At 34.3% G+C, this 72,089-nt stretch overlaps 4 protein-coding genes and 1 long non-coding RNA gene across 5 annotated transcripts in view; 3 read left to right on the top strand and 2 right to left on the bottom strand.

The window, feature by feature from the left end:
- Window positions 1-16,933: 16,933 nt before the first annotated feature.
- LOC127878806 (uncharacterized) lies at window positions 16,934-18,412 on the top strand. Its single transcript, XM_052425333.1, has one exon. It carries the CDS (start codon window positions 16,934-16,936, stop codon window positions 18,410-18,412), a length of 1,479 nt encoding a protein of 492 aa, XP_052281293.1.
- Window positions 18,413-28,119: 9,707 nt separating this feature from the next.
- On the top strand, window positions 28,120-29,801 carry LOC127878877 (uncharacterized). The gene is made up of 2 exons (XM_052425403.1): window positions 28,120-28,395; window positions 28,765-29,801. Exons 1-2 carry the CDS (start codon window positions 28,165-28,167, stop codon window positions 29,254-29,256), a joined length of 723 nt encoding a protein of 240 aa, XP_052281363.1. The 5' UTR covers window positions 28,120-28,164; the 3' UTR covers window positions 29,257-29,801.
- A 1,776-nt stretch (window positions 29,802-31,577) lies between these two features.
- On the bottom strand, window positions 31,578-41,989 carry LOC127877932 (uncharacterized). The gene is made up of 3 exons (XR_008048670.1): window positions 41,561-41,989; window positions 39,280-39,457; window positions 31,578-37,315 (listed from the first exon to the last, which is right to left on the bottom strand). It is a non-coding gene; the product is annotated as an uncharacterized LOC127877932 (long non-coding RNA).
- Window positions 41,990-42,414: 425 nt separating this feature from the next.
- LOC127878807 (uncharacterized) lies at window positions 42,415-57,994 on the bottom strand. The gene is made up of 5 exons (XM_052425334.1): window positions 57,722-57,994; window positions 48,564-49,189; window positions 43,248-43,616; window positions 42,567-42,693; window positions 42,415-42,437 (listed from the first exon to the last, which is right to left on the bottom strand). The coding sequence occupies exons 1-5, from the start codon at window positions 57,972-57,974 to the stop codon at window positions 42,415-42,417; spliced, it is 1,398 nt and encodes a 465-aa protein (XP_052281294.1). The 5' UTR covers window positions 57,975-57,994.
- Window positions 57,995-63,793: 5,799 nt separating this feature from the next.
- LOC127878808 (growth hormone secretagogue receptor type 1-like) overlaps window positions 63,794-72,089 on the top strand; it is a 12,866-nt gene continuing 4,570 nt past the window's right edge. Inside the window, exons 1-2 of the mRNA XM_052425336.1 lie at window positions 63,794-63,798; window positions 65,413-65,648. Coding sequence (XP_052281296.1) covers window positions 63,794-63,798; window positions 65,413-65,648 — 241 coding nt within the window. The remainder of the gene's footprint in view (window positions 63,799-65,412; window positions 65,649-72,089) is intronic.

Genomic DNA, 72,089 nt, shown 5'->3' on the forward strand with positions numbered 1-72,089 from the left:
AATTAAGGTTTAATCATCGGCAATCATTTGTACATGTAAGAATTAAATAAGAACATCCATTTTGTATTGTTCGGCTTTCGCGCCATGTATATTGTACTTCGGTCTAACGATAGAACCCATTTCTTTGTTATTTAATGTTAATTATCGGGCCTTATTTGTATAGAACTTTACATTTGTCAAGTTCTGTAAGTTTTCAGATTTTTTTGTTTGGTGGTTATAATAGGGGTTTTTAGCAAGTTTTTGTTAGACACATTATTCAGTGTGGTAGAAGATGCATTTTTAGCCAAAACACGATTAAATACGTTTAGTTTAAAGAAATTTCGATCTTCATATTTTATGCCCCCCTTCGAAGAAGAGGAGAAGAGGGGGTATATTGTTTTGCCCTTGTCGGTCGGTCGGTCGGTCCGTCGGTCCGTTCACCAGATGGTTTCCGGATGATAACTCAAGAACGCTTATGCCTAAAATCATGAAACTTCATTAGTACATTGATCATGACTGGCAGATGACCCATATTGATTTTCAGATCACAAGGTCAAAGGTCAAGATCACAGTGACTCGAAATAGTAAAATGGTTTCCAGATAATAACTCAAGAATGCTTAGGCTTAGGATCATGAAACTTCATAGGTACATTGATCATAACTGGCAAACGACCCCTATTGATTTTCAGATCACTAGGTCCAAGGTCAAGGTCACAGTGACTCGAAATAGTAAAATGGTTTCAGGATGATAACTCAAATATGCTTGAGTCAAGGATCATGAAACTTCATAGGTACATTGATAATGACTGGCATATGACCCAAATTGATTTTCAGGTCACTAGATCAATGGGCATGGTCACAGTGACTCGAAATAGTAAAATGGTTTCCAGATAATATCTCAAGAATGCTTTCGCCTAGGATCATGAAACTTTATAGGTACATTGATCATGACTGGCAAATGACCTCTATTGATTTTCAGGTCACTAGGTCAAAGGTCAAGGTCAAAGTGACTCGAAATAGTAAGATGGTTTCGGGATGATAACTCAAGAATGCTTAGGCTTAGGATCATGAAACTTCATAAGTCCATTGATCATGACTCGCAGATTACCCCTATCAATTTTCAGGTCGCTAGGTCCAAGGTCAAGGTCACAGTGACTTGAAACAGTAAAATGGTTTCCTGATGATAACTCAAGAATAATAAGGCCTAGGATCATGAAACTTCATAGGTACATTGATTATGACTGGCAGATGACCCCTTTTGATTTTCAGGTCACTAGGTCAAAGGTCAAGGTCACAGTGACTCGAAACAGTAAAATGGTTTCAGGATGATAACTCAAATATGCTTAAGTCAAGGATCATGAAACTTCATAGGTACATTGATAATGACTGGCATATGACCCAAATTGATTTTCAGGTCACTAGATCAATGGGCATGGTCACAGTGACTCGAAATAGTAAAATGGTTTCCTGATGATAACTCAAGAATGCTTAGGCCTAGGATCATGAAACTTCATAGGTCCATTGATCATGACTCGCAGATTACCCCTATAGATTTTCAGGTCACTAGGTCCAAGGTCAAGGTCACAGTGACTTGAAACAGTAAAATGGTTTCCTGATGATAACTCAAGAATAATAAGGCCTAGGATCATGAAACTTCATAGGTACATTGATTATGACTGGCAGATGACCCCTATTGATTTTCAGGTCACTAGGTCAAAGGTCGAGGTCACAGTGACAAAAACGTATTCACATAATGGCTGCCACTACAACTGACAGCCCATATGCATGCTTTACAAACAGCCCTTGTTGTAAATTGTTATGTTTTTCTGCAAAGTAAAACTTACGGGCCTCAGTAATTCACGCTTGTAGTCGGACGATATCGGATGATGTGTACATGATCGATTTATTTCTAATTTTATTGGTCAGTTGAAGAAACATTGTTCAGTTCGAGTTCATGGAAAGCATGTTTCTCGATTTTTTGGTAAACGCTGCTGGGCGGTTACACGTATTAATCGGATGACTATTTGACATACACGGACAGTTACAGCATTGCGTCTATAGCACTAGCTGGGAAGTAAGTGTCCACAACATACGGCATTTGGGTAAGTTAATTTATTTTCCATTACAATTTTTGATACTCGTTTTTTATATGTGAAATAAATTGTTGTTTTATGTAAATATTGCAATTTATTTACCTTTTGAAATATTGAACATAGCAACTTGATATTTGGCATGCATGTGTATCTCATGGAGCTGCACATTTTGAGTGGTGAGAGGTCAAGGTCATCCTTCAAGGTCAAAGGTAAAAAAGGCGGCGCATTAGGGGGGATTGTGTTTCTGGCAAACACATCTCTTGTTAAATATTTGTCAACAGCGGAAACTTGCATTACCTGTGTAGTTTGCTTGTGTATCCTAGATACGCGAGGCATCTATAATAATGACTTCGTTAGTGTCTTTATATCATTTATTGTGTGTAGACGCTTTATGTATCAATTTATTTAACATACCATTAGAGTTTGATTTAATTCAATATTACACAACGGTGGAGTATAACATTTAACATGTAGATGATAGTTGGTGAATTGTATTATATGTACAACTTTTTGTTGCACACAATGCATTTAATATATGCATTCAAGCGAGTAGCCATACTTTTGTAAGAAACTTGTGCATTTATGGAAGTAAACAAGTTTGTGATACATTGTATGACATTGTGCCATTTATATGGTATGACTGTAAGACAGTCGTTAATGAAAAAGTATTTACTAATGCTTTTTTTAACCGTTTCAATTTGGTGAGTCGTATGATATGATAGACGTCAGGTCGTCAACGCACCGTTAGCGTTACGCCAGTGCTACATGAGCATCCGCAAGTCTACAGGGCGTCATACTCGTTGACAGTACCTACGACACCTCGTTATAAGGCGGAAATACGGGGAACCGTTCGCACCGGTATACGGACGGTCACGTAAAACGTCATCAGTACGTTCTACTGCCGGGCATAGTCTGCTCGGCGTTTGACAACGTTCTACTTCCGGGCATAGTCTGCTCGGTGTTTGACAGAACACTACTTCCGAGCTTGATACAGCTCGGGTATCGCAGTCTTCTTCCGGGCATAGTCTGCTCGGGTATCTACAGTCTACTTTCGAGCTTGATACAGCTCGGGTAACCACAGTCTACTTCCGGGCTTGATACAGCTCGGGTATCTACAGTCTACTTCTGGGCTTGATACAGCTCGGGTTATCTGCACTCTACTTTCGGGCTTGATACAGCTCGAAGTTTGCTACTTCGCAGAACACTACGACCGGTGCTCAGTTCCGTTTCTGGTCATTGACGGCTTGACATAAGTTCAGGTCGTGACACTCAATATTACTCCACCATTACATCTACCGTTCGACTTTATCATCTACAATTGGACTACGTCATCGGAATTTTAACTGGCCATTAAACTTTGATACGTTGTTGTTTATTTCTTTTCATAGTCATATCTAATTTTAAATAGTTTATTTTAATGTTGTAAATTAATTTACTTATTGTTTACGTTTATTTGTATCTGGTTGTGGATGGGTTATTGCTCTTGGTTATCACAGCTTCTGCAATCCTGACCGTTCCATTCGGTTATCATTTAATGGCCCATCTCATGTGCGTAAATTAAAATCAAGCTATAATACATCGGAAATTAGGCATTATTTAATAAAGATGCAGATATTTGTCACAAGTAAATTGTAACATGCGCTTCATGAACATCGTTTCTGTGGAAACCGAAACATTATTTTAATTATATTGTTTTTAAACTCGTGACCTGTCCTCTTCTGTAAGCAGTAACAGTAGATATGAAGTATCCTTAACATATTATTTGTATATTTAAGATTTTACAGAAGTTCGTTTGCTAAGAGTATTTTATATAAAACATATGTCATACAGCTTATTAAGTAAATCTTTACGTTTAATTGTTAATCTATCTATGCATAGAGTCTAGAAAAAATGCCTTGGCAAACAGCGTAGACCCAGATGAGACGCTGCATGATGCGGCGTCTCATCAGGGTCTGCACTGTTTGCTTAAAGGAATTTCTGTAAGAAATATTCTAAACATAGAAATAAATATACTAGACATCCCTAATTTTGGAAATAAATTTATCCAATTTAGAAGGATTGGAGTGTCCATTTGGCATAAATGGCTTAAAGTATGTCGCTGTCGCGACTATCAATAAATACAATTAATATTAAATCGAAACGAATAATGAACGATTATAGATGCATGATCTAAGCATTCCCAGCTGATTCGTATATGATGAAGGGAACACACCAAGAAATTAATGAATTTGATCCATTGTTGTATAATTATATAACAATGTTATGCAATTTGCGTTACTCTATACGCTTATCAAATTAATATCTACATCGTATATAAATACATAATAATGTTTATTACAATAAAAATGAACTATTGCAGAAACACTACGTTTGTTCAGGCTAAAAATTAAAAAAAAGGTATTAAATTGAAAAGTTCGAATGAAATATGTAAACGAGTAAAATACTATTTATGTCGATTTTTAAGCTATGGTACAAATGTCAAGTATAAAAATAAGGCATTACAAATGAGAGCAAAGAGTTTAATTGACAAACGCATTTAGTTCGTAGTTGTGTACAAATGATAATATTTTGTTTAAATACCAATCATTGGTTATATGTATGTTAAATGTGTATTACAAGTTTGTTATAAAAGTGTATGTCTTACGTTGTTTTCCTGATATTTATACAGGCTTACGTATCATATATTGTGCATATATATGTGACTAATACCCGATCTTTTATCGCTTATTGAATTAACATAAATTGAAGATCGAATACCTGCTAGAAATAAGTTTATCTGCCCCATTATTATATTGTTTGAGTACTAGTCAAATATTGTATATCGTCCGAGAGAATGTTGCTTGCTGTCTGGAAGTGACATTGACATAAGTAACTGCGCCGTTATTGTCAATTACAACCAATGTTTATTATCTGCTTACATGTGATGCGTTTGTTCATAATGTTTGAGTTACATCCCATTGCACAATATTGAACGTATTTTATTCCATTCAAATAATGTGTTTGAGGATACAATTCTGACTTTGAAATCTGATATAATCTCTTCGAATGAATTGCAAGTAATCATGTTATGACATTCACTGTTGATAAGGCATGTAAGATTGCATCTAATATAATGAATTTCTGATTAACTTCATGCTACATTCATATCAAAATACTTGATTAATTGCTGTGTATTTTGACTGAAGACTGAAATTTGTTTACATTGGTCGAAAAGTCCATTCGGATTACATACTCAATAGATAGAATCGGATTACGCATCAGACCATTCGTTGAAGACATTAGTGCCTAACAAAACAGTTGATTATAGAGACCTTTAAATTAATTAATTAAATTAATATGATTGCTTCTATATACGCTGTACTTAGTACATATTATTGATCTTATTTATTCCCATTAATATATAATTTAATATAGCATGTTTCATTTACATGCATGCTGTTTGCTTTTTATTACTTTGGTTCAAATTAACTTGTTCAAAAAAATGAATATCTAACAAAAATTTATAAGAATAAATACATTTGATTTTGCTCCTAAACTATATTTTACAAACCAAATTATATTTTAAACGTTCACGATTTATTTAAAGAGAATTCAGGAATAAAGACTAAGAACCATTACACGTGTTTATTATTAGTTTTGGCCATCCAAAGATGGTACAACAAGACACGCAACGTTTTGCAATATATTTAACAAACACAATTTAAGAACATGTCAATGATGTGTAGGATGTGGGATGATAAAGGCTGTGTTATGTCACTGACTATATGATTTGTCTTAAGGACTCGACTATAGTCAGAGGTCGGGAAGTCTCCATCGCCGAGAGAAAGCCGGGCAGAGCAACAAGAGTTCCCTCTTAGTAAAATGCATAGTGCTATATAAATATATATCAATTTCGCTAGCAACTGTAAATAGTGAGTAACGCAACAACCCAAGAAAACGCAACGCAATACGCAACGCAACACGCAAATTCCGGGTCGCCAAGTACTGTGGGCGAGTCCCGGGCAAATGTACAAACCACCAGAGCGTCGTAATGCAATTCGCCCCCACGCAATTGGGGTGACGGACAACAGTAAGGATAGCAAAGTTGAGACACAACATGTGTCGTGCATTAACACCGACTCGTCTGCAATATAACCCACAGCATTATATGTATTAGTACATTATAGTTTATTATTTTCTGTCCAACTGCCTAACGGTAGCTCCCTGTTAACTGGCGACACAGAGGAGCCAGTGAGACACGCCCAATGAAAGATTAAGCTTATAGTGAAACCCTTGATGTTTTTGCCCCATCATCACCCCATACAAAGATAGCGACCGCAATGGGAAACAATTCTAACACTGTGATGTCTTGTAGAAGTCCCTCTTCTAGCCAAGCTGACGGCCAGGCGCCTTGGCACCATCTTTCATGAAACTTGGCACCAAAGCCCAGGTCCATGGCACCTGCACTGTCTGAGTAGAGTTGGGATTCCTCATTGGAGGTCCAATACCTGTCGTGAAAAACAGAAATGCCGTTGTGGTATTTGAAAAATTGGAGCCACATAAATAAATCTTTGCGTATTTCTTTTGTTAATTAGTAATGGTGGTGGGGCTTTGTTAGCCCGCAGGTTTTGTCAATCAAGCGCCGACAAAAAGGCCTTCCTAATAGGATGGCACGGCAACAAAAGTTCAAAGAGCCAATAAGAGACTGTATTTCTTTAAGGGTTGCTTTTTGTTTTGACACGAGGGCTTCTATTTTCTCTATAACTTGTTGTAGCTTAGGTTGGGGGATACGTATTTTCATTTTGTTGGAGTTCAGGATCAAACCCAAAAATGTCGGGACGGTGGTGGGGCCATCCGTTTTTTCCTCCGCGACAGGGACGCCCAAGCTTGATTTTACCGACCGGAAGGTGACCATGTGTTCTAAGCAAGATTTTAAGATGTATTAGCGCCTACAAAATCGTCTAGGTATTGTATTAGGTCCCCTGAGTTGAAACGTTGTGCTATGCAAAACTTTAGACATTAAGCAAAACGTTCACATATAGCACAGCTAATAGAAGCACCAAAAACTAAAGCTTTATCAAAGTAGAACAAATTATTAATTGAAAAGCCCAACAAATGAAAGTCTGCAGGACTGATGGGTATCAAGCGAAATGCTGATTCTAAATCCATTGTAAATAGGTTACAATTCTGGCCAAACCGTTCGATCATGTCCACTGCTACATCAAACTCTGCATAATGAACTAAAGTTAAGGTCGGATCAATGAAATCGTTAATTGATCTTCCCTCCGGAAATGACAAATGGTGAATAAGTCTGAATTTACCTGTCGATTTAGGGACCAAGCCAAGGGGCCAACAATGAGGTTTTAAATGTTTTATGTGTAAATGGGCCCGCTACCCGACCTACAGAGATTTCGTAATTAATCTTATCCAGCAAAAGGAGGGGTTGTTCGAATGCTGATTTCAGATTTGTTGAGTCACGCCCTATCCTAGGGCCCGTGTAATGTAATGAGAAACCATCCTTAAAGCCATTGATTAAGAACTCTGATTCAGATTGATCATACGTGTGACAGAGTTTCTCGAGGACCTCAATATTTATAGGAGAGTTTGCTAGTGAGTAAAGGTTGTCGGAAGTGGAAATAGGTTCAATGTCTGTTTGGTCGACTAGGGAAGCCTCTGCCCCGGCCTCGAAAGGAGTTGTTAGGATGCACTTGGGTTGAGATGAAATGTGGTGGCCGGGTTGGCCGTGTTTGTGCTCCAAAAGCTTGTCTTTGAGATGATGATGATGATTATTTGAGCTTGAGAATGATTTGGGCAGTTCAGCTCTGTGTGTGACGCACCACAACTGGAGCAGTGAAGAGCAAACCTACAATTTGGCCAGGAGCACATGCCTTTGTTAAAATCATTACAGGTGTATCTGGGGTTTGCATATGCGAGTGGGAGTTTCCCTTAACGAGATGCATCGCCACCACAGATCATTGTTTATGCATCCCAAGATGCGGGGGTCTGAGCTAAGCGGAGACGAAATTGTTCATCGTACGTCCTCCATGCTGTACTGCTTTGGCGGCTGCACATTCACGGATTGTGTATGCATAGTTTAGTAACTCCGATGTTTTATCAGGATGGGCCTTCAAGTAGATAGACGAAAACATTAAAAAAAGCATCGGTACACTTTTCAATGGAAATTATTTTGTCTTTAAACTCGGATTGTTTGGTTTCTAACCTGCCTTCTGAGTTGAGGGTCAGACAAAGCCCCGAGCAAAGGGCATTCAGCTCAATTGCCCCTTTTAAAAGGATTGCCAAATTAATATACTCTCCACGAATTATTTGTTGTTTAATCTGGTTTGGTACGTGGATGGCTAAATCATCATTTGAAAGGCGGACTTGCTGTAAAGCAGCGGTGTTTGAAATGGCAGAACTGTCGATTAGGGGTTGTTGCATGAAAGGTGTGTTTTGTACGACGGACTGTGGAATGGATGGGTGTTCTATATGATTCAATGGTGGTGAAGTATAACCCACCAAGCCACACCCAGCCGTGCTTACCGCTGGTAAAATACCAGATTGAGTATAATGTTTTGGAAATAAATTGTACGATTACCAGATTCTTGTGAATCTGAAGGGAGGGCAATGCCTCCTGAGCTCGACGTTTGCGACCGCGACCTCTTCATGACATCTTTTGGACCCGATTTCAAACGATTAAATTGCAAAAGACTACGAAACTTACTTTACGTTTTAGTCTGGTTTGAATGTGGTCTGTAAGTTATTACTATGGAACAGGATAAGCATCAAACCTGTCATTATTTTTGACAATGAAAACAGAGGGTTCCGAACGTGATATGTAAACAAATAGACGACGAAACAGCTGAATTGCATAAATAATATAATTTATTCTTATCGGAATAAATTACCTTATTTAAAAAGAATATGCACATTAGGCCACAACAAATAGCAGATTTGTGCTATGGAATTTAGCCCCTCGAAAATGGAGCGAGCGAGCGAAAAATAAACAATACATATATTGTCTTTGTAAAATAGTATATTTTGCCAAATAAATGCACGATATCTGCAAAATACCAGTACAAGATCATTTAGTGGTAATAATTGTGTTTGAACTCTTATCCAATGTTTGTAAAAATAAATAAAAAAAAACTGCAATAGCTGTTCTGCTTACTCACACCAGGAAGCGACTACTTTAGCACTGTTAAAATTAGAACTGAGAAGTTTAAGTTTTGTGAAGTAAAAAAAAACAATTTAACTTCCTTATGAAAGAAAAATAAGAAATGGGTAGTACAAGTTTTTGTATTTTAAAATTTAAATGTCAATCAAATCCCAGCAAAGTTGTTAAGGACCAAAATGTTTCTTCACTTTCGCACTAAGGTTAACTTCATGTTTTTGGGGTCATAATGTACACCGTTAACTTAGCCATCAACAGTTTTAACTAGAAGTTGGGAGGCGTGTACAATTTATACAATGCTCGACACTTTTTCTGTCCAATTCATCCACGACACTCAATTGCATGTTAATGTTTGATGTTTTAACTTAATCAATACCGACAAGTTTATTGCAGATTTTTACCAAACGTACGCATACCGGCGACATTTCACATCCTGATGTAGATGCAACTGATTTAAATAAAATTACTAAAATCATCTGTGATGCAATGCTCATTGCCCCGATGGAAAATTAACATTTCCATTTTAGTCTTTTGCCGACTTGACTAACGAACGCTGCCATTTTTTACCATTAACCAATCTAATAACTCAAAGCGTCATTCTATACATGAGATGGTGACGTCACTACGTTATTATCACCTCTATACTTAGACGCATCACGCACCTCCATTTGGAGGCATTTATGACTACGACACAAAGAAGTCCGCGGATGAATGAATAATTTGCTTTATAAGTTAACTTTCATGTTATGATTTAAAAGTTAAGTATAATTTGTTCAGTCTTACGGTCTTATGTTAGTACCAATAAAAATTTTCGTAAGTTTTCAACAATTTCGCTCTTTATTCATTTTTTAAAACTGTACTTTCACTTTCGGTTGTATAACAACATGTATCCTTTATTGACGAAAGTTTGCAATGAAAAAGCGTTTTCAAAACAGCTTAAAAAGTTTCAGAAGGTGTATCTGATGCATGTTATGAATAGACACAATTTCATAGCTATATTGCCGACTAGTATGTGAACAATTTGGTATTTCAAATGGCTTCATTTGCATTGCAAGAGAAGTTCAAATTGACTTGTTCAGTTTGTTAAATTTGGACACCCTAATTATATATTTTTTTATAAGTGCCTGATAGATTTTTTTCTTTAAAAAATTGAGATCAATGAAAATTTTAGTAAACGCACAGCATTGATGTTCTATGATGGTCATTTTTTAGTGGAATAGTATGTTACAATAAAACAGTTATAACTATTGTATTAATGAATTTAGATTAGGTGTCATCTTTAAATGGGGTAGGAGTTCATTATATGAGATTAGCACATTATATAGTTAAAAAATAAATAACACTTTAATGACTTACCACAGTAAAATAAAGTAGCATAGAATATGTTGCAGGTCATAAAATGTAAAACTGAAATTGAAGAAGCTTTACAAATATTTGACACTGACAACACTGCTTGGTTTTCCAAAAAAAAATCCTTCCTATCTACCTGCCCTAGTTGTTTGGGGCAAATTTAAATATTATTAATATCATTGAGTTAAATTATTAAAATATCAATATGTTTTGATTACATTAGCTTATTATATTATATTATTAATAATAAATACTTTGCAAGGAAAGTCCAATTCTGTTTTAATTAGTCTTAATTAGGTACTAGTAAAATTGAAAATATCAGTGACATCCAAAACTTGGCTTATATGCGTATGAATGCATATTTTCTTTGACAGTTACATAGTACCCTATTTAATTGGATTAAAAACAACGAATAACTATAGTTCTACAACCCAGCCCAAGTTGACTGAAACTGAATTAATTCATCAATTGATCCCATTTAATTATATTAAAAACAACATGTGTAAGATTTTGAGAATATCCCATGTATTCCTCTAGTACACCAACATGCACGTCTTACTAATGATTTGCATGCACTCCTTAAACAGTTTAACAAAAATAATGAATGATTAATCCAAAGAAAACAACAAACAAGCTGCTTCATATAAAAAGTTGATTACATAAGATTACATAAGCAAAATAATCATTTTGATAATAAATCAAGATTATATTTCAACCAAACCATTATAAATTTATTGTGGGGTAGGGGGGGGGGGGGGTAATGTATGCACTAAAACTAAAATGGGGGAAATGTCTGGGGAGAGAACATCTTAGGGGGTGCGTCCTGAATTCCTGCTAAGGGCGACAGTGTTGTTAACGTGTCTTTACAAGAAATAACTGAAGGAAAGTACTCATTGGTGCATGCCCATCCAGAAGCATTTCTGAGCATATCAATTGGAACAGCAATATTGAGTGCATTTGAACGAGATATAACTGTTTCATGCATTGCTTTTGATGAAGCCCTGAAGTCATGGTCCTTTAATGGTAGCTTTCCTATTAGGGAATTTTATACTTATTTTTTACTCTACAATCTAGCTCTTTTGTCATAAAATGAGAAGTTTTATTATCCAACAGGTTTTGTGTTTGAACCTCACAAATTTTATAATACCAAAGTCCCATCATATAATCATCATCACAATCAGCAGCAGCATTATCATATTCATCATCATCATCGTTAGCAGCAGCATCATTGTGTTGTATTATCAGAATTCAATACAAATACAAACACAACCATTACAACTCTTACTACTACTACTACTACTACTAATAATAAATTAATTATCTACTACTACAACAAGAACAACAACTATGACTACTACTACTGATCTTACTTCTACTACTACTAGTCTACTACTACTACTACTACTACTACTACTACTACTACTACTACTACTTCTACTACTACTACTACTACTACTACTACTACCACCACCACCACAACCACCACCACTACTACTACTACTACTACTACTACTACTACTACTTGGTACACCAAAACTTGTTGTCCATGGAGACGATAATGAGAGCTCCCAGAGTATTGATCGAACCCACGCCCAGCGGACATCATTCTCTACACCATAGCGACCATGAATTAATATTTGACGCCATGTACACTATAATTCACCTTATTACAAAAAACATGGAATTCACAAAATGACTGAAAATGCTTTAAAAATTAAAAATAAATGCAAATTTGAAATTTGAAACAAAACAACCTAAGCAATACATAATAAGAAACACTACATTATTGAAACACTGATACCATGAACATTTTAGGGTGTAACACCTTATGTACATGTACCAGACCTTTTATGTACTACCGGTACTTTGAAACTTTACGTACCACCTACATAAAATATAGGTGTTATTGTCCATTCATTCATATTTCATAGCAGTCCTAATGAATTAAGGTCATTCTCTAAACATGATTAAAGTCTAAAGAAGGAAATAATTTGATTTTTTTACAGTTTGAACATTAAGGTCATTCTCTCTTCTCTTCAAAGTATCACATTTCAATTATACAATATAATACAAACATTTTAGACTTTATAATCCTCAGTCAGGATAAGATAAGAGACAAATGAATTTTTATAATCTACTTCAATTTCAGGTAAGACTAATAAATCATTTATTAAGTACTACATGTACTTGGGCTAATAAATTAAACTAAGACACTCAGTGACACTTAGACAATCTGACAAAATATAAAATCTATGGCCAATATAGATCTATAAGTCTAAATTCATAAATACTATCACACAAAATACATTTCATCAATAACACACATTCATATTAAATTAGTTATCTCTTTATATTATAAATATGGTACATAAAGTGTCAGATAGTGGAACATAAAGTGTCGGTACATAAACGGACTGGTTCGTAATGTGTGACATTCAACATTTTAAAAATCAGTTAACAATATATGGACTTCATTGTTTTGCATTGTTTTGTCAAAGCATATTTATTAAAAATTAAAACACACTGTTCATGGCTGTATCTTTTTATTTATACATGCATCAACTATTCTGGTTATTAAAACATTTTTAAAATTATATATAAACAAGAGCACCACATTATGGGTGCCAAGCTAGGCTGCTGTGCAGTTTAGAATAAATGAAATTTATTAAAATAATTTTTAGATGTTAGTGACCTTGACCTTTGACCGAGTGACCCCAAAATGGGTGTGGTGTGTAGAAATCATCAAGGTGCATATACATGTGAGGTTTCAATGTTATAGGTGGAAGCACTTTGATTTTAGAGCCGATGTAAAGGTTTTAGCACGACGCGGACGTCTGACGACAAGCTGTCTATGACAATACCTAGGGTTTTCCCCGAAAACAGTCGAGCTAAAATTGAGCGCCATTAGTCCAAATTGTTGACGCTCTTAAATATTAAGCTTCTTTTTATATGGGTAATATTTGGAGCAAAGAATCTAGCCCATATAAAAAGTATCTCTAAATTCTTTGCGCGTCTTATAAATAAGACTAGAGCGCCATATAAATTAAATGGAAAACATACAACATTATGTCAAGAAAAATAAAGCTGTAAAAATCTCACCTGCTCGTCTTTGATGTTGCAATTAGCACATTCAGCATTTTCAGTATCTACTAAATAAATATATGAAAGTGCCAAATGTCCAAGATACCATGACGTCCTCCTCAAAATGTTAGATCCTTTGAACTCCATTTATTTTATCCCTAATTAATCCTCTCACACATGAGGCCTACATGTAAGATTCCTTGTAATGTTCACAGCGTTTATTTTAAATCGTTAACGTTCTCAAATTTCAGCCGGTATTTAATTATAAATATTTATTTATGATTTTGATTTTTTACTATTTCGAAGATAAAGTTTGCAAGTTGCAACGTGTCTAAGTTACGTGTTTAGTGATTCTTACAAACAATAGACTGACATGAAAAGTGGCTACTTTTGAAGCACAAACTGCATCCATGTATATACTACAGCTGGCCCGGTTTGATGAGGCCTGTTTTTGATAATAATTAATTACCATTTTTCACTTCCGTGTTTATTATGTTTACCAACGCCATGATGGAAAGAAGTCCGTTTCCCACAATGCTTAGCGCGCATTCACACAGGTCAGTAAGACCGGTGTGACACAATGATCAAAGCGTTATTTTTTTTTATTTTTTTTTTTCATTATTTTTTATCGAGTGCACCGGGATTGTCTCCCATATGGCCATCGCCCCCAGAAAGACGTGTTAGTTGGTTACGGGGGATAGTGCATGATACAGGGGACACCCCGTTCCAGAGGTGACCCTGGGTCTTTTAGTGCCCGGTGTATAGCACCTAGTACACTGCACCTCGGTTTAACGTCTCATGCGAAAGACGAGTTAGTAGGTTAGGTGCAGCGGGGGATCGAACCAGCGATCTCTGGATTGTGAAGCCAGTGTGTTACCACTAGACCACGGATCCGCTACGCTCAAAGCGTTATAACAGTCTGTGTCGTAAAATACATAGGCTAAATTAAACTAAATCATTAAATGAATATGTGCGCAGCAAAATTGTTGCTGCGGGCGCAACATTTTTTTTTCGTTTTAAGATGTTTAGGAACGGCAAATCCGTCGAACATTTTTTTTAATTTGTTGTGGCCTTCAACACATTATATACAATTTGTACAGTTAGATACAGGTATACCCAGCATATGGATTGTACCGGTCTTTACCAATTATTATTGTAAATATATGTATGTATAAGTGCCGCCTCGCTGATATGTATTGATAATTATGCAGCGTCTAAAAGGAAAAGTCGCATGTTTCTGTTTCTGAATATTCCTCTTTGTATAATGATAACGCATATACGTTTTAAAATTAACGGTTATCCACATGTGGTTTTCTAATTTCACAATCGAACACATACGATTACCGACATGTGTTCCTAAGTTTTGCTCTTTTCACGTTTTGATAAAGGTCAAATAAATTGTTTTCATTCGATAATTGTGCAGATAGTTTGATACTCGTGCTTTGCGTTCAATGCACTTCTGCACGACGAGCACGGTAAGATTTTTTTTATTATCTCATGAGTCGTCATTTTACGGATAATAATGATTCGAAGTAATTGTAAAGTTATCTCAGGCATTTATGTGCTATGGAGCGGTTAAAAACTTAAACTTCATGATATTTGACCTGGAATTTTGACATAAGACGTAGATTGGTGGGACTATATATGCGATATAAGATATGGTCATGGTGAATGCTAACAAAATGTTATATTTAAATCCTCAAAAGTCTTCGAAATTAGAAAAAACATTTCTTGCTTTTATTAATGTGTTCTGAGCCTTCATAAGTTTAAGTGAGCACTTGAATAAAAAAAAGCCTGTTCCCGAAACGTGCTGCTTCAACTATAAAATAACCTTAATATCTTGTATTCATTCATATGAAACTTTCGACGAAGCTTATGGGAATTGCACACGACTCATCATCCGGTATAAGGTAAGACTAATTCCACGTAATACACGTAATTACATCAATGGTTAACAACGTCAAAGAGCGCAAACACACCCATCCACGCATGGACAAATAGAGCAATGTTACTATGCACTACTCCGGATGAATAAAACATATACGAAACTACTATTAAACAGCTCGTATTTTAATTTGAAAATAATAAAGGACATAATGGGACATCTGAATTCAACCTGATTACATTGTGAGGAAGCGTATTGAACATAAATCAATTATGTGCAAACATAACACTGCCAATTAGTAGCATCTGTTTATATTGATATTTCAATACAACCTGTCTCGAAACGTACACTGTATAAATACCTTTTACAAGTGTCATAGCGACATATCGAAAATCGGTAATTACGCGGAACCGTCAACATGATTGTTTACTTATTAACCAGATCAATCAAATTAATATGTAGAATGAGATGCTTGCCTCGATTATGATTTAAACACGTGATTTAAAGTCTTATGCACAATTATTATAGGCAATTATTTTTGGGCAAACTTCCTGACAACTAGTGATAATGTGTTTTAAGTATAAGAAGTTAAAATTAAGTTACGTTTACATGTTATTGGTTGAATGTAATATGGACAGAACATTGTTTTGAAAGAACTGCCAATTAATTACGATGATTGTTATTATGACTACAATTACTCGTTTAATGGTAGGTATATCGTACGATTACCGTAAGTCGACCATGACCTAATTTCGACCACTTTGTTTACATTAAGAACGCGGCCATTTGGATGACGTCACACGCAAGCGCTCCGAGTATTTTGATGAAGTGACATAACTACGCTTATAAACAAAAACAAATAAAAACAAAATGAGGAAAAAACAGGTAAAATTGCATTTCATAAAAAATTAACTAAAATTACACAAATTTATCTATATCCCATACCTTTTATTGGTCCTCTTTATTAAATTCCCACAAAAATTGAAATGTGTAGCAGACGATCTTAACATATAACACTTTCATTGACAGCGCTTCATATCGGAAATAGTAGTAAATCGTAGTAAATTTAAGGCAAAGCTTTTTTTATTAAATTGGTTTTCAGACCTCTTCATAATGGTGATCTTTTTTTACTTTTTTTCTTTTAAGGCTTATCCAAAACGACTTAAACAGACAAAGAAACACAGATTGTACTCCCCAACAGCTTTATCAAATGCTTACAAGCTAGTAAAAAAAGATGGTGTCTCTATAAGAAAAGCGGCTGCCTTGTTCAACGTCCCAAAAACCACTCTAAGAGATAGAACTGCTGGAAGGGTCGATGTTAACATTATGTCTGCAGGAGCTTTGCCTTTGTTTAGCTATGAAGAAGAAAAAAAATTGGTTGAACATTTAAAAAAAATGGCTGAATATGGCTATGGGTATACCAGGAAAGAGTGTATAGACATTGCATCTGACTACGCTGTTCAGTTGGGTAAAAGAACGAAGGATAACCCCCTGTCTCTAAAGTGGATTTATGGGTTTTTAAAGCGCTGGCCAGAACTCAAAGTTCTCAAACCAAGAGCCCTTGATCATGCTCGAGCTAAAATGGCCTCAAGGGAGACCATCTCGAATTTTTATCACAACCTCAAAGAAACATTAACAAAATATGAAATGACTGATAAGCCCCACCTGATCTACAACATTGATGAAAAAGGCGTAACAGTCAATCACAAACCACCATTCATCGTAGCCGGTTCTGATTACTGTCCTTCATCTGTCACTTCTGGAAAAGGGCAGACAATCACAATAATTGGATGCGGTAATGCAGCAGGTCAAGCTATACCCCCATTTTACATTTTCCCAGGCCAACGAATGAAACCTGACTTGTTGAATGGTGCAGCTCCAGGCTCTAATGGTACAGTAAGCGAGACCGGATGGTCCAATGGTTGCGTTTTTCGCTCCTACTTAGAGCAGCATTTCCTGAAGTTCACCCCAGGATCTAGTGACCAGAAGAAACTACTGATACTTAATGGCCACAAATCACATGTGTCAGTTGGTTTGACAGAATGGGCTCTAGAACACAACATTATCATATTTGTCCTTCCCCCTCATTGCAGCCATATCCTTCAACCTTTAGATATCGGCTGCTTTGGACCGTTCCAGAAGATGTATGACAGCCTCTGCCATCGACTAATGCGCCAAACATCAGCTGTCATTACACGCTACAATGTGTGTGAGGTCGCATCAAAGGCATACATGAAGTCAATGTCTGCTGAAAACCTTACTTCATCATTTCGCCGTGCAGGCATATACCCGTTTAATGAAGACGCTGTCCCCAGCCAATGTCTTATCCCAGCTGAAGTTTTTCAGCACACCGAGACAGAAACTTCAGACAGCCAGAAAACTGTTGAAGGTGGGATACAAGTTGATGGTGTAGACATGTTTGCACAGAAAGAAAGAACATTAAAGAAAACAAAAAGTGGAAATTTGGCTAAAGCTAGAAATACAATGAGCAAAATAGTGGCCGGTAAAGAAATATCAGGCGAGGTCTTGAAACAAATGACGGAACATACAGATAAACAAAACAAGAATAAACCAAACAAAACTAAGAAAGCTACCAGTAATGAGGCCCACAATTCATCTCCCCAGCCTGGTCCCTCTAAAGTGAACACCATTTCTGACAGTAGTGACACTGAAAATGAAGAGGACTTGTGTTGCCAGTGCAAACAATTTTCCCCTGAAGCTGTCAGGCACAGTGCTTCAATAATTTTTGTAAAATGGGCACAGTGTGACAATAGAGCCTGCAATCACTGGGTACACCTGTCATTTTGTACAGAAATTAAAGTAATCAGAAGAGGTGCAACATTTATGTGCCCATGCTGTGCAAAAGAAGAGTGACACTTGTTCTTAAGAAAAGTGAAAGAAACTTGTTCAATTGTATTTATAAAATATTGAAAACATATTTAATATATATTTACTGTTTTAGTTCGTGTTAAAATTGTTCAGAGAAGCGAAGTTTTAAGTTTAGTTGGCCTAATCCATTACCACTAGAGTGCTGTCCCTTTCCCGGATGTGACGAATCGACTTAAGGTAAACAACGCGCGGAGTTAATGTTCTTGTAGTGTGTATGAAACTATCGGCTTTGCGTAGTAAAACATGCTGTAAATAATCATTTTTTACATTGATTTAACGGGTATTAAATAAATCTCTGAAGGTAAATAGTATATTGCTGCATTTTGTTGGGTAAATTCAGAAATTCTTTTACTTGTTTCCTTAACCGGTCGACTTACGGTAATTGGAGGATAATAGCGTATGAGAAGGCTACCGATTTTAAGTTTCGTGTCAAATATTATTAAGTACATTTATGAAAGAGATAACATACACTATATAAAACGACAGTGCGGACCTCATATCAACGCTTTAGTTGATCAATAATAAATATCAAAGCTTTGATTTCGAAATATCGGTCACCATAGAAAACTTGCATAAACAACTTATTTAAATTGAATATAATTATTTTAACATATGTGATATTTATTTATCGGTTCATTACCGGACGGCTCGCATTTAATGTTAAAGTAAGCTGCAGTTACTGTGCGCCTGCACGCATTAACGCAACAGGCCTGTTGACCGTCTGATTACCATCAAAGGCTAGAAAAGTGATTTGACTTTGATTGATTGATTACTGAATCAACATTGAACAGAGCTGTACCTTAATAATTTTTTTGCTAAATATCAAATAGATTTTTAAATAATACATGCCTCAAAGATCTGGAAAACACAAAATACGTAAATAATATGATGTTTTATCAAGACTAGTATGTTTTCGGGACAAATGTTACACACACTTTAAGCAATAACTTCAACATTTATTCTGTTTGCAGCTGTCGATAATTCAAAATTATTAATACTTTATTTTTATTATTCCTTGCAGTTTTAATAAAATGAAAGCATTTATTTTACGAATATATACATTCTTTAAGATGCTTTGCTTATTGCAAGTCCTCAGATGTATGCATTAAATGTTATATGAATAGGGCAACAGTTTGCAAATAAACACAATAGCATCGACATAATATTTTGATTAACAGCAAGTTTGTGCTGTAGAGATCTTTACATTATAATCTATACGTGTAATAACTTGGTCAACCTTTTTCAACAGAATCAGTTTTTAAAAAGCAAACGGTTATACATGCAGGAAAGCTTCATGTGACGTCGTACGACAGTGATCCCGCTAGCGAAATAAGAAATGTTTTACAATATCAAAGTACATTATGCTAACACAGGGATGAGAACAACTTTTGTGGGTATGTATCTATTACAAAAATACATGGTTGATTGATTTTAGAGCAAAAACATACAAAAACACTAATGCATTGGCACCATGCAAGCGTTAAGTTTTTTTCTGTGCAATTACGCTGACATATTAAGATCTATGTTTATCATTCACGTCAATAATGTGTTATATTCTTGAAAGCAATCAATGCAAAAGTTATTGATCTACTAGTTTAAATAAATTCCATTTAGTAAACCAATATTCAATAATCGTATAATTACAATACATGAACATGTGGGCTTTAGTAGTTTGCTGCTACCTTAACATTTGGGTCAATGTATTATACTGTATAGGCGTTGTTTAATTAACATCCCAAACAAACACATCAATACCAAAACACATGCACATCGATTTGTATTTGTTGTAAACGTGTGATTAACTAAAAATGTTTCACTTTATGTCTTTATTGGATGATTGAATTATGTCTGTATACGTGCATCTTTGGTTAGAGTGTAAATAAGCCTTTTTAACAAATAATGCAGCGAAACCACGTTGAAAGTGTGTAGGATTTATTATGTGTAAAATTTAATATATCCAAATATTTGGACTGAAGACTCAACTTATATAAACTTCCATGGACTAGCTAGTTTAGATAATCTTGTTATACCACTTTGCTCTCTCACAGCAAATTGCGTATACGAGTAACATTTTTATCGGCGACAAAAATGCCGTGCATGGCTGGTCACATTAATATATGTAATACGAAGTGAGAGTAAAATAACAAATACCTAGACTATTGTCAACGAAAGTCATATTTATCTGCTCACATATTAAGTAATAATGTATGTCCAGAATCATTATAAAGGCACACATTCTTACAAGCATCTTTAAAGACGTGGACAGAGAAACCATTTTTGAAAATGATAATTGATTAGTATGTTCATCATTTGTCGCTTTACATACATTTTAGTTTCATTCACTACAATATACAATTCCGGTAAACATATGACCGTATATCGAGTTTATTTCTATACTATACTGCATTTCTTGTTTCCTTCTTCTTATCACTTGACCTCAAGACAAATATCCAATTACAAGAGAATTGCATTGTAAATGTTTTAATAACATAAAAGATAGAATTTATATTCGCCCGTTTGCCAATTATCATTTCTTAAAAGAAAGCTGTTATTCAAACAATGACTTTATTCAAACACTAAATTTACATTTTGCATTTAATGGTATTTTAATTTAACCCATTCTAAATTTAAATATTCATAAACCACGAAGACATTTATCATTAAAACTCATTGTTATTGACATTGGAAAACACAATTATATGTCTTTTATTATTGACGATAAACAAGGAATGCTTTGTTCGTTAATGGGTCACTTCACATTATCGTATTTCTAAATATTGATGAAACGTCAACAAGAATGCGTCTAAGTCTAATGTTTCTTCGCAAACTGTATCATCGTATGACACAGACGGTTTGCAATACATTAACAAATAATTAGCATACACATCCGTCATGAGAAGCGCAGGAAGAGATTTGAAAGACAACAACAGCAGAATACGTTATTATGTTAATGTCTAGATCGTGTTTTTAGCTTTGACTATATAAACACGTATTGTCATTTAATATTACGTAATAAAATTGATTACAAAGTGTTTGTCTATTTGTGTAGTTATTAAATGTTGTGGTGTGCGAATGACCTTTAATATACACGGAAACAATGAGATTGACCTAAAGAAAGCTAGACGTATACAAACGATAAACATGCGGTGGACGGGTATCATAAGATCTGAAAACGTGCCATAAACCTTACACCGTTGTAAAATAAGCATTGACAAATAACCACTAGGCAATCCGTGTTCATACAATGAGTGATGTATATTAACTTTATGTACAATGAGTGCTGTATATTAACTTTATGTAAGCAATTTTCGTATTGTCACAAAACATAACGACAACAACTGAAATCTAGAAATTATTCTATCGTTTCTCTTGCAACGCTTTATATTTTATTCAGGCTTTTTAATCGTGAAAAATGCTTATACTGCATATTTTACAGCCTGGTAAATGATCAGTATTATTGTTTCCTCACAAGTGTTATAAATACAACGAAAATTTGCGAATCTGAAACAATTTGTTTTTAATTTTGTTAAATTACCAAAACGTAGAAAGGCCCCTTTAAGTGTACGAACACAACATACTTATTTATTGTATTAAATTGAAATTAAACTGGCGTTAGAAAAATCCAATACCAAAAAAAATACACTAATGAAAATGTAAGACTTACTATTGAGTTCTTACCTTTAATTTTAAATGTCCTTTATTATTTTCAACGCTCTAACTGAACAGCAAACATTTTTTCGCTAAAATATGGATTAGTATAATTAAATCATCAACCAAAAAAACACAGCAAAAACACAACAACACACAAACAAAGATTGCTTATAATGTTTAAATTTTGAAACTCACTTAAAACGTTTAATAATATGTTTTGCTTGGATGTTTATATTTTATTAATAAAAAATACATCTGTTGGTAGAGCGTATGCGCTGTTTTTGAACAAAATATGCAAAAAAAAATCCAGTGAAAAAAGTTTTGCTTCATTACGTTCAAAATTATATGTGTATTTATAATTAGGGTGTAGATAAAATTAGTTTGAACTTCCATGGACTGATTATTGTAATCAGTATTGTAGCGTTACAACATATAAATAGGCGCCAACGAGTTACATTAATCGGCGACAAAATTATCCTGGTAGGTTCCTTTAATAAAATTTATGTTACCATCAATAAATTACCTGACCAGTATTATCAATTAAAAATGATTGATCTCCGTAGATATATATTTATTTTTAAAAAATCTTGGTGTACAATCAGGAGGGAAACCTTTGTTCGCTACTTTTTATTATTAGAGTTTATAGGGAAAACTACGACACATATTATTTGAAACCACGGGGCTTAGACATTTGATATTTGCTGTGAAACAACTTGTGTAGTAGTCCAAAACTACGTTTGATCAAATCATTAGAGTTTCTTTTTTTTCGTATTTTTTAAATGATGAATGTTTTTCAATAACAAGGGAGAGTGCTATACATAGATATCAATACCTGACTTAGACGAATCGTATTAAAATTAAGGCAAGGGTATGCAAGTCGGTATTGTATCGTTAATTCGGCAATGAGTGCTGTTTCATAAATACACACCTGCACAGTACAGTAAAACACTTCAGACTGGGCTTAATCAGCCGTAAATCGGGTATAAGTCCTATTCTTTTCATTGACCGTTTGATGGCGGTGACAGTGGCTTTAATCATGATTTTAAGATAAATGCTTTCGTTTTTGTCGAGTATTGTATAGGCCTATCACCATTTGTTTTTTGTATAAGACTAGAGGACACCTTTTTTTCGCCTGATGATTGGTGTGATGTTTCAGCATTTCCATATATAAATGTGTTTAAGTGATATTATGGGCATTTTTTACTATTGAATTGAGCTGAAAAGAATTAACAGGTCAAAAGAATTAGTTAAAATTCGGTTACTGAACAATTATTTACAACTCATTTTGCTATCGGTTGTTTATAAAAATATATTATTTTCGATATTTTACATGACTCACTCAGTCCTCTAAGCCGAAATGATCCGAAAAACTAAATTATGTCTTTGTGTCGTATGAACGAATCTGCATGAAAACTACATTCAGACTCACATCGTACATCGAATCATTTCTGTCGTCAGATGTCAAAACGAAAGTACGGTTGATATTTCATTATTTTTATCTTTCCGGGATATCGTTATAGTATGTTGATGCTGCATTAACAAATATAAGTGTATATGAAGTGAAAACACCAAAAAATAAACAACGGTTGCGATAGACACCTATATACTGTTAGATGCCCATAATATCTCTTTAAGGCGTCCTTGATTTAAATTAGTTTAAATAAACCTAAGTAAAAATACATGCTATTTCAAATACAAAAAAAAACTAAACTGCTGTCGCAAGAGGAATGCAAATTAAATTTGGAATCACTATTTCCAGGTTTGTTACTCTGAATATTGTGAATAAAACGCAGCACGTATTCCGATATTAGCACCACCATCGCTCACATACAATTAACAACCAAACAATATTTTGGTTGTGCTTAGTTACAGTTTGGATTCGCAAATCTTGTTAATATTTGAAGATGACCAGTTTTTGCATCTGGAAGTTCATCGAATGCTTTTCCCTCTGTATTGAAAAATGCTGTTTAAAAACTATGAGTTACGTCCCAACAAAATATATCAATAGAATGTGTAACACAAATTTACATGAATTATCTTTTTAACGATGCAAATGGTATATTTGATTTAAACAATTGATTATATGCGTGAAACAAACGTATTCTTTGGGCATTGTCACAATTACAGAATTGAAATAAATACATGTTACGACACATGGAATTAAACGACATTTAAAAGTTAAGAATACAAAACTGACACACTTTTCTAAACTTTCACTGTCAGAATTTCCTGATTACCAGAGAGAACTTTCCAACTTTTGACAAGTAATCAGAATCGTTAATCAAGAAAAATAATTCAATATCCGTTCGGATACGGAACACTTTGTTACAAACGGTCAAAAAGAACCATTATTACAGCTACCAATAAGATGGAGTCCGAAAGCATTCATATTAGACAGGTCAACTGACTGCCTTGTGTTATAAAAACGTCAAGAGAATAGAAAAAATACAGCTAGCTGGCTATATTACGTAGATTGATGATTGCGGATTTCATGAGAACATCCGCCATTTGCGAGCAAACGCGATTATTGATTATTCAATATTCTGGCATATTTATTTCAGTCAATTTTTTGATAATACAATTTCTATACTCTACTTCCATTGTTTATAGTTATACTTGCATCTTATTTATCGACATTGCAGCACAGTGAACTGAAAGAGAGCGGTGTGTGGTCACTGTATGTGTTACATCACATACTTAAACATATATAATCGATACAAGTTTTCTTGTACAAGTTAATAATATTTACTCTTATGTTTTTGTTTGAAATTGTGTTACGCAGTGATTGTCTTATTGATAAGATAAATTAAAACTTAATGTGTTTTGAAACATGAGGCAATATAAGCTAACTGCTTGTTTTGTAAGATCAGAGGTTTTCATCACATTTTCATGTTTGTTTTTATTACATGTACATGGTAAATCGAGATCAATCATATTGCGTTATTAAGGCCAATTATAGTATGGATATGTCATGCGCCAAAAACATTAACCTGAGGTTACATAGGTTACACTTTACTTTGCCACGTTTTCTCAGTTAATGGCAATATGCAATTTATCCCCAGAGTCTGTCAATATGAATATTTGAATATTTAACATGTTCAGTATACCGCAGTAATATATATTTATATCATGCGTTTATCAATCGTCTTTCGTACATACATAAATTAAACCTAATTATTTAAATTTGATGCTTGTACTGAATATCGATTTTAATAGCAATTTATTCAATATATATGCAATCTGATACTTTTACTTTTGTTTTCAATTATCACCGTGAAGAACGAAAGAGCCGAATGTTGTATTTGTTTTTGTTAAACACAAAATGTTTACCAATTGAATTCCAGCTATGCCTTTGTCGTATATTTTTTCGAATTAAAATGAGATTAACACTAAGCTTAATATTGCAAATAAATCAACGCTTATTTCATAGCACATATATTTTTATTGAGATATTATACGTTTATATATATATATATGAATGCAAATTTAAAAAAGGAACCAAACTCTGGATAAAAAACAATAATATGCCATCAGATCAATAATTTACCTCTGTAAAACGCATATTCAATTATTTCTTTAATCAAGGCCAACCTCAAAATGACTTTTTTGTGCTATATTGTTTGGGAAACTCGTTGATAAATGTTTTTATTTGGTATGGAAAATTTAACCATGTTTTTTTTATGTAAAGCTTTTCTGTTCAAAAAATCTCTTTGGGTGTTGAAGTAGACGATCGAAATTTTGTGAAGGAAATTATCAAGCAGTTTAAGTTTTAGTCTTTAAACGATTTTGTGGAAAAACATTTCAATGGTTTACGTGTTAATAATAAGGTATTTAACTTGCTTTTATGTAAGGAATTCCTTATCAGCACGAGACTTCTCTAGATAGATTGTTAGATGTTTTCTTATTCGTTAATACTAAGAGCCATTGTCTTTAACATCATGTACCAACTACATAATTCACCTTGTTCTTGTCAATAACCGCGATTATGATGTTTACTTAACTTAAGAAATAGTAAATGTGCAAGCATTACCTTGCACATAATATATGTTTAAAAGTATTTTATACCGTTTCATGATAAAGTGGTAATTGTTGTTGTTAGTGGTACCATTTCATTACGTTGTAGGAGGAATTTGTACAATTTCTTTTTATTCATTATAAAGCATATATTGTATACATAATTACATGTTTTTTTATATTTGCAAACAATGGTTCTAACAAAGTATACAGAAGCTATGCCTGATAAAGTTTTTGACCTTGGTGGAGACATTTCGATCTATGACAACAGTAGGAGTTCTGTTATATATGATTAATGATCTTATAAGATTGAAAAAAAAACAAAAAACAACAACAATAATACTAAAAAATATTTGGAAAAGATAACTTAAAATATAAAGTGAATAGTATATAAGTGGACAAGCTTAATGAGAATGTAATTCGATTCCATTTTTGATTAAAGATCTGCAATTTGTCATTACTGAAGGCTATTTCTTTCTCAATCTGGATTTTAAGTTTAAGACTTTGGATAAAACAATTAAAATGTGGTATTTGTTTTCTGCACTTCATGTTAAAGATAAAATATTTCATCAATATAAGAATAAAATTCACAATATTATTACGTTCAAATGATTTAAATGAGTTAATTCCGAAACTTACACTTAAATAGGATAGTTTAACGCTTAGTTGTTGTTGTTCAAGAAACTAGTAGGATGCTAACTGGTTCCAAATAGGCTGGATGTGTTTGCACTCAAAAAACGATGTTCTATAATTTCGATGTTTTCACCGCAAAAGTCACATAAATTAGAGTTAGATAATTTGCATTTAAAAAGATGTTTATTTGTAGCTATAATTCTATGGACGTATTTATATTGAAAATTTCTCAGTGTGCTATCAATAGTTGCTTTATATGGCATGATAAATATGTGTTTCCAATTAGGTTCTTGTTCTCGAAAAAGCACTTGCCATTTATTTTGGATTTTGGAGTTTTCTATAGGGTTTTTAATTTGTAGTGTGTAAAATATTTTGTTCCTTTTTATTTGTCTTGCACGTATGTATTCTAAAAATGTTGTTTGAGTACATGGTGTTTTATTTGTATTGATTATTGATTTAATATGTATGGGTATGTTTTTTATTAATGTGTAGTTATGGAACGCCTTGACTGTCTTATAATACCAAAACTTGTGATATTACGTCAATCTGACTCTGCATGAATGCCTGTAACCATTATATATATGCATAATCACAATATATAAATACATAATTTGAATATATACATATAAAGCATTAATATATATAGATAAAATGTAAAAATATACAGATACAAATGTATTATACACAGATAATCTTCCATTATATAAAGGTATTTCTTCTTTATATGAAGGCAAAATATCTTTATATGAATGCCTGAAACCATTATATATATGCATAATCACAATATATAAATACATAATTTGAATATATACAGATAAAGCATTAATATATAAAAATATAATAATCTTCCATTATATAAAGGCATTCCTTCTTTATATGAAGGCAAAAGATCTTTATATGAATGCCTGTAACCTTTATATATATGCATAATCACAATATATAAATACATAATTTGAATATACACAGATAATGCATTAATATATAAAGATATAATAAACTTCCATAATATAAAGGCATTACTTCTTTATATAAAGGCAAAAGACCTTTATATAAACATAAATCGTAATTATATAAACACATATCGTCTTTTTATGCAGATAAAATTTGAAAAATACGTTAAAAATCATTAACGATAACATTTTATATACGAAGCTTTTATTACACACGGAAGACAATTTGTTCTGCATCATTTTACAACAATGGATATGGATTTGATACTTGAGCGACTTGGAGTGGAAGAAGGAGTGATACGGCGCTTCAGACAGGAGAAGATAACACCGGACATCATATCACTTATGTCACTGTACGACTTGGGTGTAAATGACAAAACAACTATCATGAAATTGCGTGTTGAATGTGTTTGTTACCGGAGTAATCCGTGGGCACATAATAATGATAGTACACGATGTCCGAATATACGTTTTGAAATTTCAAGTATCATGATTGAAACATTGTTCGAAGCCGGATATTCAGTGAAGGACACTAGTATTGCACTTGGGGTTTCTGAAAGTACCTTATTCCGGAAGATGGGTCAATTTGGCTTGTCAAAGCTCGCATTTACAGAAATTGATGAAGAAGAACTAAACATTGTTGTTGCCACGACCATCACTGAATTTCCTAGGTGTGGAGAAGAAATGCTGCGAAAAGTTTTACTTCAAAAAGGAATTAAGGTACCATGATTTTACTATGCATAACTAGATCTTTTTATAATTGAAGGCGTATACGGTACATTGTTGATTGATTTTAGTAGACAGTCTATAAATAAACAGATACATTTGTCCGTGCAGATTCCAATAAAGTATTGTCAAACAATTGAAAACTAACTAAATTGTTAAGACTAGTTTTAGAGTACAGTTTGATTTGTGCCAAACAATCATACCTGAAACGGCTATCGCTTTAATCTATTAAAAATAAGAATTTTGTTAGATTTTTTTCATAGAAAATTCTATTGTTTATAAGTCACTTGGCTAAATGTAGAAGTAAATTAAAGCATATTCATTTTTGCATAAAACCAACATAAAGTATTATTTCTTATACAGGTTCAACGTTTCAGGCTTCGTCAGTGTCTGAAACACCTAGACGAAGATGGAATTCGTGCACGAAAAAGAAGGCGATTACGACGTCGCATTTACAACGTTTCAGCTCCAAATTGTTTATGGCACATTGACAGCAACCATAAATTAATTCGATGGCATTTTGTTATAATAGGCGGCATTGATGGTTTCAGTCGTTTAGTTACATATCTTAGATGCACGGACAACAACAAAGCGGAGACGGTTTTGCATTGCTTCAGAGATGGTGTTTCGAAATTTGGAGTTCCTGACCGGGTCAGATCAGATCAAGGCCGTGAAAATATGAAGGTTGCCGACTTCATGATAAATGCTCGCGGGACAGGACGTGGAAGTATGCTCACTGGTAAAAGTACACACAATCAACGTATTGAACGATTGTGGAGGGACGTGTATGACGGAGTCTTGAGTTATTTTTATGACTTATTTTACTTTTTTATTAGAGGACAATGGCCGGCTTGACATTTTAAATGAAATAGACTTGTTTGCACTTCATTACGTATTTATTTCAAAGATAAATGAAAGGTTAAACACCTGGCAAGGTGCATGGAATCACCATCGAATACGAACAGTGAACTCAACACCAATGCGGCTTTACACGGCCGGTATGATGGACAACCCATCAGCACATGTTGATGATATTCTTCCAAACACTCGTACAGAATCTTCGTCTGATGAGGATATGGAGTCCCTGGACAACAGGCCAGTATTATCATCTCTTCAAATTAGTGTTGAAGAAAACCGGATGCGACGGCTCCACGAGCTATGTCCTCAAAACTGGAGGTCAAACAATCACGGCATAGACATCTTTTTGACAGCTAAACAGATAGTAAGTGAATGACAACACAATTGATTGCTCGATTTTTACAAGCTGCTTTATGATTTCCAAGCGAAGTTTAAGGGGCCTGTTCATAGACGTTTAACCTTTGCAGAAAGTGTTTTCGTGACATCTATACCAACATACGTTTCAATTATCAAAGCAATTTATTTAGTCCCCGATATGTAAATTGACTTAATTTAATCTACTAAAACGCAAGTATTCATTTTTATAATATTTTGTACTTAATTATGGTTATTATAGTGTATTAAAATCTATACTTCAAGATACAAATGCACTTCCTTCATTTGCGCTATCAACGTAACATTTTCATTTTCAATATTAATTGATAATGAGCAATTTTATAATGACGGAGGTGCAAATTCAGCATACTCCGCCTGCACATTATTTTTATCACATGCTATACCTTGCTTCCCCATATTATACAGCCATTACGAATAGTTTTATAATAAACATGTGTAATATACCTTTAAGCGTTTTTATTGGCTAGTTTTCATTAAACTGACCACGTGATAATACGGAATATTACGCTAGTCAATTGTTTCAATTGTTCCGCTCCAGAGACATGCCTGTTCGTCCGTCGGAACTGACATTTACCCAGCACACTTCAATGTATGTGACCTACTTTTCGCCACTAATGTATACCTCAAGGTTGCACCATTTGATGACTAACAAGCATAACAAAAATAATCATATTTATGGTTTGTTACATTCATTTCCTCGTTTATGAACTACTGTAGGTCAAGAGGGTTGATGTGAATGAGGAAATACGGTGTTATTTTTGTCAACACCATTTCAATCATATAACGGAGTTCAGCTGCTTCTTAGTGCAACAAGCAAATTCGTTGAATTGATATCCCCCGCCAAATAAGAGCTTCGCCACAGAAAAAAGCTTTTTTCAAGATACAAAGGGCCATAACTATGTTATTAACAGATGGTGTACAATGCCATTTGGCTTGCATCATCCTCTTATTTATATATATACTCATACAAAGTTTCAAAGAAATCCGTCAAAGCACTTCCAAGATATGGCTCTGAACACACAAGTGCCGGACGGACGGATGGATGGACGGACAACGCCAAAACAATATCCCTCCACCTTTGGCGGGGGATAACAACTATGGCAAGTTTCATGGCTCTGGCTCATGTGTTAATGGAGATAAAGCTCTAAGCTTATAGTAAAAAGCATTTTTTCAAGATACCAAGGGGCATAACTCCGTTATTAACAGATGGTGTACAATGCCACTTGGCGTGCATCATCCTCTTATCCATATATATACTCATACCAAGTTACAATGAAATCCACCAAAGCACTTCCAAGATATGGCTCCGGACACAAAAGTGCCTATAGTAAAAAGCATTTTTTCAAGATACAAAGGGCCATAACTCCGTTATTAACAGATGGTGTATAATGCCATTTGGCGTGCATCATCCTCTTATCCATATATATACTCATACCAAGTTTCAATGAAATCCAACAAAGCACTTCCAAGATATGGCTCTGGACACAAAAGTGCCGGACGGACAGCCGGAAGGAAGGATGGACGGACGACGCCAAAACAATATCCCTCCGCCTCTGGCGGGGGATAATAAGTTAATGTACTTATTACTTCTCAAAACAGTAAACATTACTAACATGTCGGTTGATAAAGTAACCATTCTGCTGTCATAAGTTAAATAGCTTATGATGGCAGGGATTTGAAATGAGCTTTGCTTGGAACAAGGTTGAGTACAAGAGTGTTAACAAGCCCGTCCACATAACCCAGTCAATTTGAGCTAATGACCTAGTTTATGACCCCCATGACCAAGTTTTACACTCAGCCGAGATATTGGGATATATGTTCCAGCAAAGTTCCATGGAGGCAAAAGTGTGTCATTGAGATCTAGAGTGGACAGAAGCTAATACGTTTACATACACGCTGGACATAATTAAGACAACAACACAAGCGTTTCATGAGCATACTTTGCTCAGGTTATTTTATTTACTTTCAATTACAAATAAAACAAATTTTCTTAAATAAAACAAAACATACATGGAAAACAACTAAAATATAGGAATCAAAACAGTAATAAAGCACTTTCATTTAAAAATCTTTGGCTCCATTGTTAACAAAGTTATCTCCTATCTCTATATTTATTTGAAAAAATAAAACTAAATATAAAATTACTAAGAAATAATCCCCAATGATATTTACTGGCTCAAGAAAAGTTGCTGTATATAAATAATTTAGCAACAAGAGTGCCAAACTGTCACAAGATACGCCCGTTCGAAGGTTTTGGACACCATGCTCAATGCTTGAAAGTGTCCTCAAGACCTAGTTATTGACCCGGCATGACCCATATTTGAACTTGACCTAGATATCACTTAGATGTAACATCTGACTAAATTTGGTGAAGATCAGATGAAAACTACTTCAATTAAAGAGCGGACAACATGCTTAATGCTTGAAATGCACTATGTGACCTCGTTTTTGACCCGGCATGACCCATGTTCGAACTTGACCTACATATCATCTAGACACAACTTCTGACCAAATTAGGTGAAGATCAGATGAAAACTACTTCAATTAGAGAGCGGACACCATGCTAAATGCTTGAAATGCACTAAGTAACCTCGTGACCTAGTTTTTGACACGGCATGACCCATATTTGAACTTGACCTACATATCATCTAGACACAACTTCTGACCAAATTTGGTGAAGATCGGATGAATACAATTTGAATTAGAGTCCGGACAAAGTGGCGCCGTTGAAAATGCACTAATTGACCCTATGACCTAGTTTTTGACCCGGCATGACCCATATTCGAACTTGGCCTATATATCAACTAGATGCAACTGCTGACCAAGTTTGGTGAAGATCGGATGAATACAATTTGAAATAGAGTCCGGACAAAGTGGCCCCTTTGAAAATGCACTTATTGACCCTATGACCTAGTTTTTGACCCGGCATGACCCATATTCGAACTTGGCCTAGATATCAACTAGATGCAACTGCTGACCAAGTTTGGTGAAGATCGGATGAATACAATTTGAAATAGAGTCCGGACAAAGTGGCCCCTTTGAAAATGCACTTATTGACCCTATGACCTAGTTTTTGACCCGGCATGACCCATATTCGAACTTGGCCTAGATATCAACTAGATGCAACTGCTGACCAAGTTTGGTGAAGATCGGATGAATACAATTTGAATTAGAGTCCGGACAAAGTGATGCCTTCCGCCCGCCCGCCGCCCGCCAAGGGGTTTCACATAATACGTCCCGTATTTTATACGGGCGTATAAAAAACCTACACTAATGCAATAAAAAATAAAGAAATATGATACATTATTTCAATCACTCTATTATGTATTTACAGTTGGTCAATTGAGATTATTTTGAATTTGTAAATAAAAGTTTCATGCAGCTTATCATTTTGTTTTCATATCTAGTTACAAGAACATAACAATAACACATAGAACTACTTACATAGCATGTACTGTGTTCACATACAAACACACAGTATGAACATGAAGAAAACAGCATAATCAAACATACCTGCACAAACTATTCCCACTGTACATACAGGAATCGAGCAAGATTCAAGAAGAACAAGCAAATTCGTAGAATTGATATCCCCCGCAACATATATTTTGTTCAAGGATGGGTGCAAATCGGACGGATGACGTACTACTATACAAAGGGCCATTACTCCATTATTAACAGATGTTGTACAATGCCATTTGGCGTGCATCATCGTCTTATCCATATATATACTCATACCAAGTTTCAATGAAATCCGCCAAAGCACTTCCAAGAGATGGCTCCGGACACAAAAGTGCCTATAGTAAAAAGCATTTTTTCAAGATACAAAGGGCTATAACTCCGTTATTAACAGATGTTGTGCAATGCCATTTGGCGTGCATCATCGTCTTATCCATATATATACTCATACCAAGTTTCAATGAAATCCGCCAAAGCACTTCCAAGATATGGCTCCGGACACAAAAGTGCCTATAGTAAAAAGCATTTTTTCAATATACAAAGGGCTATAACTCCGTTATTAACAGATGGTGTACAATGCCATTTGGCGTGCATCATCGTTTTATCCATATATATACTCATACCAAGTTTTAATGAAATCCGCCAAAGCACTTCCAAGATATTGCTCCGGACACAAGTGTTCCGGACGGACGGACAGACGCCAAAACAATATCCCTCCGCCTCTGGCGGGGGATAATTACATATCTCATGCTGGCTGTCTATAATTTCCTTGGGCATTTTCATTTTGCTTCTAAATGAAGTAACACAGACTAACCTCAAATAACTAAACATTTAATAAGATTCTCAATTACATGAACGCAGCTCGTGTGCATACTTTCACAAAGTTGTACAAAAGAAATATCACATGAAGTCATTCAAACGGACACGGGCAACATGTTATTGCTAGAACTATACCTTTAGCTCATTAATTACGTCTTTACCTGCACCGTATGGTCTTGTCTCAAAAGATTGCCATTCATGCTAAGCAATTACAAGTACAAGTCGCTGTCACAGACCACAAAGGTTATGCTCCCTGAATGTGCTTTGTCTCTAATTTTGGCAATACACCTACAACAGTGGCTGAAAAATGGAACATGTGTAAGGCTCAGAGAACTTGCGCTTAACAACATGTAATAACATAGGAATCTTTAAAGGACAATAACTCAGACAAGAAGAACTAACTAATTCCCCTACATGCCACATTGACACTGAATATTTAACCCGTTGTTTTCACAAAGTAAGAGAAACTAATTTTATTTTATTTTAAAGAATAATTTATTATCATGCAAGTGTGACCTTGACCTTGGAGATATCGGTGTTGGTCTTTCACCTGACATACTGTTCAATGATGGTGAACAAATGCACTGAGTCATTCACAAATCTCACAAGGAATGACATAGTTATGGCCCAGACAAGGTCAGTTTATGGCCATATATGACCTTTGAACTGAAAATGTGACCTTGACCTTGGTGATATGGACAGAATTTTTTCGCATCACACACCGTGTAATGATGGTGAACAAACCTGCCAGATGATTTAAAAATCTCACAACAAATGACATAGTTATGGCCCAGAAAAACTCGTCTATGGGCATATTGACCTTCCAACTCAAAGTGTGTCCGTGAACTTGGAGATATTGACATACTTCTTTTGCATGATGCACCGTCCCATAATGGTGCACAAATTAACCAAGTCATTTTAAAATATTACGATTAATGACAAAGTTATGGTCCGGACAAAGTTTTGGGACAGACAGACAAAGTGATTCCTATATAGCCCCCCCCCCACACCAATGGTAGTGGGGGTAAAACAGATGAGATTTTTTTTAAATTTTCCTTTCGCTTGCCATGGCAACAAGAGCCAGAGTTATTCATGGAATGCTTTTGTTTGAAAAACTTTAAAAGAGCTTCATGCAAGGAACATTCTTGCCAAGTTTAATTAATATTGGACCAGCTGGTAAGGAGGAGATGTCGTTTAAGTAAATAGGTTGACACAAGATACAGGACGACCAACAAAGACAGGTCACAATAGCTCATAAGTAACAATTTGTGAAAAAAAACTTTTAAACAATGAAAAAGATATCACAAAAATATGACAAGAACATGGGGTTACATACCATTAGGAACAAAACCAAATTACACGTCATTTTTATGATTTTGATTAGGGGAAATGGTCAAAATGTTAAATATGAGGAAAAGTTACCACTGAGGAGATAATATGGTTTTTAAAAGTAAATTTGAAGGTAAACAGCATAGTTTTTCTTGGGTAAAAGGGTCAATATACTTTGCTGCTGCAAAAGAAGGAAACAAGCCCAGACAACACTTAAATGAACATCACATTTACAATGTAAACAAGCAAAATGTATTGCATGTAAATAAGACATAATTAACAACATGCTAATAAGCAAATTCAAAGAATTGATATACTTTACACATTGTGTACACTACAATACAGTAAAATTTGTAAATGTTCATGGAAAAAAGGCTTATTTTCATGCTCAACCAACAATGAACCTATCATTAAAAAAAACATTATTACAAAATTACATGAAGATTAGGCATCAAATTTGACCTCTAGTGTTCACATGGTTTTTCTTTTTGACCTAGTGTTTGACATCTTAATGACCCAATTTCAAACCGAGTCCAGATATCATTGGGACTAATTATCTGACCAAGTTTCATTTAGATCGGACAAAAATGTAGACTCTAGCGTTCACATGGCATATATTGACGATGCACAAAAAAAAGGACTATATGCACAAAAAACAAAGGACTATCACATAAGCTCTACATAGGGGCTATAGTGCTCAGGAGAGGTAATAATGTTATGGGGACAAATGTGCTGACCAAGTTTCAAGATTGCAAAAAAAGGTTGGCCTCTTGAGGGTTCACAAAGTAAATGTTGATTACACCAATATAACTCACATACTACATTCAAAACATTTTTTACTACATACATATACACAACTAGAGCTTTGTCACAGACGTGACATATACCCCAAAATGCTGCAGTGACATTGAATATTTTGCACGCTGTCTTCACAAAACAAGAGAAGCTAATTTATGGCGATTTGGAAGAATGATTATGCCATTGTCTTTTATGGCCATTTTGACCTTTGAACTCTTGAATTCTTTTGCATGACATGCCGTCCAATGACTGTGAACAAAATTAATGTAGGGAGTCATTTTCAAATCTTACAATGAATGACATAGTTATGGCATTGACAAGCTCATTTATGGCCTTTTTTGAATTTTGAACTCCAAGAGTGACCTTGACATCGGAGATATCGACTTAATTCTTTTGCATGACACACTGTCCACTTATGGTGAACAAATGTACCAAGTCATTTTAAAATCTAATGATAAATGATATGGTTATGAACTTATGGTCCAGACAAACTTTCAGTTTAAAACGCAGTGACCTAGTTTTTGACCCGGCATGACCCATATTCAAACTTGACCTTGACAACATCTAGATACAACTTCTGACCAAGTTTGGTGAAGATCAGATGAAATTTTTGGGACAGACAGACCGACCGACTTGACCTTTGAATTCAAAGTGTAACCTTGACCTTGGAGACATCGACGTCCTTCTATTGCATGACACACCGTCCTATGATGGTGAACAAATGTACCAAGTGATTTTGAAATCTAATGATAAATGACATGGTTATGGTCCGGACAAACTTTCGGTTTAAAACGCAGTAAGTGACCCGTGACCTAGTTTTTGACCTGGCATGACCCATATTCAAACTTGACCTAGACATCATCTAGATACAACTTGTGACCAAGTTTGGTGAAGATTGGATGAAATTTTGTGACAGCCCGACTGACCGACAGAGTGACTCCTATATAGCCTCTATTACCAATGGTAATGGGGGTATAATTATATGTGAATGTCATTTTTTATTCTAAACCAAAGAATGTGTTACAAAATGCTAGATCAAACAAATTGAACAGTTCCTCTTGCAGTGGTAGTGGATTACTTTCATCTGGCAATGATAAATTCATTCTGTTTATGCAGGTATTTGCAGTGGGCAGGAAATTAGCACTTTCCATAAATTGAATGGAAGGCTGAAGAGCAAAGCCCAAGGCAGGTTCCTCCTCTGTACCAGTGGCAAACCTTAATATGCTCCCAAGATTTACAGCATCTCATCTTCCACCTGAAGATATACATAATACTAAAATAATTTGGTAAATGTTAAACTGTTTATACACACTTACCACTCTGCAAGTGGCAATATTAAGGATATATCAACTGTTACAATCATGTGTGTGGGGGGGGGATTTTGATGTGAAATAACTTTTTAGGAATGATTTAAGAAATTTTAAATTTTCATAATATTACTTACCTTGAAAATTTAATGGAATAAGCTAACTTACTTAAAACATCCAACATGCTTTAACAGTATTTGAATGCTTGCTTTACAGAAATTATTCTATAATGTTTTGGGCAAAATTTTCGTTTAAAAGGTATGACATATAATGCATAAATATACTGTTGCACCAACAGACAGGGCAAAAACAATATGTCCCCCAGTATAGACTGGGGGAGGTTCAAGGTTTGATGAATCCGGAAGTCAACCAGTGAATAGTTTACACAGAAAATAATATGGCTGCCAAATAACATCACACACCAGTTTAAAATGCAGTTTAAGTATTGCCAGCAAATAAACACACCTTGCTGAACAATTAACAGGAGGGTATATATGGAGGCTTATAGTGGTACACAACTGAGACTATAAATAAAATGCACAAACAAGAGTAAAATAACAAAATAATCGTTAGAAGATCTGTGTAATATATATTACAAAAGTAGTCATTTCGCTTGCAATTGGAGTGTTTAACTGCAATATAGCGATTGAAATACTAAGTACCAAATTATGCTCTCTGGTGATGACAATATCATTTAAGACAAGCATAGTTTGTACTAAAATATGCGTTGGACAAGACTACTTGGTTTCTAAAAGATGGACCTTTTTCAAATTAAACATAACCATTATGAACATTTGAACTCTTTAACTATGGTAATATACATGACCCTGCCTTTGTGAAGATGAACAAAATATCTTTTGACTGCTACTGTGCAATTGGGGGATAAATATAAACATTACCAAACACAGACAAGAGGATCAATTGACAATAGCCAGAGCTCCAGATAAGGATTTGTGAAATTAGTAACGGTACTGCCACTGACAGAAAGAAAAGGAGTAACGCTTAAAATCAATTAGTACCTGTACTACCATATCCAAAAATACAGGTAGTACTGTACTACCCGTGTTCTTGGATATTGAAGGGTGCATAACTGACTTTACAGAAACATTTGCAGCAATTATAATTAATATATGTAGTTCTTAAACAGTTACTGTATTAGGTTTTCCATTCTGAATTATGATGCAAACCCAACTTCACATTAAAACTCATGACTTATACTATTTCTTTTATTTTTCTTGACAAGAAAACACAAGCCAACTAGTAAGCTAAGTAAATGAACACTTATTTCACTGTCTCATCCGTTTCCCATCGTGTTTTCTAACGTTTTAAGCCATCGATGCAATCAAATCGTTTAATATCGGGGCGACAATGTCTTTTTCTGGGTTTACAGATTTAATGTCAGGATGGTTAGACGACACCGTATGTAGTCATTATTTGACAACAAAGTGTTGTTCTGAACCGCTTTCGGTTAAGCCGGCATTCCATTGCGCGCAGACATATTGTTTTTGACGGATTTACAAGTTACAGGAAATCACGCAACAGAATAGACAATAATATATGAACCCAGTCTACAACTTTTCGGTAATTTAAATTAACGAAAAAAGCCGTTAGGTTAGAGACCAACAAATCACGCCGCGCTGACGCAGACGAATCGGTACGGCCAGATTTTGTTCGTAAATGCGTAAATGGATATTAAAGTCGTAATTGTACGTCCAGTTTATAAAAATTAATGCGTAAATCTTCATGAAAAAAGGCGTTTTTACGGCTGTACGGCCCTTATCTGGAGCTCTGAAAAGCGTTTGACAATCTTTTCCTTTGAAAAGTGGAGCTATTTAGACACAATTTAAGACTTTAGTGTATACAAAAAGGATGCATACCACAATTGAATGTATAAACACTGAATGGAACTTACTTGCAGCTTCAAGCATGTATTTGATGAACAACGTGTATGTGGAATTCTCTCTCTGTCTTCTGTTTGACCCTTCAGCACTAAACTGTGGGTTCAATAGGTGTGTCAACATCTTCACCGCTAAAGGATTCGACTGTTGAGGTGTGAACAGGAGAATAACAGCTGGCAGTTCTTGAACAAGCTGAAAACGAAGGTTCAGCAAAATCTTGCTGTTCAAAAACTTAAACTCAAACTGCAATTTCTATTGCAACTATACAGGATTTTAATGGATATACACATTCCAAAAACAAGATAGCCATAATATCCCTTAATAACTCATGATAGAATGATTGTTTTAAAATATAAAATTAATGTGCTCATAAGACTGGATTTGACTTTGTTATATTAAGATACATGACATTAACTACATTCAATTTGTAGACCCAGAATCTGATAATGTCAAGAGTTATATATTCTGGTCATATTAGTCACATGGGTTCAAAACTTTGCCCTCTATTGTGTTAAAGATTTTGTAAAACAAGAAAGAAGGCAACTCAACTGATGGATTTGATTTGCAATATTTAAATGCTGGACATTGGCCAAATGCTTTTGTATGCTATTGGTAAAAAAAGTTATACTGGTACATCATGATAATAATGTACAACTAGAGCTTTGTCACAGACCAGACGAATACCCCCATATGCCACACTGACACAGAATATTCCGCATGTTGTCTTCACAAAAAAAGAAAAGCTTATCCTACCAAGTTTCATGTTAACAGGTCAAACCAAACTCAAGTTATTGAGCGGAAACCATGATACGGATCAACTCTCTTTACTTAAGTCACAGTGACCTTGACCCCAAAAGCAGTCTGAGGCAAGGTCTCGTCATTAGCATCCTTTAAATCATGTTTCATTACGGTATCTAATATGAAATAGAAATTTTTGATCGGAAACCATTTTTCTATTGTTAGCCACGGTGACCTTGACCTTAATCTGATGCAGGGCTTTTTTCCAGCTGATTTTATAGCCGTTATTTGGTCATATTTCCAATGGCAAAACATATCCCAAATCGAGTAAAAAAATCCCAATGGATAGCCTCAGTTTTAAAAATTCAAAAATAATGAAATTTTTCAGTGCAGAAAAGGACTGGTAGGTTGAAATCACCATTTTAGTGATTGGTTTCAGCTCATGTCGTTCTATTTTATGATAAGTTACCAACATTTTCATAATTTTTTAATACTACTAATATTTTCCCAATTTGTGGTCAAAAGATGCTTAAATTACTAATTTCAAGGGTATAAGTCATGTTCCCAAAGTGGTGAAAAAAAGCCCTGTGATGGACCCCAAAATCAATCCCGAGCAAAGTCTTGATACAAGGCACTATCCTAGTTTCATCAACAGGTCAAACCAAACTCAAGTTATTGAGTGGAAACCATGAAACGGCCCAACTGACAGACAAGTGCACTCCTTTATACCCCCCTAAACTTTGTTTATGGGGATATAATAATTGAATGGTAACTTAATTGTTTTACATGTTTTGTAATAATACATATATCATCCTTCTTCGCTGGTCAAATGCACAATTCCATTATGTTGAAGCACTCGTTTTGTTCATAACAAAGTCATGAATGAAGATATATTATTTCGGTTATAAAATAAATGGTATTGTCATGTATATGGGTTTGGTTAAGACATTTAAGTGGTAGTCTGCAAAACCACACATTGGGCTTATAAAAATGGAGAAAAAAACAACAACCCACCTATACTTATTTTAAGGGCCATACAATTAACTTTAAACAAGCTTACAGTTAGTATTGCACGCAATACATGTCCCCTACCATCACCTACCTGCATTACTTGAAGGTTAGCTGTGTTTATACGGCAGCATCTGCTAGATTTACAATGTTATTTGTGCATTTACAGTTACAGCATGCACGATAGTTGAAGAATGTGAATTTAATGTATGTTAATTGAAACCAAATTTCTATTTTTAGTAACAGTGACCTAGATATTTGACCCTTTGACCCCATATGCAATCCCACACCAGATCTTCCCCTAAGCTACCTACAGACCAACTTTCAAACAAATCCATCAGCCCTAAGTGAAGTTATCATCCGGAAACCACCTCGGATAGACACACGGACAGACAGACTGACATCGACAGACACTATAGTCCCCTCTGGAAACAGGCAGGGGACTAATAAGCATGTTTTGTATACCGTAATAACTGTTGGTTCATCCACTGTACATTGGTTTAACTGCTCTAATCAGAACTTCTATTTGCAACATTCAATATTATTTACCTGAACAAGACCAAGACTGTCAAGACCTTTTCTTAGGTCCTGGATGTACTTGTCTACAGGCAGCACTTGATTGAATACTTTCTCCACTAGCTCTGCTGACATAATTCTAGGTAATCTTCCGTTTTGAATAGTGCTCAGAGCTGGAATGTTAAATGTACCTCAAAATATTTATATATTTTTGTACATGTCTCATTGGGAAATCAACTCCTCACCCAAGAAAAGTTTTTCACATTAGACTATGTAAATGACCAACTGAAAGCAAAATAGTTGATTTCCCCTCTAAACGGGAATCCTCACTTAACCTGAATTTCCTCTTGGTCCCAGGGCAATTTCATGGCAAGGGCATAAAAATGCAATAAAATATTATTAAAGTTAAAAGTTAGAAGGTTTTATGATATCTAAAAATAACAAGCTGTAAACACCTTAAAGGGACCATCAACTACGAATGATGAAAAAAGAAAAGTTCTAAAATAGAGTTCTAAGTTCTATGTTATATACCAGTCCTGGTATTTTAATCAAAATAAACTAATATAAATTGTACAAAAATACGTTATTTTAGAACTTTTCTTTTTTCGTCATTCGTGGTTGACGGTCCCTCTAAAACTGAGAATAAATTACCTTGCTGAATTTGAAATGTGATATACTATCATAAATTTTCAGAATAAACAATTTGAGATGCTCATTAAAGTTACATTATACTGCAGTGGCCTGTTTTTGAACAAGGATTTACAAATAAAAGCAAAACAGCACCACTTTGGCAATTATTTTAAATCACTATGGGGGAAATTTGTTTCTGAAATGGGAGAACGTCATTATATACATTTTCACTGTGCTTATGGGGCTGAATTTTTGCCTCATATATCAGAGTTCAAGAACCCTGTATGTACAAGTGGGATAATGTATTTTTCAAAGCCTGAATGACTTGGACTTTGCCTTTGGAACACTAAGTACAGGCCACTATATGGAACTTTGTCCCAGTCAAATAAGCTTAATTTAATAAATTTACTTAATATTCTGCCAACAGCTTCATAGTCATCTGACCACTCTCTCACTGGCTCGAAGTATTCTTCCTTAATGCAATGCAGGACAAGAGAGAAGAATTCCTTTCTTGGACCTCCAAAATCAGCAGCACACTGCAAAATTAAATGACAGGTACAACCCACTAGATTTGTTACAGACACTAATGTTCGCATTTTTTTTTACCAAAATGGTGAATCACCGCATGTTAAAATTGGGTCTTGCACATATACAGTTTTTCCTTATGACACATGTCCAGTTTCAAGTCAATTACTTACACAATTTATGAGTAGTTTGATCCACCTGTTGGAGCAGTCAGAGAGAGATGAACAAACCCACAGCCGACCAACCAACAAAATGACAACTACATACTCCCTTGCAAACTTCGTTTGCTGGGGTGTAAAAGATTACGTTATTCCCATAGCATGGCTAGGCAAGAACCCGCTGACACTAAAACAAGGAAATTCAATGCCCCAAAATTTCCAAACCTCTTTGCAACATTATTTCTATATTTTTCAAAGTTTGAAAAATCATATTTATGAAAAATGTAATATAGTGAAACACAATAATCACAAACAGGGAATTATTTTCAGTGAAGTAGACTTGGAATTGGAAAATCGTATGGTCATTTGGGTATGTGGATTTTTTTCTACACTTTATATGTATTTACCTCTCCATAGAACTGAACTTCAAGGCATTTCCTCATGTCGCTTATTGCCCTTATTTCCTCAATTGCTGTTTTCAGTAGATCGCCTCTGTCTACCAAAATGAAATTGGTTTCACCATAAATGCCCGTAGATGATGTCTCTTCTGTTAGTTCTAATGGTCTCCCAGTGACAATCTCTTTTTGAAAGATCTTTAGCACATGAATAGGATCAGACACATCATTGGATTTACAAAATGTAGTACACTTTTTAACAATTGTACTTAAATAATCTCCATTATGCTGGTCCTCACTGCCCGGGAGTACATTGTCCAGGGTCACCATGGAAGTTATGCTGGCAATCTCTGGTAAATCATGGAATTCCATGGAAAACCCCTGAAATTGAAACAACTGTGGTGAGGGGTGTATAGTGTGGGGGTCTGGGCATTTATAACATTATCTTCCAAAAATAGGAAAAGAGGGCCTGAAAGGCCCAAAGTCGCTCACCTGAGATAACAAGATATTTTTGGGACAAATCTTCTGACCAAGTTTCACAAAGATCGGAAAATAAATGTGGCCTCTAGAGTGTTAACAAGATTTTACTATAGCCATATAAGGAAAAATGCCCCGCCCCCTGGCAGCCATGTTTTTCAACCAACCGGCATCATTTTTGAACTGATCCAAGATATTATCGGGATGAATCTTCTGACCAAGTTTCATGAAGATCGGACAGTAATGTGGCCTCTAGAGTGTTTACAAGATTTTACTATAGCCATATAAGGAAAAATCCCCCCCCCCCCCCCTTGGAAGCCATTTTTTTCAAGCAAACATAATTATTTTCGAACTCATCCAAGATTTATTGAGACACATCTTCTGACCAAATTTCATGAAGATTGGACAATAAATGTGGCCTCTAGAGTGTTAACAAGGTTTTACTATAGCCATATATACCCATATAAGGAAAAATGCCCCGCCCCTGGTGGCCATGTTTTTTAAGCAACCAAAACCATTTTCGATTTTCGAACTCATCCAAGATATCATTGGGACAAATATTCTGACCAAGTTTCATGATGATCGGAAAATAAATGTGACCTCTAGAGTGTTAACAAGGTTTTACTATAGCCATATAAGGAAAATAGCCCAGCCCCTGTGGTTGCCATGTTTTTCAACCAACCGGCATCATTTTTAAACTCGTCCAAGATATTATTGGGATGAATGTTCTGACCGAGTTTCATGAAGATCGGACTATAAATGTGGCCTCTAGAGTGTTAACAGGATTTTACTATAGCCTTATTATAGCCATATAAGGAAAAATGCCCCGCCCCTTGGCGGCCATGTTATTCAAGCAAACGTAACCATTTTCGAACTCACCCAAGATATCATTAAGACAAATTACCTGACCATATTTCATCAAGATTGGACAATAAATGTGGCCTCTAGAGTGTTAACAAGGTTTTACTATAGCCATATAAGGAAAAATGCCCCGCCCCCTGGCGGCCATGTTTTTCAACCAACCGGCATCATTTTCGAACTCGTCCAAGATATTACTGGGATGAATCTTCTGACCAAGTTTCATTAAGATTGGACAATAAATGTGGCCTCTAGAGTGTTAACAAGATTTTACTATAGCCATATATAGCCGTATAAGGAAAAATGCCCCGCCCCTTGGCAGAGACAGATAAAACCTCAATACAAACAAGCAAATTCGTTGAATTGATATCCCCGGCCAATATGCTTCTGGACACAAAAGTGTTCTGGACGGATGGAGAACAACCTTTGACATCAATGTGTGACCTTGACCTTAGCCCCTAGGATTATGGGTGTTGAATGTGAAGCACCCCCAGATGATTGAGAACATCTATGGCAAGTTTCATGGCTCTGGCTCATGTGTTAATGGAGATAAAGCTCTAAGCTTATATTAAAAAGCATTTTTTCACGATACAAAGGGCCATAACTCCGTTATTAACAGATGGTGTACAATGCCATTTGGCGTGTGTCATCCTCTTATCCATATATATATACTCACACAAAGTTTCAAATCCGCCAAAGCACTTCAAAGATATGGCTCCGGACGGACGGACGGACAGAAAGAAGGACAGACAACACCAAAACAATATCCCTCCGCCTATGGAGGGGATAATAACTCATGACTGCATGCTTTAACAGGACAATACGAGATGTGCCCCTTACATTACAATACATGACATCCCCTTTTCTTTTTTCTTTTTTAATTATGATTCGTGCGTGATACATCAACTACTGTATTGTTACATAAGTGAAAAGGTATATGAAAGAAAGAAATTAACATAACCTGTCGTAACACATTATATATTACATCTCTCTTCATAAAATCATAATGGGACTGTGTCTTTTAAAGGGGCCTTTTCACGTTTGGGTAATTTACAAAATTGAAAAAAGTTGTTTCAGATTCGCAAATTTTCGTTTTAGTTATGATATTTGTGCGGAAACAGTAATACTGAACATGTACCATGCTCTAAAATAGCCATTATATGCATCTGTTGACTATGTAAAAACCCGAAAAGTATCAAGCGTTGCAACGCAAAACAAATTTATAATTTGGAGAGTTCTGTTGTTGTCGTTATATTTTGTGAAACTTAACATGGATTGCTTATATAAAGTATAAAATACATCTGGCATTGTATCCAGAACAGGGGCGTAGCTAGCATTTTTTAGCTGTAGGCCCGGATATAATACATAAAAACGGGGGGTCCGGATGTCCTCCCCTGGACAATTTTTAAATCCTATAACGCCTGTGGTGAGATTTGAAGCTTATCTAGACAAATAATAAGATATTTGCCGAAAATATAAGACTTTTGCCTGTTTTTCTTTGATATTTTACTGTTTATCTCGATGTTAGTGAACTAAATTTTACTGTATTATCTTCATACCAGAGAACTAAATTTTAAAACAATATGGAACAGAGAAACATTTAAAAGTGTTACACCACACTTATTCACAAGTCAAACCATGGGAATTCTTTCCAATAATACTGGCTGCATGTCTATAACGGCACCGTAACGTGTTGAGTGTTAAACTAACTTATAGTTCATCTATTACACTAATTATTCTAACAAGTGCATCAATTACAAGAAATCAATATTTCTACACTTAACCGAGGCAAATGTGTTGATGATTTCATTGATCGAAACATCCGTTTCTCTGTGATTAAATTTCCGCGGTCATTTACATCATTCGGAATGTGTCAGAATTGATTGTCTTAGGATAATGTCAACATGAAATGCAGATTTCTAACCCCTCACCCACCTCAGGGTCAACATTTTAATGTTTAAAAAAAATGTAGGCCCAGGCCTGCTTTGCCTAAAAGCAGCTTTATATCCAATGTTTACATTTATCGATACAAAGCATTTAATGACAAACTTCAAAACATGCCAAAATCTGTGAAAAGGCCCCTTTAAACCTCAGAGTTTTAAATGGTTATTGAAAATAGAACATTCCATATGAACAAAATTCAATTTAATTAATATAGAACTTCTTTTTAATTAAATAGTGAATTGAAGTTCATTAAATCAAAATATTAAACAACATGTACGACAAAAGTTATTCACTAAAATAAATGTTCCCTATAAAGTTTCCATAAAATTGTCGCTGTTATCTCAGATTCAGGTTATGTTCAGGACAAAATATTTTTCTAACAAATGCCAGATATACTCATCTCAGGTTTCAGCTAGGAAATGATGGCAAACTGTGTTCACAACAAAAACAAGCTAGAAAGTAGATACACCTAAAATCAAAGCGCTGAAGGCACTGATATTGTTGGCTATTGCATAATCTTAGACGCAACTCAGTTTTCAAAATTATGTTATAGCTTTTTATATGTCAAGTTTGAAATGAACACAACCCATTCAAATTTATAAAGAGTTTGTCTTAAAGCACAGGTTGAGATGTGTTTTTTTTCTTCAAATAATTAATAAGAAAGATAATTTGAGCTTCATTTTGGAAAAACAGGGCTTAATGCATATGCATTCATTGTCATCCCAGTACCACAGACTCTCTTTAAACGAAAATCAACATAAAATTAGAGGGTGTCGTCCTTGATTGGCTTGTGCGCATTGCACAGGCAAATCAGTGTGCACAGGCTAATCTTATTTGACATGCATTAAGCCCTGTTTTCCCTAAAAGCACCAAATATGTACAGATTTTGAATGTATTTGAAGTTTGAAAGCAAAAGCCTTGATACTTTAGAAGTAAAGTGGATCTTAACACAAAATTTAACCAAATATTCAAAGTTACTAAGTCAAAAAGAGCCATAATTCTGTCAAAATGCCAACCAGAGTTATGCAACTTGTCCTGTACAGTCCCCTTATGGTAATTAGTGTTGCAAGTCTGAAAGCAATAGCTATGATACTTTAGGAGTAAAGTGGATCAAAACACAAAACTTAACAAAATTTCCAATTTTTTAAGTATGAAGTGGCCATAATTCTGTCAAAATGCCAGTTAGAGTTACATAACTTTGCCTGCACAGTCCCCTTATGATAGTTAGTAAGTGTTGCAAGTTTATGAGAAGTGCTAACAAGGTTCCAGGAACATCCATCCAGACAGATCTCTGGACAGCACAAAAAAAAATGTCCCCCCCCCCAATATGGGGGGGAGACATAATTTGTGCAACTTTATTTATTGGTGTTAGTGCAAGTTATTGACACGACACGAAACCATTGCAATTTTTTGCACATTCACACACACAAACACACGGACAGGGTAAACACTATATGCCTGTAGCCATTTCATGGTGGGGGCATAACAACAAAACATTGCTACTAATCCAAAATAACATAATTATTTATGCATTAGTTGGACATAAAAATGTTTATTTTTTTTATTTTTTATTTTTTCTTGTCATAATTTGAACCATTGATTTTAAATATACATGTACCTTTAAAAACGTGTAACAATTAAATTAACATATTGTATTTATTTAAAACTTGACACACTGTGCACAGAAAACTGACAAACGCAGATAATCTGCATAACAGTGATTTTAAACAATCTAAAATATGATTGGGAGAAAAACTACCGCAACACCCCTTAAAACAAAAACTGCCGCAACACTCCTTAAAACAAAAACTGCCCACAGACAGGGAGCAATGACTTCCAACTGACTGTCTCCATTAAAATATAAAGAGAACTGACGAAGCCCCTGGTGGCTATTTTGTTTTATAGAACAAAATTTCTCTGACCAAGTTCAATAAGTATTTTAATAATTAAATCTGTGTACAGTCTGGTTTTGATTATAACATTTTTATATGGCAGGCAAATACATGCAAGTGTATTCACTTATAAATACCGTAAACAAAGTGCACGTACCTGTTGATGAATTATCTCTGAAGCACTTTCAGGAAGTTCTTCATCTGAATTTCCCTGTGAAGTATACAGGTACGTTCCTGTATGGTCCAGATTTGTGGCTATACAGGACTCAACATGGTTACGTATCTGACCTAAAGAAACGTCCTGTTTGCATATGTCACACTTTGTCATTAACTCTGTTTCTTCATCTTCTGTTACTACCTCAACCGTCAAACACTTTTGAATGGGTCTAATATAAAATTTACCTTGAGGTCCTACAACACTTTTCAATGTTTTAACATCCCATTTACAATTAAGTTTTTTCAATTCTCTGCACGAACTGTTACAATGTAATAGCTCAAAGCCCCCACACTGTTCAAGTTTTGTAAACGCTTTAATAAGAGTGTCGTGAACACTTTGTTCTTTTGCATCTCCTTCAAAAGTTACTTTTTTCAAACCCAAACCTGCCTTGTATAAGCATTCTTTTTCAGCACTGTTAGGTACCTTATTTTGATGATTGTTTGAAAGGCACATAAAATTAGCAGTCCAAGTTCGTGGACGTTTTCTTTTGCCTACAGAAGTACTGGTACTAGGCTGCCTGCACCTACTTGGCATAAATAAAGAGTTCCTTTCTCTTAATGTAGCGTCTGAAAAAAAAAGCCAAGGTTATCTTTCTTACACATTATTAACTGCATTCTGAAACAGAGATGAATATTATTTTGCTGTTCACACAATATATTAATTTCAAATATCTAGAGCACTACAACATATGACAATGTGCGCTGCAGCACTGAGATATTCATTGTGTTAGCCAAATGAAAAACACACACAAATGAGCAGTTGTGCAGAGAAGCTCTACAGGCCTTTTTCTAGAGATTCTGTGGGTCAGAATATCTTACTGATTCCCAATGCAAAATATGACTCAATATGTTTTCCTAATTTGTAGGCAATTTTCCAAATTATATAATAAAAGCCAAAATAATATGTAAAAAAAAATATCTTATAACAAGACGGCCATGATGGCCCTTTATTGTTCACCTGAGGATTGAGTCAACATATTTTTGTCAATATTATAATATTTTTGTCAATATTAACATGTGCCATATTATTTCAATATGGCACATGTATGTTCTGAACAAATTTTATTAAGATTGGGTCAAACATGTTGCCTCTAGGGTAAAAACAATCTTTCCTAAGATTTGACCTAGTGACCTAGTTTTTAACCCTGGATGACCCATTTTCAAAGTCATTTGAAACTTCAATGAGAATCACATTCTTACCAAGTTTCATAAAGATTAGGTAAAAAATGTCACTTCTAGGGTGTCAAAAAGCTTTTCTAAGATTTGACCAGTCCTAGTGACCTAGTTTTGGACCGCAGGTGATTTTTTTTCAAACTCGTCTTTAAAGTCTGCAAATTCATATAACAACCCGGAATCCTCATGGACGAGATTTCTTAATAAAAGATTTCATTCGGAACTCGCGCACTGTTGTTTTTTCCGATTTCTGAGCGCGCGCATGGTCTTGAGCAAATAATTTTCTTCTATTTTTTTAGATGACATTTAAGGAAAAACATCGCAATAGGGCTATATACATTGACATATAAATAACCAACTTATATGAATCAATATATTAGTTCTAGTACTACGAATGGACTGAGGATATTTATGTTTTTGTTGTTTGGTACTTGTCTTAATTATTACCAATACATGTGAATAGTTTAATATATATACGATAAAGTAAATGTCTTTGTATTTCCGTTGACAAACTTCCATTAAAACTGTATGCCCAGGCCTACACACAATTGTATAATAATGCAATGACATAATTACGTCACCAAACCTGTTAATATGTTTCAAATTTGACCCCAGGGGCATAATTTGAACAAACTAAGAAGAGAACTATTACATGTCACTACATACCAAATTTGGTAGCCCTATGCCATACGGTTATGGACAAAAAGATTTTTAAAGTTTTCCCACAATAGGCCTTAATATAAGCATATGTTCAATTTTGTGACCCTCGGGACAGGGTCAATTTGACCCCAGGGGCATAATTTGAACAAACTTGGTAGAGGACTATAAGATGTCACTACATACCAAATTTAGTAGCCCTAGGCCCAATGTTTATGGACAAGTAGATTTTAAAGTTTTCAAAAAATAAGACCTTTATAAGCTTATATTCAATTTTGTGACCCCCTGGGCAGTTTCAAATTTGACCCCAGGGGCATAGTTTGAACAAACTAAGAAGAGAACTATTACATGTCACTACATACCAAATTTGGTAGCCCTATGCCATACAGTTATGGACAGAAAGATTTTTAAAGTTTTCACAAAATAGGCCTTATATAAGCATATGTTCAATTTTGTGACCCTCGGGGCAGGGTCAAACTTGACCCCAGGGACATAATTTGAAAAAACTTGGTAGAGGACTATAAGATGTCACTACATACCAAATTTGGTAGCCCTATGCCCAATGGTTATGGACAGGAATTTGTAAAGTTTTCACAAAATAGACCCTATATAAGCATATGTTCAATTTTGTGACCCCCGGGGCAGGGTCAAATTTGACCCCAGGGGCATAATTTGAAGAAATTTGGTAGAGGACTATAAGATGTCTCTACATACCAAATTTATTAGCCCTAGGCCCAATGGTTATGGACGAAAATTTTGAAAGTTTTCACAAAATAGGCCTTATATAAGCATATGTTCAATTTTGTGACCCCCGGGGCAGGGTCAAATTTGACCCCAGGGCATAATTTGAAGAAATTTGGTAGAGGATTATTAGATGTCTCTACATACCAAATTTAATAGCCCTAGGCCCAATGGTTATGGACTGGAAGATTTTGAAAGTTTTCACAAAATAGGCCTTATATAAGCATATGTTCAATTTTGTGACCCCCGGGGCCGGGTCAAATTTGACCCCAGGGGCATAATTTGAAGAAATTTGGTAGAGGACTATTAGATGTCTCTACATACCAAATTTGATAGCCCTAGGCTAAATGGTTATGGACGATAAGATTTTGAAAGTTTTCACACAATAGGCCTTATATAAGCATATGTTCAATTTTGTGACCCCCGGGGCAGGGTCAAATTTGACCCCAGGGGCATAATTTGAAGAAATTTGGTAGAGGACTATTAGATGTCTCTACATACCAAATTTGATAGCCCTAGGCCCAATGGTTATGGACTGGAAGATTTTGAAAGTTTTCACAAAATAGGCCTTATATAAGCATTTGTTCAATTTTGTGACCCCCGGGGCAGGGTCAAATTTGACCCCAGGGGCATAATTTGAAGAAATTTGGTAGAGGACTATTAGATGTCTCTACATACCAAATTTGATAGCCCTAGGCCCAATGGTTATGGACGAGAAATTTTGAAAGTTTTCACAAAATAGGCCTTATATAAGCATATGTTCAATTTTGTGACCCCCGGGGCCGGGTCAAATTTGACCCCAGTAGCATAATTTGAAGAAATTTGGTAAAGGACTATTAGATGTCTCTACATACCAAATTTGATAGCCCTAGGCCCAATGGTTATGGACAATAAAGTTTTTGAAAGTTTTCACAAAATTGGCCTTATATAAGCATATGTTCAATTTTGTGACCCCCCGGGCAGGGTCAAATTTGACCCAAGGGGCATAATTTGAAGAAATTATGTAGAGGACTATTAGATGTCTCTACATACCAAATTTGATAGCCCTAGGCCCAATGGTTATGGACTGGAAGATTTTGAAAGTTTTCACAAAATAGGCCTTATATAAGCATTTGTTCAATTTTGTGACCCCCGGGGCAGGGTCAAATTTGACCCCAGGGGCATAATTTGAAGAAATTTGGTAGAGGACTATTAGATGTCTCTACATACCAAATTTGATAGCCCTAGGCCCAATGGTTATGGACGAGAAATTTTGAAAGTTTTCACAAAATAGGCCTTATATAAGCATATGTTCAATTTTGTGACCCCCGGGGCAGGGTCAAATTTGACCCCAGTAGCATAATTTGAAGAAATTTGGTAAAGGACTATTAGATGTCTCTACATACCAAATTTGATAGCCCTAGGCCCAATGGTTATGGACAATAAAGTTTTTGAAAGTTTTCACAAAATTGGCCTTATATAAGCATATGTTCAATTTTGTGACCCCCCGGGCAGGGTCAAATTTGACCCAAGGGGCATAATTTGAAGAAATTATGTAGAGGACTATTAGATGTCTCTACATACCAAATTTGATAGCCCTAGGCCCAATGGTTATGGACGAGAAAGTTTTGAAAGTTTTCACAAAATAGGCCTTATATAAGCAATTGCATATGTTCAATTTTGTGACCCCCGGGCAGGGTCAAATTTGACCCCAGGGGCATAATTTGAATATGTTTAATTTTGTGACCCCCGGGCAGGGTCAAATTTGACCCCAGGGGCATAATTTGAAGAAATTTTTGTAGAGGACTATTAGATGTCTCTACATACCAAATTTGATAGCCCTAGGCCCAATGGTTATGGACGAAAAGATTTTTTAAGTTTTCACAAAATAGGCCTTCTATAAGCAAATTTTCATTTTTGTGACCCCCGGGGAAGGGTCAAATTTGACCCCAGGGGCATAATTTGAACAAATTTGAAAGAGGTTCACCCCAGGAACATTCCTGAGAAATTTCATCAGAATTGGACCAGTACTTTAGGAGAAGATGTTTTAAGGAAAAGTTAACGCACGCACGCACTGACGCACGCACGACGGACACAGGACCATGACATAAGCCCCGCTGGCCTCTGGCCAGTGGAGCTAAAAACCCAGACTGGACCGAGTTCCGAATTACAACTATTGCATTAGTCAAAACTTACAAGTTATGCTATTCCAGATATGAAAACACTATCACTGTTTGGATTCCGATTGTAGCCATATTGCACTGTGTTTATTGAAAGCTGCATAGTGTTACGTCATTGGTCGTTTATAAATAACTTGTTTATCTATACATAGGATTGGCATTCCTGCCATAAATTTTCAGACCAAATCTGGGACTTTGACTTCAAATTACCGGGACATGTATACATATAGCGATATATATAGACATACATGTACGATATATGCACTTTTTGTACGCATTTTTTTCGCGATATCCAAGCTATGTAATTAGGTAAATTTCACATGTAACTTACCTATAATAAACAAAAATTAACATCCATGAGATCAATACACAAACAATAAGTCCAAACGCCTATCGGAAATACACTAGATCTATTAATGTCAAATTAAGCATTACTACTTTCATTACTAGATACAAGCCACATGTTGTTGGTGTTAGAAAAAGGTTGCGAAGTTGCTTTTGTGTACATATGCGCATGGTCACATGATCTGCAGGAAACACGTGGGCGTATCAACTGCCACATAAAAACTTTGTAGTAGATCTTTACTTTTGTATGAAAATTATGTAGTGCGTAGTTGTAAAATAAGGTGATCTTTACCGTAAACGATACTTTTACAGATAAAATTTTGTAAAACAAGCAAAATGCGCCTTATTGGTTATGCCTATACGTCCCTGGTTATGCTTTTTGTCTATTAGGTAGTTCAGTGCTGATTTGATTTACATTCACTGTACATGTATACACTCAAACAAGGACTGTGTGCAACACATTTGCCAGATTTCCGATCCGGGACATATGGCAGGTATGGGATTGCATTTGGATGAAATTAATATGCCAAGAATATCCTGTCGATTTAAGATGATTTTTTTTATTTTGCCATGTGTGTTTATTAATATTTTACATTTCAGAAAGATTTCAATTGTGTAGTCCTTTTTGTTAACCAGCATTTTTTTTCCTTCTTTAACTAGTACCGGGGAACGGTACCTTTCCCAAAGCCTACCGGAGGCTTCCCAATTTTAGCACCGGACTTTTCCCAATCTCCATATCTACTGTTCCCAACGATCCTCAGTGCCTTTCCCAATGGCCAGTGCCTTTTATGTTCGCTGAAAATATCTTTTGAAATCGCCGAGCCTTTCATTTTCGGTCCTTTATTTCATAACGTAGAAAGTAAACAAAACTTTTCAAAGCAGCGCAACTCTAACCGTCGTGTAAAATGTGACTGGTTTACATAATCGTGACGTGTGATTGATTTTTCCCGTGAAAGAATTTCATCGTTACATAAATCAGTCTTCCTTACATAAATAAACTTTATCAACACTAATTTTTATCAGCAATTTCATCAAAAAAAAATCTTAATTGCACATCATAATGAGTCAATTAATGCCAAATACTACCGGAAACGATTAAAGAAAGAAACAATTACCAGCTGTTAATAGAGTTTGAGCGATTGCTTTTAGTTAAATGTAACTTTGTGCCTGTGTCACTGTGAGGAGAGATTAGTTTGACTTTGATCTGATTATCACCTGTTTAGAATTAAACATATAATTTGATAATTCCTTATTATTATTTTAAATTGTTATTAATTGATATCACTGAAAATGTTAACACAAAAATTACTTTCCAGGGCTTGTGAGACTTTTAAGGGCTTAAACACAATTATTAATATCATTTTTTATGCAACCCCAGTGATAATCATTAAAAAAAAATCTATTGACAGGCACATTCCTACTGAAGTGGCAATTACACAATTGTGGTGAGGATTTCCAAGTGTTCTATTATTATAAATGTTTGGACTATATACAATTAAATCACCACATTGAGTTCATTTACAACACAACACTTTGATAATATTCTTGATCATATTTTATTTTCTATTTAACCACAAGTTTCATAATATTCCAAAATAAGCTATTTTTACTTTAACACTTAATATTAAGTTCTTTCCTTATTGCTGGTCTAAATGCAACTGATGTTTACTTCTTGCTGGTCTTACAGCGTTTTTTTTCCCCAAAGGGGAAAGGTACCTGTACCCCTACCATTGGGAATTTTTCGAGTCGTGAAATCTTCAAATTGGGAAAAAAACGAGTCGCGAAATCAATGAATTGGGAAAAATTCGAGTCGCAAAATTGATGAATTGGGAACCTTTAAAATGCATGTAATCTATCATTAGGGGCTATATTCTGCATCACAAAGCATTTTAAACTCTAGGTTTTGACAGAAAAACTACAGTACGGTTATGATATTTTGACTATCGTATCATGTCATGTGAAAATTGTGTTATTGCCACTTCAGTTAGAATGTGCCCGTCAATTGGAAAAAAATATCTTCCAGTGGTAGGCATAAGCACTGAGGTTGCATAAAAAATAATATTAATAATTTTGTTTTAGCCCTTAAAAGTCTTACAAGCCCTGCAATGTTTCATGTGAGTTAAATTAAAAACTTAAAAACTAAACAAAAACAACAACAATGGATCTTGTACTGGTTTGACATCTTTTAACAATAGACAGTGAGAATAGTCACACGTAACCAAAATGAGTTTTTAGAGTGGAATGCTTTAACAATAATTTTCAAAGGTAAGTCTTATATTTTGTTTTGATTTTTTTTTCAAATCATCAAATAAGATATTAAGATCATCTGCCATGAAATGCTTATGTATATGTTGTAAATAACTATAGGATTTTACACCCATGTCTCATTATTTTTAATTTTATGTTAAACTTTTATTTGTTTATATCCGTATCCGAATAGTTACTGTCCGGATTTGACACTTAAAAAACTATACATAGAAGTAATATGCGCATTTAACTCAATACGGTTACGTTTTTTTTTAAATGTCAACGAAAATTTAGTGTTGAGAAAGTTTATTGATGTAAGGAAGACTGGTCTTAGCGATGGAATTCTTTCACGGGAAATATCGATCACTCGTCGCGGTTATGTAATCCATTCACATTTTGCACAGCGGTTAGAGTTGCGCCCCATTTGAAAAGTTTTGTTTACTTTCTACGCAACAATGTCCGGCCGAAATAAATGGCCGAAAATGAAAGGCTCCACAATATCAAAAGATATTTCCAGCGAAAATAAAAGGCACTGGCTATTGGGAACGGCACCTAAAATCGTTCGGTAGATATCGAGATTGGGAAAGGTCCGGTGCTAAAATTGGGAAGCCTCCGGTAGGCTTTGGGAAAGGTACCGTTCCCCGGTACTAGTTAAAAAAGGAAAAAAAACGCTGTCTTATTGCAACTGATGTTTACTTCTTGCTGGTCTTATTGCAACTAACTCTAAAATCCCTAAAAACCGAGAATTTCTAAAGTATCTGGTGTCTGTCATAAATCAAAGAGATACAGAATTGACATGTTCTCTGATTACAATTAAGAGAGAGCTTGGAAATGTAAACATCTAACCCCATTTGAACTAATTAATAAAGCCATTAACCCAAGTTTATCAGTCCCATCGCCATGCTCTAGGGAGTCTACAGGTCAGGGAGTCAAGTATCAGCCCCACCATGATGTCTGGTAAATTACTCGCATTTCGCAACAACAATTTTCACATGACATGTTATGATTGTCAAAATATCATCACTAGTAGTTTTTCTGTTAAAACCTAGAGCTTAAAATGCTTTGTGATGCAGAATATACATGTACCCCCTAATGATAGATAAAATGCATTTTAACGATTCCCAATTCATCAATTTTGCAACTCGATTTTTTTCCCAATTTATTGATTTTGCGACTTGTTTTTTTCCAAATTTGAAGATTTAACGACGCAAAAATTCCCAATTTGGGAAAAAAAACGCTGTTAACTGATTTTAGCAAAAGATTAGAACCTGCACATAAGTATCTTTTCATCCGAAGTAATTTTATATTTAAGAGTATGAAACAAAAACAATGTGTATTTTGTTAACAATATCTATTTTAAAGATCTACAAAGTGATATTCTGACATAATTCGCACACTTTAAAGGGGTAATGGTGGTCTTTACATGTAACTAATGATAATTGCATGTGTTAGCAAAGATTAAACAGGAAGAACTGAAATAAAATTTGAAAAACAATTTGCAATAGGAAAACGATCGTAAATTAATCATTATTTGAACTATATAAATCTAAGATGGCACAACCATAATTTTGATTAAAATAGTCCAGTTTAACAAAATAAATCAAAGTTTCAAAGGAAAAACATTTATATTTTGCTGTTAACTTGACTTCAAATGGCCTTGTGACTTGTTGATTGGTTTGCATTGGCATGTGGATTTGCTAACGACAGACAGGAAAAACAATGACACTGTACTGAATAACCAAATAAACATTTAATAAAATATATTAGAAAAGTGTACCTGTCGAGATCCTAGATCCAGATGCGGCCGTATCGCTCTCAGCCATGGGCATGATGGGCATGGATTGCCAATGCTGCACTGCATTTTTAAACTTAATTCTTTCACCAATGGTCACCAGACCTAAATTTGTTAACTGGTTATCTTCTAACGATTTACAAATCTCAATAGAATCTATTTTTTGACTCATAAAATTTTTATGCAGTGAATGTAAACCAATTGAATGCAAAACACTCCTTACGGCGTCGTCTGCCATGTTGTAGACGTAGACTGTAGATTACCGCGCAATTTTCCGGTGCGTGCAAAATATTTGGCTTGTAAAATTCACTCTTTAGTAGTAGTATTATAATGAGGAAAGCACTTTATATAATGATGAGTGACCAATACATAAATAACGAATAGCTTCGTATATTAATGTCTAAACTTCATATAACAAAATTAAAATACATATATCTTCATATCAATACATAATATCTATGTATCGAGGTATAATACATATATATATAATACAATTTTATCTGTATCTCTCAATGTTTTATGTATATATAAGGATCTTTTATAATTATTGCATAACGATTTATGTTCATATAAAGATCTTTTGCCTTCATATAAAGAAGTAATACCTTTATATAATGGAAGATTATCTGTGTATAATACATTTGTATCTGTATATTTTTACATGTTGTCTATATATAAGAAAATTATATCTTTATATATTAATGCTTTATCTGTATATATTCAAATCATGTATTTATATATTATAATTATGCATATATATAATGGTTACAGACATTCATATAAAGATATTTTGCCTTCATATAAAGAAGAAATGCCTTTATATAATGGAAGATTATCTGTGTATAATACATTTGTATCTGTATATTTTTACATTTTATCTATATATATTAATGCTTTATATGTATATATTCAAATTATGTATTTATATATTGTGATTATGCATATATATAATGGTTACAGGCATTCATGCAGAGTCAGATTGACGTAATATCACAAGTTTTTGGTATTATAAGACAGTCAAGGCGTTCCATATGTAGTACTTCAGGAAATTACTTAAGGGTATTCCGTATATGTAACATATATTATCAAAGGAGTAGAATTGGTCGACGTATTTTATGCTTCGTTCAAACCAATCTTTATAGAAAAACGTCTTATTGTTTGAAGTTATGTCTTTATTGTTCCATAAAATAGTTTTACTATTAGTTTGGGTTTCTAGGTTATGAGTAATATTACACCATGCTGATAGAACATTAGATAGAAATATGTTTTCTTTTGAAATTTCATGTAAGATATTATTGCTGATGTTACATTCAAAAAGTAAGGAATCGCCATATTTTTTTCAAATCTTCTGGTAGAATAGTTTTCATTTACTCGTATTGGTACTATCTAAGTATCTTTTAACCCAGCTGCATTTGATTGCATTCACGAATAAGTCAATATTCGTTAATTTGATACCTCCATTTTCTACGGATTGAAATAACTGAGTTCGTTAAATTTTATCAGGTTTAACGTCCCTACGAAATTAAATATTGTTAAATTTATATCGTTTATAATGTCATTTGGTGGATTTGGGAGAACTGTTCATACATAAATTAATTTAGGATGTGCAAACGTTTTTAATACTGTGTTTTTTCCCATTAGTGTAAGTTTACGGTGTTGCCATGATTTTAAGCAGTTTTTAAATTTTTGTAATTAAGGCAGTTTGTTTATTAGAATTGTATCATTTTCATTATTTGTAAATATGATTCCTTACGTGGTGGCTTCATCGGATGTCCAGTTAAATTGCATGTTTGTTCATTGTACAATATGGTCGTTTTGTATAAAAAAATACATGGCGAATAAATAATGAGCATACAATTGAAAAAAACGCATCATTCATCTAAGACTGACAGCTTCATCCCTCAGTTTCAAATATAACTTTCAGAGGTCTTCGCAAACTGTCATGGTTTTCTGTATCTTTCGACAGAGGAATCTTTCATTCATACGTATGGCTTATATACCATCCTATTCATATGCATGCATACAGATAACATTTTACGCAACAGTTATGTTTCATCATTACCGAAAATGTTTGAGTTCATTTTTCCGAAATTAAAATTTTCTTAAAATAGCAAAAAGATGCAACGCTCATTTCCATCTTCTTTCTTAAGATCAAATATAATGTTATTGTATTCCAATTCATAACATTATAATACTTTAAGTGATATTACATAACTATGGTAGCAGCAGGTGCCACGGGAAGAGAATGTGTATACAAATCTTAGTTAGATATCTTTGTATTTAAGAACTTTGAATCACGATTCGACTTCACCAGCGCATATGCTGCTTGGTTAATTTCATGGCATGAACTCTAGTAACAAAAAATAGCAGTTTCGTCGTTTCGAACACCTTTTATAAAATCATAGAGACAATCAAAATCTTAAAACGTTTGAAGCTGAATAAATCACGTCGATATAAATGTTTGTCAAGTTATGCTCCTCGTTTCATTGAATCGTATAGTTTACGTATTCAAAGTGTGTGAATGGAGAAACATTCTTCAATGGTAAATAACATGTCAAAAGAGTGCGGTGTCACCCTTAATATACTTCTTATGATTCTTATTAATCTACTTAAGATAGAAATGAGAATATTAAATTAATGTGTCAACGTTACATATCTATACATAAAAAAACAGTAAAGAATTAACCATGTACTTCAAATACACATAAACTTACGGTGCGTGGTAAGAAATAATTTTGCAGACAAAAATACAACAATACAAACAAGACAAAATTGAGCATTTGTAAAAAGTGCATACCAACCAATATCTTTTTGTATCAATGAATATCATATCATATTTAATTGCCCTCTATACAACTAGTATGAAATGTATCGTAACCACGATCAAGGTAATTGCCTTAATGCATAAAGAATACTTCACAGACAAAACACAATAATGACGTCTATAAGAAGAGAACAGCAACAGGTAAACATTTGAATTTAAAACGCGAGGAAATTAACCGGTCCTATGAAATGAGATCAGCTATGTCTGAATCACGACACAACTCTACAAACGCATTGTGTAATTTAGATTTAATCTGAATTTGCTCTTTTATTAGTTAAAATTGCAAAATCATGAAATACAGATAAGAAAATCAATGAATGCTTCTATAAAAATAAAGCATATTTCTTTTCTTCCGCTATGAAGCTGCTGAAAGTGTCATAAGTCTTGACGGTTGATCAAAAAATCATTTTCATAATACTACTTTTTACTTAAAACACAAATAAAGCATTGCTATTTTAATTTCATGAGGATTGTGTTTTATTGACATGTTAAGTAACTATAAACAAGCAAACAAACTCGCAGATTTATTTACGGAATTTGAGACTTAGTCATGCATATATAAAAACAATCCCAAAAAGGATTATATGTTTATTGTATTCTAATCATGACATATGTTAAAGACATTTGCTTCACGGTTTGACACGGGACAGTTTGATCTTCTAGTTTTCTATTCTCAAGAAATATCGGTTAGATATAAGTTCTATTTAAAATTAAGTTAATGATGTAAGCTAGATTATAGTAAAGCTCCTGTTTGTGTAGATTAGGATCGCTGGAAGAGTTAGAATAGTTAGTTTGCGCATGTTTCAAAAATAAAGTTTGCTTAATGGACATTCATACCATAAATTAAGTTTTCATCAGAATTATAATACACGTCATGTTAAATTTTAAGCAGCTTTTAATAATATTATTGAAAGACATTTAACCGTTAATCGTAAATCTTTTTTTTAAATTAAAATATTTATTGTAACATCTGACAAGTACTCGTAAAAACGAGATGATTAGTAATAACTAAAACAGACACAGTGAACATAGTTTATTAAATCTGTCCCGCAAAAATGGTGAAATTCGTGTTATTGATCTCAAAACTGAAGAGAAAGATAAATGTAATTCTGATTGTTTATTGTGATAGTTATGTCCCACTGGGAAATGAAACAAGAACGCGTCTTTCAATATGTTACTCTGTATTCATTCCTTTTACACGGTTATAATTCGTCAAATAGTATGTTTTACGGACCACAAAACACTGCATTTAGCAAAAACACCTGCATGATTATCAAAACAGTATTCCAATTTCTATCGTTTGAATCGATAATTTTTTGCTTTCATTTTATCAAGAAAAAAAAACGATTTTTCATTTAAAATGACAGCACGTAAGAACTGTCTCCAAACTTATTATTATTGATGACTTTTATTAGTAGATTATATATATTTATACATACAATATTTAGTGTTATACAAGTATCATTTTGTTTATCAGACGTATGTTCCTCCAATATACAGTGTAATGGATCTGTCGTTTTAAAATGTCGTTTCACAAGGTCTTTTGAATAATTTTACTTTTTTTGCTTTAGCACTAGTTGTTTATATTAACCTCATAATAAGTTATCATCAATTATTATGCCAATAGTTAATGCTCTCTAATTGCTTGCATTATATAAGATTAAGTACATGACAGATGTATGGGATAAAAGATGTGTTTTAAACCTGTTAACCATTACACAATATATATCCAAGTGCATGTAACACTATATTATACATTGACATGACATTAAGAAGTTGACACATGGTCGACTTGATTAAATATTGTGTGTTTGGATAACAGATTTGTTTTCATGAAAATAAATTACAATTTGTACGAGATTTTTAGATTACTTAATCATAAAAGCCACATCAACACTCGAATTCAACGAATATTTCGTAAAATATTTCTTAAAATAAATTAACTCATTAAAGAATCAGTGTTCCTTAAAGCAATAGCCGAAATTAAAACGCTAGATGTGGTATGGTAACATAGATTAAACGAGATGTCTGTATATATTCCATGTGAATTTCCCGCTACATTATCCGAACATTTACGAGCAAACGCGAGATTGGCTTGGGGCAGTGTCGGAAGCATGACGTAGTTCTCAGGAGCTGCTAGAAGCCAATCTCGCGTTTGCCCGCAAATGTTCGGATATCGTCGCGGGAAATATTTAATGCACTGCTTAAACTTCTAAAACGAACATGTTTGTCATTTTGTGTTTATTCATTCGTTCACAATCGAACTCATAAACACATGTTCCGATGCAATGTATTTAAAATGAAAAATATGTTTATCTCTTAATATGATGTTAAACGATAACCAATGTGCATCATAATTATTGAGAGTGTCGTGTATATTGTTGTTAATCCTGCTCGAACAGATTTGTTAGAATATATATACAATGATAAATGCATTTTTAGATATATATTTCAGTTAAATAAATGTAACCTACATCTGCCACTAACACATGCTGTAAATGATTTTTTTATTGTCTGATCAACTAATACATTCCACAAAATCATTATTATTTATATATTGTTAGATACATTGTTTGTCCAAAACCGCAGTGTCAACAGTTGTTATATTTGATATTTTACATTGAATATAAGCTCTCTACAAACTTCCTAGAATCATGCCGCTATTGTCAAAACTGTCTTCACCTCAAGGTTCACATGTATTATTTACCTAGACTTATAAACCAAAATGATTAATTACATATCTCATTCACTGAAACAACATTGCTTTGTTTTTTTAAACATTTTAAGGTGTTCATCTTCAAAGTGTTTCAAAACCATGTCACAATGTTAAAAAACTGGAGGTAATAGTTTTAATCCACCTGCTACATATTTCGATATTATATGACAACAGTATCAAGCAAAATGCAGATTGTACTAAAGGCAATACTATTATTTGATGTGTGCATGATTCCTTTCTATTGTTTCGTTTAAAAGGTGGAGGTGAACTCCGCCTAATAGGTCATTCCCCTTTTGTTCAAAATAAAATAAAAAGTAGTTAACATAACCATTATTGCAATTTAAAAATGTCCATATTAATGCACTATATTCACTTATATACCACATAATTGTATGAGCTACAACCTTGACAGCATCATTTGAAAACAACATTTATAGTCTGATAAAGAAAGCATAACACGAGAATATAGAAGAACAATTTACAAGTTTGCCAGATTCTGTAGAAAAGTGTAACCTAAATGGGGTTTGCCATGTTTCAAACAAACTGCTTTTGTCAGTAAATGTTAAATGTTTGTAAGCGACGGAAATGTCAGACAATTTTAACCCATTTATGCCTTGCGTCTAGAATAAAAAGGCCTTGGCAAACAGCCTAGACACAGATGAGACTCCGCATGATGCGGCGTCCCATCCGGGTTCTGCTCTGTTTGCTTTAAGCAATTTATGTAAGAAATATTTTAAATATAGAAATACATATATTAGACATCCCTTATTTTGGAAATAAATTGATCCAATTTAGAATGATTGGAGATTCCTCTAGGCATAAATGGGTTAATGCACTCACTGCACTTATCTACCGCATACTTGTATGAGCTACAACCTTGACAGCATCATAGGAAAACAACATTTATAGTCTGATAAAGAAAGAATCACAAGGGAATATAGAAATTTTTTTACAAGTTTTACAAATTCTGTAATTAAAAAAAAGTTGTAAGCGACGGACATTCAGACAATTTTAAAGTACGATCGCTCAATCAGAATGGATTTTCAAAAATGTCATCTATTTAGAATATAGTCTACTCAACAAAGTTATGTTTATTTTTTCATTGAGATCATGCTTAGTTTTGTATTATTGAAGTACATGTATTGAAAATATATATGAGCACTTTTTGACATAATAGAGCTATTAATGATAATTAACCATTACCAACAACAACACTCAAAGTACAGTACGAGATACGTTTAAACATTATTTTTAGGTATCATGTCTTTATGAATACAATAACTCAATTACTAATAAGAGACACTTTTATTTTCGTAATTGCCTTAAGATCATTATAGTACGCTATCAAGTACATGTTACGATTAACGTTGTCGCAACGGTGACATACTCGATAATAACGAGCCCGGGATGACCCTGATAATGAGACTTCAAACAAAAAAAGCTTAGAACCTGTCCGTGTGTATTATTAAAAATGTCGATGCTATTTGCGCTTAAGTCACTTGATATACTTGAAAAAACATGCCGAATTATCGGTAAATGTTTAAATATCTGAAACAATTCAAACCACTATATGAAACTGGTAAAACTTCTCTGATAATTCCATCAGCAGATAGATGGCCCAGCAGGAATAAGGCGTCAAGAGAAAGTTTCTGTGTGAGAGTTCAAACGGATGTTAACACTTTGATTGCAGTATGGTTAGTGAAAACATTATATATAAGTTATTTGTTAATTTTCATATATTTTCTCAAAAAAAATAACATCGTAATTATATATGAATACAAAATAGCTCTACATTTGTTTGTTTAAAAAAAATACATGACACAAATATTGAATACTTTTTTTATATCTAAACGGTGTTTATCATGGGCGGTAAAACAAATTGATCGCATAAGTACATTTTATACAATATAGCCCCGTGACTCATATAATAACGGCTTCTTTTTAATTAAGATATAATGTAAAATGAACTATTCTTTTAAAAAGGACAACGTGGCTAAATTCACATTATGAAATGGATTTCATTATTCTGTAACTTCTGGTAAAGTATATGAAATGTGTTTATGTCTTCGGCATCGTTAATCAAGCAAAATAATTCAAACTACAGTTCCAACTCGGGAGCACAATATCATCCTACAGTCAAAACGCCCAAACCGAAATCAAGTTGCACAGGGCACATCGGATAGGCCGATACCAGCCAAATAAAGTGCGGCCAATTGTTGCGAAATTCGCATACTACCCGGACAAGGAGAGGGTTCGCAGGGAGTCAAGGGAACTAAAAGGTACCCCTTTCGGAATATCCGAGCAATATCCACAGGAAGTTATGGAGGCCCGACGAAGGCTAGTACCCATCATGAAAAAGGCAAGATCCGAGGGTAAGGAGGCGTATCTCAGGATTGACAAACTGTATATAAACAAGCAAGTGTATAAAGAATAGGACGTTAGTGAGGGTGTCATTAAAATTGTCACATGGAATGTGGAAGGACTAACAGCGTTTAAATGCTCTGATAGTAAGTTTTCATCCTTTCTTAACTGTCACGATATTATATGTCTTACTGAAACTTGGACAAATAAAGACTCTACCTTAGACCTAAAAGGCTATAGTAAGCCTATTCACTCATACAGACGATTACAACACCGTAGAGCGAAGCGCTCGAGTGGTGGTATTGTGATTTACATTAAAGACTATATTCGTAAAGGTGTTACATTAGTAAAAAATGACATTGATTGCATTGTTTGGCTTAAATTAGATAAAATGTTTTTTAATATTGAATCAGATGTATATTTATGTGTTATATATATTGCACCTGAAAATTCCCCTGTCCACTCTTTGTATACTTATGATATTTTTGAAACTATTGAATTAGATATTAATTTTTATCAAACCAAAGGAAAGGTATTTTTAACTGGAGACACAAACTCGCGAACGGGAAATAAAGCCGATTACATCGAAAATGATAGGTATATAAGCGATACCGATTTTGATACTGTCCCAGATATTGAAACCTTAATCCCACGCTCAACTTGTGACCTTACTACGAATCGATTTGGAGACAACCTGTTAGATATTTGTAAAGCGACTAATATTCGTATCGTGAACGGACGTTTACATAACGATCAAAATATAGGTAAAATAACGTGCTATACACATAATGGTGAAAGCTTAGTTGATTATTTATTAACTGCGCACACCAATTTTACGGACATTTTAGATTTTACCGTTAACGATTTCACGGAATTCTCGAACCATGCGCCGCTGACATTTGCTCTCCGCACGAATAACGCTGTTTCAACTAGTAATATTAATCCGATTGTTTATTTTAAATGGAAACCCGAGAACAAATGCGACTTTCTTCGTGATGTTTCGTGCGATGTACATAATCTGGAACACATGTTATTATCACAAATTGATTCAAACTCTGATCCGGATATCCTAGTGGGAGAATTTTCGAACTACTTAAATTCTAAAGGAGAAAAGTATTTTAAGCGCAATATAAATCTTGAAAGTAAAGGGTTTATAGATAATGATAAAAATAAACAAAAGTGGTTTAACGAAGAATGTAAAACCAAACAATCTCAATGTACCAGAGCTATATACGAGTTTAATCTTAACAAAAACGAGCGTACACGAGAACAAATGATTGCATCGAAAAAGGATTATAAGTATACTTGTAGAAAAACTAAATTAAAGTACAACACTGATCTAAGCAAGCATATGAACACTATGAGAAGGAAATCACCCCGTGAGTTTTGGAAATTATTTAAACGTAAAACTACATCACAAAACTCAAATACGATACCGTCAATCGAATTCCACGATTATTTCAGTAAATTAGCGGACGAAGGTGACCTAAATATAAACTCGTTTGATTCCGATACTTTTTTACATGAATTTGACAATAGGTTAAACACAGAACCCTCCTACCCCGAACTCGATAATCCTATATCGACAGAAGAAATTATAAGGGCAACCAAACGGTTGAAAAACAATAAAGCTCATGCGCATGACAATATTATATATGAATATTTTACTGAAACAATCGATGTAATCGTCAGGCCGTTAGAAATATTGTTTAACTACATACTTGATAAAAAGCGTTTTCCGCGCAGCTGGTCATCTGGTATTATAATACCAATTCATAAACGTGGGGACATATCAGATCCAAATAACTATCGGGGAATTACTTTAATAAGTTGTTTTGCGAAATTGTTTACAAGCATATTAAATGAACGGCTTAAACAATGGGCAGAAACGAATGACATTCTAACGGATGCACAATTCGGCTTTAAACCAAACTGTAGCACGGTCGATGCAATATTTATTCTTAATGCACTTATAGAAAAACAGTTTCAGAATAAAGGTAAGCTATACTGTTGTTATATTGACTACCGGAAAGCATATGACGTCATCAATCGCGGCCAATTATGGAGTAAGATGATTAATGTGGGCATCGACGGTAAACTATTAACACTTATTCGATCCATGTACGATGAAGTGAAATTACAGGTTAAACACATGGGTAAATTATCAGACGTATTTAATAGTAACGTCGGCTTATTTCAGGGGGAGATAACCTCGCCCATATTGTTTTCCCTCTTTATTAACGACATCGAATTCGGTTTGCAAAATGGATTAAACGCCGGAATTACCCTAGATCAAATATCGATATATCTATTATTATTCGCTGACGACGCGGCTTTATTTTCTGAAACACCGGAGGGTCTTCAAGAATCATTAAACAATTTAGAAACCTACTGCGATAAGTGGAATTTAACGGTAAACATTGAAAAAACAAAGGTCATGGTATTCCGAAAAGGTGGCACAATTAGTAAAACATTAATATGGACATATAAAGGTCAAGAAATAGAAATTGTTAACAATTTTAATTACCTTGGAATTGTCATGTCAAGCGGTGGATCTTTTGCGTCCGCAACAAATACATTGTATGGCAAAGCTTTAAAAGCGATGCATTCTTTGTTCACTCTCACAAAAGACATGAACGTACCTATACATATCATGTTAAATATATTTAACGCATATGTATCATCAATTTTAAACTATAACTGTGAGGTATGGGGATTTATGAAAGCGGAAAACATTGAGCGCGTCCATCGTAAATTTTGTAAAAGAATATTGAATGTTAAGATGTCAACAAACTCATTATCGCTATATGCCGAAGTTGGTCGATTCCCCTTGTATTTAGACAGATATGTCAGGATCGTGAAATACTTTTTGAAATTATATACTGTTAAAGAGGGTAATTGTATTCTTAAACACATTTTATTATCACAGAGATTAGAAATTGAACGCAAAAATAACACAAACAATTGGTCATCGAAAGTAAGGAATATTCTAAACCAAACCGGTTTTAACGATGTATGGCTATTCCCCGAATCTGTGAACTCTAATCAATTAATACCGCTACTTAAAACCAGATTACGAGACCAGTATATCACTAACTGGAATACAAGTGTCACATCATCTAGTTCAATGATTTTATATAAAGAATTGAAACCAATATTCGAAAGATCTGCGTATCTTGATATTGTTGAAAATAAAAAACATAGGAATATTATTGCTAAATTACGTTTGTCGTCTCACAAATTATTAATTGAAACGGGTAGACACCAGAACATTGTCAGAGATCAACGCAAATGTGTTTTATGCAACCTCAATGATATCGAGGATGAATATCACTTTGTTATTAAATGTCCTTATTATGCCGATATTAGGAATACATTAATTCCAAATTATTACAGATCACAACCTAGTATGTTCAAGTTTATCGAACTACTTAATTGTTCAAACAAAATAGTGTTAAGAAAACTTGCCATTTTTTGTTTAAAATGCTTTAAGCTACGAGAAGATGTGCTATATGTGTAGTATAAATGATGTATCTTCCACAAAGACATTAAGCTTAGAATAATGTTGTATTTGTAACAATTATTAAATTTCGTGTTAACATTACATGATCACTTTGTATTAACCCCATCCATGTGACATTCTCACTAAAACATGTTGTATGTCATTACTTTTTAAATTGATCTTTCCTCAAAAGGATGTATGTTTTGTATATAATTGTCACGCATGCTGTTATTGCATATGTATGTTTATGGCGATGAGCTGTATGCTTAAGCTAAAATAAAATATTCTGTTCTGTTCTGTCAATTGAGTCCTCACAACGAATATGTCGCACTAGGGGTTCAAGCATAAAAACAATTTAAACTGTTTTTGTATGGGTTAGAATATTTTAACATATAAAAAAAACTAAGGAGGTGGACACGGACAATTTTGCACCGAATATTAGTTCTTTACTGATGGTGAGCAAACCTGCCCAAACGATTCTTTAGTAAACTAGTAAACTACTTAATATTGTTTCATTAATTATCCAGATGCTTTAATGGGAATTGAACGATAAGGTTACTGAATTAAAAAAAAACTACTTAAGTCTGAGCACGTGTCATTGTAAATTAAAGCATAAACCACGAGACTACTTGTCACATTTACATTGAGTAATTAATCACATTCTAGACCTGTAAAATCTTGAAAAAAGCAAATTGTCCTCATTTCGCTTTTTGAGGTTTCTTTTGTAAGTTTAAATCAAGCTCGAAAAGTAAACTAAAACAACACATAAGAACAACAATGTTCAATAAAAACTAATTTCATCTTTATCCTAGATCGATATATTTCATACTTGAACGTAAATATCGCGTATTCAAGTAATCCAATAATTGTATGATAAAAATACCTGGGAAAAATAATTAGATAGGATAGGATGTAATCAATTTTAGATCGCTCTGAAATAATGACTGTTTTTACGTAATTAAAACTACTTATTCCCAAAACATTGATACACGTTTAAAGGTTACATTTTTGATTATTTATCCCAGCAAATGAATCTGATCATCTTATTGCTGCAATTAGTCCAGAGCTCACATATATTTATATAAATGTATCCTATATACTGAGATTCTTTGGTTTTGATACATTATACATCTAAATTATATACAAAGAGATGCGTTATTCATTGTGAAAAATCTGATCATTGAGAGCATTTCTTTGCTCCTAAAAATGTGTAGAGTCAACGTTTTGACTTAAAGAAGATCGACATATGCCACACACTCTTGCATAATACAAGAATAACATGAATTTTTATAATTCTTCATTATATGGTATTTAATGTAAATGGCGGAAACATTTGGATAATTTATAAATATAACTTAACATATATTATTCGACGGTAGAATATGCTGAAATTACTGGGGTTTTTTTTGTAAAAAGTATGTTTATAATGTTGCCTTACACTCTTTTGATAAGCTCTATGAAATATTGTTAACGGTAATAAAAATGTACCACGAAATCATTTTAATAAATAAAAGAGGCTGAAAATCAGTTTTTTGTAATAAAATCGTTATAAAAAGAATGTACAAGGTTTTCCGATACACACGCACCATTTTTGTAATCAAGAGCTCAAATCAAACCGTAGATCTTTGGAGATAAACTGTCTATGGATTTGTATTAATTGTTGTTTTAATGACCTGTCTGAAAAGGGATAATCTGCACTGTTTCAAAACTTGAATGTTATAAATTTGTTGAAATCATAATATCCCTGTTATGGTATTGAAACAGTGTATTAGCCATTTTAAGCATAACAATAAGGCCAATATTAATTAAAATTATGAATGAGAATATTATTAATTGACTGTCTAGTATTGTATAGCACATATACGTGTATAGAAGTATCAATCAATTCTTGGTGTTTTTTTTTAAAATAAAACCCCATTTTTATATTGAATCTAATAAATCCATGATATCTGGAAAATATTTTCATAAGATATGTCAAAGTAGGGAAAATTCTCATGTAATTGTAAAGTTTGAGTATAACTTTGAAGACAAATTTCACAGTTGTGTCAAAAAATGGCCACGCTGTATCGGGCACGTTAAATTAACGAGATTCTCGTCAAGTTAATTAATGTGTTTATGTATTGAATGCGAAAATCGTAATTATGTCCATTGAAAGTGTTGAACAATTTTGTTATTAAATAACTGAATCGACTTGTCTATAGCCTAAAAGGGTTTCGTTTAAAAGAGTATCCGCGAGTATTTTATTTATCGTTCATCTGTCAGACCGTATTCTCGCCCGTGTGTCCTCCCTTCGACCGCCCTTGTCGAGCACTTTTGTCATACGCATTATTGTTAAAACAAATGATGAAACGTTATATACTGCATTTTTATAAGTTGGATCAGAGTATATTGTTAGATCATTGCGACCTAAACAAGTGAGTGAGTGTCCTAACATTGCCAAGAACTAATGATTCAAAATCTGTGTAAAATACATCGAGGGAATTCGCCAATTCAAATGACCTTTCTAGAAAACTCAAGAAACAAGGGGTTATGAATGTCAAGGAATTCGGGTCTGTTGATCTATAAGTTATTGTACGAACCCTTGTTCACATTCTGACAATAAATAATTCATGGCCATTATCCTGGAGTATACATCTCTTTTATTTGTGAATGTGTGTGTGTGTGTTGTAGATACGATACTATTTTTGTTTGCTGAAGCAATTGACTTGTTCTTGTTATATTTGACTTTAAATTCATTCAACGCCAAGTAAAATGATTAACGATTTTCGTGGAAGTAATATTGCTACATATACGCACGTTTCAAATGTAATCTCCGACCAGCACTTGTATGACAACGTTATAGCACCGAAAAACTTAACAAATGGTATAAGTTTATGTTGACGCGTTAATTAATGATTTAACATGTATTAACATAAGTAACATGTATGTCGTTTTGCCGTTAAAATATGTT

This window comes from Dreissena polymorpha, chromosome 4 (genome assembly GCF_020536995.1).
Source record: "Dreissena polymorpha isolate Duluth1 chromosome 4, UMN_Dpol_1.0, whole genome shotgun sequence".
Lineage (NCBI taxonomy): Eukaryota > Metazoa > Mollusca > Bivalvia > Myida > Dreissenidae > Dreissena > Dreissena polymorpha.

Excerpts from the sequence above, each read along its gene's own strand:
- LOC127878806 (XM_052425333.1), top strand. The coding sequence starts at position 16,934 with ATGGCTGAATATGGCTATGGGTATACCAGGAAAGAGTGTATAGACATT.
- LOC127878877 (XM_052425403.1), top strand. The coding sequence starts at position 28,165 with ATGATTGAAACATTGTTCGAAGCCGGATATTCAGTGAAGGACACTAGT. Across the intron at positions 28,396-28,764 it reads TACTTCAAAAAGGAATTAAG|GTTCAACGTTTCAGGCTTCG; the intron begins GTACCATGATTT and ends TTTCTTATACAG.
- LOC127878807 (XM_052425334.1), bottom strand. The coding sequence starts at position 57,974 with ATGGCAGACGACGCCGTAAGGAGTGTTTTGCATTCAATTGGTTTACAT. Across the intron at positions 43,617-48,563 it reads CAGAGATAATTCATCAACAG|GGGTTTTCCATGGAATTCCA; the intron begins GTACGTGCACTT and ends TTTCAATTTCAG. Across the intron at positions 42,438-42,566 it reads AGCTGTTGGCAGAATATTAA|GGTTCTTGAACTCTGATATA; the intron begins GTAAATTTATTA and ends TTGTACATACAG.